This window comes from Vigna angularis, chromosome 1 (genome assembly GCF_016808095.1).
Source record: "Vigna angularis cultivar LongXiaoDou No.4 chromosome 1, ASM1680809v1, whole genome shotgun sequence".
In the NCBI taxonomy this organism is placed as follows: Eukaryota; Viridiplantae; Streptophyta; class Magnoliopsida; order Fabales; family Fabaceae; genus Vigna; species Vigna angularis.
In genome coordinates this window covers 65,177,629-65,244,580 of record NC_068970.1, presented here as the reverse complement: position 1 = coordinate 65,244,580, position 66,952 = coordinate 65,177,629, and the positions used below count along the sequence as shown (strand labels likewise).

The window sequence follows — 66,952 nt, the reverse complement described above, 5'->3', positions numbered from 1 at the left end:
TAGTTTGTTACACCAACTGCACTATGTGTTAAATTTCTTAATTTAAAACTGATTCATATAGCTTGTTATACCATATATGATGTTTTGCATGTTATTTATCCATGATTTTTTTCTTCTATTCTATCTATCTCTTTATGGTTTGCAATAAGTGAAAAATTGTTGTGAAATTAGTATTGCAAATATCACGAGATATTGGTGTTGCAAAATATCAAGGCATAATCCTACAAATTTTGGTGTTATGGTTACGAGATTCACTCCACCAAATATGTAGTGTCCTTCACCATGAATGTAGTGTTTTCTTCTCGAGGGTTTTGATGCTTGAACATCGAGTCTCCTTCACCATTGTCAGCTAATGGTTATCGGATTTTACAACTCACCTTCATTTTATAAATAGTGCATTCTTCCCGCATCTTTCACTCTTTTTTCTATTTTCTTCTTTCATTATTGCTGTATATTTACTCTATAAAAGAGTTTATCTTACTCAATTCTAAATATCTAGAAAACAATCAAGACATTCATGTTGTATCCCGAAAAATTTGTATATACAAAATGGATAAATATATAAGAACATTGATCATTTAAGCCTTAAAAAATTTACTTTGTGTTCTCGTGATATTTACATGATATTTATAGAACAATATCTTCATTGATATTGACCAATGACTACAATTCTCACCATCGAATAAGGATGATAATCAAAATTGAAGTATATGGATTTCACATGCACCGATAAGGAATTATAGAAAGGTGAAGAGAGTCATTGAGAAATGAAGGAAACACACGGAGAGTTGAAATTTGTTGTCTAAAGCATCTATTATCAAATTAGATGGCCACTAAGGATAGAGCAGAAAATAATTAATAAAATGGCAAGTATATGCATAAGAGAAAGATGAAGGGAGGTAGGGTAGGAAGCATATTTTGGTTGTTGCAGCCTTAACAAAGAAAAGAGAAACAAAGTAGTAAACTAAAGTGATAAATGTGTTTGTGTGTGTGGGTTTGTGGGCATGGGATTGACACTGTACAGTGACTGGACACTGAGTGGAGAAAAGGAAGCAAAGCAAAATGGTTCCCAAAAGCTACTGAACCAACCATTATTGTTTTCCGACACATCAAGTGAACGCGTCTTTTGCCTCTCAAAATCCCACCCACTCATTTTTTTTTTTCAATTCCTAAATCTTATATTATATATTTCTCATCCTCTCACCATTCTTATACCTCCCACCCAATTATTGCCAACTCAATCTATATAAATTCATTTTCCCATGCACTTATAATAACCATTTTTTTTTTCTTTCTTTTAACTTCTTACCACTACTCTTTTCACTTTGCTAACATGTATGTTTTCCAATGTCCTTTTTCGGAGTGCACAATCCACAATCCAATGTTTTCTCTCTTTATATATGCAAGTTGTTAAAATAACAACAATAGAATTGGTTTATATTATCTAGATAGATCCAGGAGGAGATGGTTTGACATGTTTATATTTTATTGAGAAGAGAAATTGAGAGTATGAGTAGTAGAAAAGTACAAAAAGAGGGGTGTGTCTGTATCTGTATGTAGAGAGAAAATAATGAAATTCCCCAAGGTTTTGTTTTCTGCATTCCAAAGTGAATTATTGGACAGAGCCCATACTGTTGAGGGTCCCTCTGCCTCAACCTTTCCTCATTTCCTTGATAGACACTCATGTCCCTTGCAGGGGCTCGAAATTACTGCTCCATTTAATATGATACCATGTTAAAAGTATATATATGTGTCAATAAAGTGTTTACTTTTATATAGACCCACTTGGATAATATATATACTTTTGGATAAATAGAACAATTATAATACATTATGCATGTTTATATGTTTGTTAGATTTAGGGTTTAGTCACAGCTTCGTAGTATTGCATGCCTAGAAAACATTATGTTAACAGGATGTTTTGTTGCTTGTGTTTACCTAGTAACAGTGGGTGATGTGGATGTTATTGATGAAGATAGATAATATTGACATGCGTATGTAGATATATAGTGGAAGTTCGCAATAGTGAGTACGTGTCCGTAGAAGGAGAGACACTGTAATTATGGTATCTAAGGATGACTATAGTAGTCATTGCAAACGCGAAGAAAGATGTTGGGTTATATAATTTATGCACTCTGCGCTTGGAAGCAGAAAGAGAGAGAAATGGAAGGAGGATCTGGAGAGAAGTGGAAGACAGTCTACAGAGAGTGCTTGAGAAACCATGCAGCCAGTCTGGGAAGCTACGCCACTGATGGGTGTGGAGAGTTCACGGTGGACGGCGGGGGGCTGCAATGCGTGGCGTGTGGGTGCCACCGGAACTTTCATCGGAAAGTGAAGTATCCTGTGGGTCCGGAAAGTCCTGAAGCCATGGATTACGGTGGTGAGGGAGGGAGTAAGAAGCGGTTCAGGTCGAAATTCAGCGCAGATCAGAAGGAGAAGATGCTGGCGTTTGCTGAGAAACTTGGTTGGAAGCTTCAGAGGAAGGATCTGGATGATGAGATTGAGAGGTTCTGCAGAAGCATTGGAGTTAGTAGGCAAGTTTTCAAAGTTTGGATGCATAACCATAAGAACTCTTCTTCCTCTTCTTCTGCTTCAGCTTCAGCTTCCACAGGAAACATCTCCTCCCTCACCCATTAACACTGTAACACTATATATTCCTTTCATCTCATCACTTTCAATCTCTGCACTTCTTGTATTTTCTTTTTCTCTTTAATTACCTCCACTTATCATCATCCTCTCTTCATTTTCTTTTCACCCTAACCTAACTACAAACATTATCTAAATTTGTTTACTCTTTAATCTTTCTGCTACAGGATTAATTAACCATTCTCTTACACACACATACATTTTTAGGTCAAAGATTAGTTAAAATAATTATATTTTTAACAACATTTTATATATAAAAAAAAATTTAATCAATCAAATTATTGCTTTTCATGATAATATGCACACACAGGCACACATTCATAATTTAAGTTTTTATTTATATATTTTTAAATACCATATTATACATTAAAATTAAAGTATATATAGTAAAGTTTTAAATATATTTTAAATTTTATATACAATTTTGTATACTCCTTCCAAGTGTTGGATTAATTAAATTTGTACTCTATAAATGGTGTTGAATGTAAGATTTGATTAATTTTTACATGTGTAAACAGATAATAACTCTTTCTCTCTTTATATTTGTTGAATTAGAGAGTAAGTCATAATTTTACAATACATACACAACACTTTGTTTCCTTACTTTCATGTCATCCAATCTAATATTTTATTTTCAATCTTCATCCTCACAATCTCATTCATTTAGTACTTAAGAAATAGAAGTAACTTGTTGGAATAGACTGAAGAAGTAAGGAAATTGCCCTTCAATATGTTTAAAACAAAGCATATATTTCAAATTTAAATGACAAATTATGCAGATCATTATCTCAATTTATCTTTTAAGGACATTGTTAAGTTTTCATTATGGTTTGTATGGGTAATTTGAGTTTGAAAACATGAATTGATTTCCTCAGTGAAAAATTGGTCTTGAAAACTTCTGGAAAACATTTGAACCTCTGTGAAGAATTGTCATTTTGGAAATCAGGAATTTGTATAGAAGAAAGTGAGAGAAACATATACCACACAATGTGAATTCTCTTAACATGTAGCAACTGATGTTTTTTACACTTATGTAACATATGGTTAGGTATCCACATCATATCTTAGTCTGCTCAATTTACATTTTAAAAAGTAAAAAATATATTATATATAACTTAATAAATTTAATTAAAATTTAAAACCTTTATCAGGATAAAATTTTAAAACATTTGTTATATTTGTGATATAAGATTTGTGCATTTTCATTAAAGTTTATTCTATGTCATAGTTTTCTAGGCAGGCAAAAGCGTTTTCAACAAATTAAGTTACTTATGAAACACAAATATCATTTTTTATTTAATATCCATCCAACACTAACAATTATTTTTTACTTATAAAATAAATTAACTGGACAAGGGAAAAATATATATTTTTTCTTATTAAATGTTAGAAATGACAAATCAACTTAACTACTCCACACAAGCAAAAAAAATGAATGAGGAAAATGAAGTTTAATCATATCATTCACCAAAAGTTAAAATAATTTTTATGGCATAAATAAGTGTGAATAGTTAACTATCCAATTACACAATTAATTATTTACTATTAAAGTATGAAGGAATAGTGATCAAGAACTTCACCAGTATGATCCAAATATTGGACTTGAACTCATCAAATTGTATTCTTAGCAAATAAGTGATTGGCAATAAATTTTGAATGACTTAAATTAGGAGTGAAGGGTGAATAAATGAACACCATGTTATTCCACTTAAATTAGGAGTGAAGGGTGAATAAATAAACACCATGTTATTCCTTCCAGAGTCCGTGTAAGCATGCCAACAAATGTTGAAAACCCAATGACCATAAATAATGGGCTTTGGCCCAATCTAACAAGCATCTCACAATATTCTCTAACATTATACTAATCCACTGAAAAAAAAATTGGATTTTGAAAATAAATTTGATGTAATAGAAATTAATGGATTGAGAAAAAAAATTGAATTATTTATATTAAGAAAAAGATGACTATATAAATGAAAGAAAAAAGTTTACTAATAACATGATCAATTAGATATATTAAAAAAATATTTTAATTAATAAAATTGTAACATTATAATTTTATTTTGTATTTAAAAAATAATTTAAAATAAAATATTGTGTTTAACATTCCAAATTTTCAATAGTATTATCAATAAGATAAATTACACATCAATATATTAGAATAGTCATCAAAAACATATATGAACTTTTACTCGTAACCATAATAGTATAACATATACTAAAAAAGAGAATAATATCTTTATTAACAAAAACGCCTTAGAAAGTTAAAGTGTGGCTAGAGCTTTATCAAAAGAAACTATACACATTTATAAACATATATATATATATATATATATATATATATATAACATCAATAACTAAGAAGACTGAGATTGGTCCTTTGCTCCGTCTCCCGCCTCCTAACATTTGATCCAGATACCACCCCTCATCTGCTCACATCTAATTATTGCAATCCAAAAGATAAACAAACACAAACAAAAAGGGTAAGCTAGTTTATCAAAGAGCACACATAAGAATAATTAAATAATTCAATTATCAATCATCAAACCATATTCACACACATATCATCATCTAACTTTAGACTGACCATCCGAATACATGATAATGAACTATAGAAGTCCTGCCTTTGAGGTGGTATACATCCTTATCAACAAATCAACATACCAAGATTAATCCTTTCAAGCATCTATGGCTAACAAATAATTAATAGACTATGGACCTCCTACTACTCTCCATCACATAATCATCATTCTCTTCTTGAGGCTGGAGGTTATTGAAAGCATCAGAATAACCTCTAATTACTAACTTTCTATATCAATACATACACTTACACCTATAATCATTTAAAGGAATTTTTCTTAAACTCCTTATAACCATCATTCATATGTCATCACACCTATATCACAGAATATAAGATACATCATTCCATCACTCACGAATAAACACAATAGAGAAAACACTTAAAAATTTGCAAGGAAACCCAAACTTACTCGCCCAATGAGAGCAAAACCAGTGAGCTCTCACGGGCTAAGCAAGCCTTGCAACTAACACCTAAACACCTTACACACTCCCCAGTGAACCATATTCGTGAAAACAGAGAACCTCAACAAAGTAGCGAGGGAGCTCGTCCAACCCCTGAAACTCACTATCAAAACCCTTCTTTACTTACCCAACGATCAATTTACTCGTCTAACCCCTCTGAATAAACCAATAGCCTTCCAATCAAAATAGCAAGCATCATACAACCAAATTCACTCAATCAAAACGACATTTTCAAAAAACTCATTCATCTCTAACATGTCTAAATCATATTATCATTATAGAAATTCAACAAACATACTTGAAATTAAATACTCAAATCATAAAACTAGCTTCCCTTACCTTAAAAGAAACTACAACCTCTCTACACAGTCCGCTACTCATATTTCGAGTTCAAAGAACTCTCGAGAAACTTATAAACCACAAGAACATGATCAGAGCAAGTCCTTATGACCTTTGATCAACAAAGAGATAAGTAGAAAACTAATCTAACACATGCAAAAAAAACCCATACACATGAATTTGTGATCACTTAGATACCTTATGATCGTCAAACAAATTATTTAAACATTAGAAATTGTAGAAAAAATTTAGAGAGTTAAAAGAAATATTTTCAGATAAATGATAAGTATTTTAAACAATAAAATAAATTTTAAATTTTTTTATTTATATTATTAAATTATTTAATTTTAAAATATTTGGTCTCATAATTTTAAAATACTCAACGAAAAGTAAGAAATATTTCGAAAGCAAAATATATGCCGTGAACTCTTTCGAAATAACAATACTATATTAAAGTCAAGACATGCTTGCACGACATTTTTTACAAATAGATAAAAATAAGAAAAAACAAATTTTACCTTTTTATAAACAAAAATCAATGTATGCATAAGTTAAAATAAATAAAAACTAATTTTCCTTTTTTTGTTTTTTAGAAATTTTTTATGGAAACTCGCCAAAATAAATTCTTAATTATCATAAACGATTTTAAAATTTTCTGAAAATTTGGTCAGGACTAATAAATTTTAGAATGAATTTTTTCCCCTTAAATTTAATACTCTCTTATTACCACTCTCGAAATTCAAGAATTTTTCTTGCAAAAATTCAACTTCAGTAACTCTAACGTGTTTATTTAAATGGATGGTAGAAATTTTATGAACTATTTATTATTTATTTTGAATATATATTTGTTAATTCTTTTGAAATTTAAGAAACATAAATTTATTATTTACGTTTTTTGTTTTTAGCAATTAAATAATTGCTAAAAGAAATTAGGACTAGAAATAACACTAACCAAAAAGAAAAAATCACTTGTGAAAAGGAAGTTTAATGATTTATAGTCTTGTAAGAAAGACCAAACAAGAAAGGTATTTGTAAAAAATTGTGAAGAAAAATAAAATGTTAAATAATATTTGTAAAAATTTGATCTTGATGGAAACGGACCTTTTGAGATAAAACTTTATTGATGAAAATCAAGAGTCCATGCACTGGCACACTAGTTGGTGGGCACGAATGCTCGGGACAGGAAAAAGAAAAAGGTACAGAATTTTCCTATGGACAAAATGAACCACAAATCATGCCTAATTAAAGGTAATAATTACTCACTGTGCTCCACGACAACAACTGCATCGGAGAAAATAGTAATAAATGATGTCCTAACTAAAGGAAGCTCACAGATGGCTTTAGGATTTCAAAATAAAAGAATGCCTGGATTTATGTAGCTTCAGCATCGATTTACTTTCCTCCACAAAGAACCAGACATTATCCACTCAGACAAGGTGCTTCTTCAATTTTCAATCGTTGAAAATTTCTCGACATTTTCACTCACACCACTACTCATTTAACCTCCTACTCTACTGTTCAGCCATTGAATTATATCCTGTGTGATAGCGTCTCGTTCTGGTTCAAAGAGAAGGTCATGTAAGAAGCCGTCGTATAGTTTGATACTCTTGTCAGTTGAGGAGGCTTCTACGTAGAATTTTTTAGAAGCAATGGGATCAGTTACGGAATCAGCAGTGCCATGGAGAACAAAAAATGGAACTCTTAATTTTTTTACATTTTGCTGCAAGTAGGTTGTAATTCTGAGAATCTCATAACCAGTTCGTACTCTAAGAGGTCCAGTACATACTAATGGATCAGAGTATTTAGCAATTAGAGCCTCCGGGTCTCTAGACACTACCGAACCCTTCTTATATGCAGAACTACATTGATATGTTGGCAGCAAAAATGAAGCTATTGGAGCAAGTACCTACAATGAAGAGGACACGAAGATGAATATGCCAAATCTGACATGTTTTATGCATTATGGTATAAAACGAAGACGTCAACAAGAAATGTACGCTCACCAGCAAAACAGGATGAGCAGGGGCAACACCAACTGCAGGGGATGTCAATACAGCACCAGCTATGCGAGCTTCAAACTTCGGATCAAGCAGAGCCTACAATTATGATAGAAATAATAAGTTAAATCATTTATACTTCTTGAGCTTTCCCCTTTTACTAGTAATTGCAACAATCTTCTTGTATTAAAAAAAAGTATTACCTTAAGAGTAATGGCTGCTCCCGTCGAGTGTCCAAAGCAGAAACATGGGAGTCCAGGATTTTCATTTAGAACCTTTTCCAAAAATGTTTTCTGTTTATCAAAATGTTAAAAATTGTTTCAGTGTTCTTCCAATCAGAAAAAAAATTCTATATCAGTCCTCCCATTGCGTCTCTCATGAAACTGCTGCCCACCACCGTGCATACTCAAAACATAAATCACACCACCATTTTTCTATGCATTGTCAAAACTTTGGTAGAATGCAGTTTAGAAACGTACCATATCAGACACGGCATCATCAAGAGAATGGACATAACCATGTAACCCATCACTTCCACCGTGACCTATAGATGTAAACGGAACAGGAACATGAGAGTTGAGCAAATACTGAGGAGATGAAAAACAAACATTCTACCGTATATAAAATTATCATAATTCTAACAAGTTGCAACGCAATGTATCAAACCCATACAAGCTTGATTTAACAAAGAAAAGGAAACCTATCCTCCGACGGCCCAGAAAAACCAAACGAATAGAAATTTTTAAATCAGGCCCTTGCATTGTTTTATCGTTTAAAACAGCACTAGGGAACTCTACATATTCCAAACTCTTAATAGCCAAGTTTTGTAAAGACAACTTGGGCATATTCCAAGCCGATAAGAGGCATCTTAAAAACTACACATGAATATGAATCCAAAGAATTTATAGAAATGTTCAATCTACATAAATATTAAATTGTTAATTAAAAACGCATATATTTGCAGACTTCAGAGACAAGCTTGACATTTTAATAAGCTGGACACTTCCTTCCGTCTCACGATTTGTTTCTACGCATTTTGCCGATTAATAAGAAAATGCGCGACAACAGTTATCATTAATGTTCTAAAGACAACCTCTGAACTGAATCGAGCACTGTTACATACCAACAGGACAACAAGAGCAACATGAGAAAAAAAATAAAATAATAAAAAGAAATCGGACTGTTCATAATGCAGTGAAGGTTTAGTCTGAATTAGGAACATCGACACAAACCATTTGTCGCGTATAGGATAAAGTTTTTAAACTGGTGTTTTAAAGTCGCGGCCAAATGTTAGTGGGAGGGAGTAAAATGTAGGAAAATTGATTTGTAAATAAAATTGTGGAGAAGTCTTACCAAGCCAATCCATGGCGTAAACCTTGAAACCATTAGCATTGAGCTGCTTGGCAAAGTCAGTGTATCTGCCACTGTGAGAAAAAAAAGGGTGAGGATGAGGAGTAATTATTAAAAAATAAAGGGAGGGGAGGAAATTAGAATCAGAATTAGGATTGGATACCTGTGTTCATTAAGTCCATGCATAAGAAAAACAAGTCCCCTGTGTAATGCAGAGATGGGAGATGGTTAAGAATGAATTAAGATGAAGGAGATTGTGGCAACAGAGGAGATGAGAGAAGAAGGAGTAACCTGATGGTATGGTTAGGGGAGCGGGGAATCCAAGACTGGGTGAAAATGGTGTCACCCCTGGAGGAAGCGATGAGGCGGTAGTCCCTAAAAGAGGTAGGATGGGCGTGTGCGTGGTCGGCGTCGGCGTCCTCCATGACTCTCCGAATGGCGAGAGCCCTCCTGGCGGTGGAAGAGGTAGAAGCAGCGGCGCTCTTCCATGCGAGTCGCGAGGAGAGGAGAGTCCCTTTGCGGAAGGGAAAGAGAAGGAGCAAAACGACAGCGTTGAAGAAGGCAAGGAGGGCCTTGAGGGCTCGCAGGGAAAAGAGGGCGCGGATTCTGCCGCTGGCTCCGGACGTCAAGATCAAGGTGGAGGCCTGGTTTCCCATGCAAGACACGCCCTCACATCCCATTGCCGTTGCTATTGCCATTGCCGATGCTTCCTAATCTTCCCCTGCTTCCTGTCCTATCCTATCCTCGATGAAGAACAACGCAATCAAAATCACTCACACCAGATTCAAAATTCAAAATCCGATCCCCCAAATTAGTACGCACCCAAATTTAGCAGATGAAGAAGAAGGAGAATGGATGAATGTTATTTATTAAGTATATAAAAGACAGGGATTTTGGAATGGTATCGTAGCACGTTGAACATTGGTGAAAGTGGATTGTTCCAGAAGGTGCCGTGGGGGTGGTGACCCTAACATGTGGGGAATTCCATAACCACATCCACCTGTGTCTCTCACCGCACGACACGTGGGTGGTATGCGGCGAAAAATATTACTTCACGACCTTCAATAACATGTTCCCTCTTTTGTCCCTGTCCCACCTTCTCTCTCTCATTCTCCTTGGAATGCAGTCAACAGCTTTTTCGGATCATCCTCAACTGCCCCGTTTCTAAACATTTTATCCACAACTCTGTCTCTCTCTCTCTCTCTCTCTCCCTCTCTGTGTCTGAATATTATTTTCATCTTTACCATAATTTATCTAAATTTAAATAAATAATCTCTTGTCAGAAAAATGCTTTCAAAATCTATTCTAGAGTTTCAGAAAAAAAAATTACTTTATATATTAATATAATTAAATTCCAACTTTTTTTATTTAATATTATATTTTTAATTTATATATTTGTAATGTAATTATGTTAATATATAAAGTAAAATCATAAATAATGTTAATGTATATATTTGTTCACGTATATATTGCAATAAAGAAAGTCTTAATGGAAATTCCTATAATTTTGTAACAATAAATTATAGATTAAATAAAAATTATATTTAGGATGTAGTTGAATTATTTTGTAATTTATAAGAAGTAAGTTTTCTTAGTGAATATATTTAGTAAAATATGATAACAAGTGTGAAATGTAAATTATATAAATATAAATGTAAACCATAAGTTACCTCTTAAGGAGTGTATTTAATTCTCAATAAAAAATATTCATAATTTTTTTAGTTTTAAAAAAGTAATTATGTCATGTATTTTTGACAAATTAAAACTATATAATTTATAATAAAAGATTGAATAAATAACGAAAACCCCATCAATGCAAATATCGTATTGTGTATAAAGTTTTTTATGATATGATTTGCTATTGGATTAGTTTGTATCCTACCAATGTAAAATAATAAATTTAAATATAGGTATTATGTTATTTAAATTGGAAGGGTTAAGTTTTATATGATATCATCATAGACCCTCTTGTCAATATAATAAAACATGTTGCGGCCATCCTCATTGAATAAAAGTATTATAAAAAAGACACAGATGTAACCATGAAATACGTTACATTTGTAGAATTGATTTCCTTTTATTACCTTATTTTTAATTGGTCAAGTAATGTTGGTCTAAGTAACGTAAGTGAATACTTATCCTACCAAGTTTCATTGTTTCACGAATTCAGTTTGCCACAACAGAATGTCAAATATTAAAAAATTACAAAAATAAACATAAAAATTATATATATATATATATATATATATAATATCTTATATTATCTACTATTACTTCTCTACGTCCGAATATATATTTTTTACTTTACTATAATCTATCAAAATCTAAATAAATTATATGTTGTCAGAAAAACATTTTTAAATGAAAGTACCGGAAGGTTCCCAAAAGAGGAATCCAAATTACACATCACTCCTCTGCGTAATAATATAAATAAAGAAATATTAATTGACTTCTGCCTGTCACTGTTTTGAATCCACTCAAGACTTTGTCCTTGAAGTGGCTTAATTTATGGAAAATATTTTTTAATAATTTTCTTACAACTTTTTTTATAACCGTTTATACAGTAACTTATAGTTTTGATGTTCATTTTAAATATACCACCAAATAATAGCTATATATTGACATGTATTTTGAGAGAACGTGGTATAAAATGACACGTATTTATATTTGATGTATTATTATAGAAGAATGAATTTTTATATTTTAAAAAAATAATATTAAATAAATATAAAATAGTGACGTGTGTAGAAGAGAAAATATTAAATTTAATGGTTGCGTGAAAAATAATATTTAAGATTATTCATTTGAGGATTGAACGGTAAGAGAAGTGGTGAATTAGGTGATTGATGAATCAAAAACCGATCCCCTTCTGCTCTTTGGTCTGCGTTTGAAAGAAGAAACGAGTTTGTTTTTGGATACGAAAATGGCGACCTTGAATGTACCCCCTGTTCCTCCCTCCCCAAGAGACGACGCCATAGCTCTTTATACCGCTTTCAAAGGTCCTACCATTTTCTCTCTCATGGCTTCTTTTTCCTTCTCTCATGTTCCACAATCTTACGTTAATTCACTCCATTAAATTCGCTCAATTAATTACGCATGCATGTTCATAGCACAAACAATCAATGCACAAATAATTTCTTTCCAGATCCAAATTACTTGTGCTGATTCGGTTTTGCAGGATTTGGATGTGATACTGGCGTTGTCATCAATATACTTGCTCATCGAGATGCCACGCAGCGTGCCTATATCCAACATGAATTCAGGACAATGTATTCCACCGACCTTCTCAAACGTTTATCTTCTGAGCTTTCTGGCAAATTGGAGGTACTTTTATTCTTAGATTCGATTTTACTTCATCACAAACATGCCTTCCTCTGCTTATCACATCATTATATGTGTGTATGTATATGACTGTGTGTGCGTGTGTTTCGTTTCCGACACTTTTTAATTGCTTCGCTTTGGCCTATGTTTTATGGTTCCATAGACAGCAGTTCTGCTTTGGATGCATGACCCTGCTGGGCGTGATGCCCTTATCCTCAGGCAGTGCCTGACTGCGGAAAATCTTGAAGCCACCACTGAAGTATTATGTTCGCGAACTTCTTCCCAGCTCCAGTATTTAAGACAGGTTTACCACACTAAATTTGGTGTTTATCTGGAGCATGAAATTGAAAGATACGCCTCCGGGGATCATAAAAAGGTGAATCTTCTCGTTCTCCTTGTCTGTATTTCGCTATCAAGAATTATTCATATTAAGATTTGTATCTGTTGGCCTTTGAAGTCATGTGCTCTTTTGATTCCTAAGCACCCTTGCAGCATTGATGCTAAAGAAATTAAAACTGCAATATGCTTGTCTGATGACTCAATGTTCACCAGAGGTGTATTAGTATATTTCTGAAATCATTGGTGGATATTTCCATTTAAGACTCCATGTGCTTGTGGTCTTTCTATTCTACTCAGAAATTTACAGATGAATGACTTTTACCAAATCGTTTGAGGCAAGGGTCCAGTTATGTAATCGGGTTAGCCTGCAACTTGTCAAGAAACGAATAAAGCACCCAACTGCAAGAACGACAAAACCGGAAACAAACTAAATCAAAAAAAATCAAACAAGGGAAAATAAACAAAAATGAATACAGGATATACATGATTTAATCTTAAAGACCTACATCCATGAGAAAAGGAGCAAAATAATTCAGTATCGAATAATAAGAGAACAAGATCAAGCCTGTACAAAAAGTGTTCACTTGGCCATTGTATCACCACTGTTCAGAAATAAAAAACAAGAAAACCCAGTTCTTAACTCTATTTCCTCCTTTCTCTCTCATTCTTTCAATAACCGAGTAGTACATGAAATGAACCTCTCCTCTCTACACATCCACCGTAGAATAACACCTATATAGTCACTAGACACAAGATCACAAAGAATAATCTCCAAACAATCCTCTAGAACAAGTTAGTTGTAATCAATAACTAAACGGAACAGAAAAACTCGATGCAACCATTTGTGACAACTTGCAACGGATTTATAGGCGCTTCTAATAAGAATATAGCAGCAACGCCAACAAAATTTTTTGAATCCATACAAAAGATTGAATGCTTGATGGCAGTTCCAAGATTTCAATCTCAAGTCAACCGTGGGATGGAAGGGGACTAAATTTCCGGTATATCCATTAATTCAAATATGATGGTGTGTTTCATTGCATTGCACGTCTCTTGAGGGAAACCCTGTTCAATTGTTTGTCGTAGATCACATTTGATGTAAAAATTCTGGTTCATTCCCTTTATTCTCTACACTAATCACGTCTCAGTTCCTTGTATATTCAAATAAAGCGTGTTACTTTCTATCCAAAATTCTTGATGCAGATGTTGCTTGCTTATTTAACCATTCCGCGTTCTGAAGGCCCTGAGGTAAATAGAGAGATAGCTGAGATGGATGCAAAGGTTCTCTACAAAGCAGGGGAGAAGAGGCTGGGAACTGATGAGAAAACTTTTGTGCAAATATTTAGTGAACGGAGTGCAGCACATTTGACTGCTGTAGATCATTATTACAATAGCATGTATGGACACTCATTGAAAAAGGTATCTTTACCATTTTTTTGTTTCCTTTGAATGTAGTCTCTCCCAAGGTTGTTTTTCTTGTGCTTATCCCATTTGAATATGTACAGGCAGTAAAGAAGGAAACATCAGGAAATTTTGCTCTCTCACTTTTGACAATTCTTCAGTTTTCTGCGAATCCTGCAAAGTATTTTGCAAAGGTATTCCCCCTGGCTTGAATTTTGTGTAGTTGCTTCTCGTATTGCCATTATACTTGGAAGGGGATCACAACGTTTTCATTCGATGATAACTCTTCATTTCGTAAGAAACAAGGATAGGATGATGGTGAGAATCAAGTGAAAACTGGTGCAAGATAAGATGATTATGTTATAGTTACTGTTAAGACGTTTTTTCGTTGAAAAATCTGTAAGCAACTTTAGCAAGGAGTTTTTGAAACAAATTAATTATGCAGTTGAAAATGTTAGAAACTTGAACGAAGATGATCATTTACTACATATCTTCATGGAGTTCAGACATTGTAGGCTTTGGCAGGGTCATGAGCCTCTCAAGGGTAAAAATCAATGCAGTGTGCAGTGTCAGTTACTTTGTTCAGAAGGCTGACATTGATTTTTATACTGCAGAGAGGATCCTAACCCCGTTTAGCAGGACTTATAAATGTATTATGGATCAACAATTCTTCTTTCTCTAACTTCTTGGTGATTTTTGTAGTAGTTGGTTCTGTAAGCACAAGTCAACTCCTTGAAATTTCTAAATGACAAGACAATGAGATTTGCTTTAAATTCAACTTTTGCACCGTGTAGATGTTGCGCAAGGCAATGAAAGGTTTGGGGACTGATGACACAAGACTTATAAGGGTGATTGTAACAAGAGCTGAGATTGATTTACAACACATCAAAGCAGAATATTTAAAGAAATACAAGAAGACGCTCAACGACGCAGTCCACTCAGAAACATCTGGCCACTACAGGGCTTTTCTTCTCTTACTCTTGGGTCCCAATCAGTAGACAAAAATTTTCAACCATGTTTTGGTAATAAATTCAGCGTATGACGTTGAATATATGAGCAGGTATTTTCTGTATTGGTTTAGTTAGCGTGTGGTACTCTGTAACTAATTTCTACACGTATTTGGTTTCATTATGTATTTGCTTGCCATATCATCACCAATGCTCGGATAAAGGATTGGCGTGTTGTTTCCGTTTCAAACATTTGTAATTCTTTTGCTTGTGTTCATGTTCTGTCTCGATGGTTCTTCTTTCATGGATTCCGGAATGATTCTGTCTCGACGGTGCTTCTATTCTTTAGTAAATTTTAATTTTTTAAACTATTTTTACTGTAAATTTTAATTAGAAAAAAAAAGGGTTGGGATTCAACATGCTCGGCTACGATTGATAGGGGAAAAAAAGACTAATGAGCTAAAAAAGTGATCTCCAAGACCCACGGAGATAACATGAAAGAGACTAAAAGGTTGTAAGCTTCAAATCATGCGACAGAGATGAGAATTTAATTGATTGATATTAAATTAAATCAAATGGTTCGATCTCCTTAAATACACACACATGTATGTTTAGTCTTTATAAACATCATTCTGTCTCAATCTTTACAAAAATATTTGCTAGTTTTAAAATTTCTAAAATTTTCTAGCCAATCCTTTTAGTTATTATCATTAATCGTAATTAATTTAATGCTAAAATATTAATCCATTCAATTAAGACAACACATAAGTAAAATGATAATTTATAACGTATGAGTTTTAATTAGGTAATATATTTATTATTAACATAAATGTGGTAATTATATCATTAACTTTTTCCATTGGTAAGAGGAGGAGCAGCAGAGCATAGCATCCGAATATTCTGCCTCATATGCCTTTCTCGTGAGATGGGTTTGGAATATGCTGCTCTTTCATGCTGATTGGTCCCACTCTTGCATGGCATATTCGAATATATCATCACCCACTTCCTTCGATATCATTGGATACGATCTTTTTCTTTTCTATTTCCTTCATCGTCTCTCTCCATAGTTACTCTCAAGTCTTACGTTGTTGCTCCACGTCATCCCAGAAAGCTTGCTCCTTCTGCTGTTCCAACCACACTCACCATGTCCATCTCCTTTCTCTTCACCCTCATCGTCACCTCTGCCCTGTGTGTTCTTTCTGCATCTGCTCATCTCCAGAGATTTCCACACTCATCTAAACATGGTGCTTCTCTTAGCTTCTTGGTGGTCGGTGACTGGGGCAGAAGAGGCTCTTACAACCAATCACAAGTCGCTTTTCAGGTTTCTTTTTATGTTTCTTCATCCGAAACATTTAGGTGTTGTATCATTATTTAACTCGTTTTCATCTTCTAGCATGTTATAGCGTCTGGTCTTATAGATTGCTCCTGGTTGCATCCTTTAACGGATGAAAAATGTCATTTTTACTTCTGAAAATGAACATGCAGATGGGAAAGGTGGGAGAGAAATACGATGTAGACTTTGTAGTTTCCACTGGGGACAATTTCTATGACAATGGACTAATCAGTGAACACGACAACGCGTTCGAAGAGTCGTTTACCAAAATTTACACAGCAAAAAGCCTGCAAAAGCGGTGGTATAGCGGTAATTTTCTAAACAAATAATGAAGACGACAAAGGAGTTACATTAGAGTGCAGAGTGTAGTAGATCTTGTCATATGCATAACCTTTTGTATCATGGTGGATGCAGTGTTAGGCAACCACGACTACAGGGGTGATGCAGAAGCCCAACTCAGCCCAGTCCTTAGAAAAATGGATAGTAGATGGCTCTGCCTGAGATCATTTATTGTAGATTCAGGTATTGTCTTTGCTTCTTTCGGGTTTATCTTCTAGGGGTTAAAACCATTGCAGTAATCTGATGTACTTCTTCTACAGAGCTGGTTGAGATTTTCTTTGTAGACACCACTCCTTTTGTTCAAGAGTACTTCACTGAACCAAAGGAACACAAGTACGATTGGCGTGGCATTGGACCACAGAAACCTTATGTTAACAACTTACTCAAGGTATGCATACACGATTCCTTACTTTTTTACTGCAAAAGCTAACCATTTGAACAATTTGAAATATATGAAACTTGCAGACTGGAAAATTACATGAAGATGGATTAAAAATAATGTTTTGAATCATTTTCAGGACCTAGAATTGGCACTGGGGGAATCAACTGCAAAATGGAAGATTGTTGTCGGTCACCATGCCATTAGAAGTGTTGGGCATCACGGTGATACTCAAGAACTTGTAGAGAAGCTGCTCCCGATCCTTCAGGTAACTAAAAGCTAAGAACTGAAGATGATCCTCGTCTCCCTCCTTGTGTAAAATAATTTCCTAGTTCCTCTAACCAACTGGGCTGATTTTACTTTCAAATTTCAGGTAAATAATATTGACTTCTACATTAATGGGCATGATCATTGTCTTCAACACATCAGTGACACAGAGAGGTAAAACTGAATGAATTGATATTATAAAAGGAACGAAGCCAAAGTAATGTATTTATCTGATAAAGGAACTTGTTTGCAGCCCCATTCAGTTCCTGACTAGCGGGGCAGGGTCAAAGGCTTGGAGAGGAGACATTAAACAAACGAATCTAAGAGGCCTAAATTTCTTCTATGATGGACAAGGCTTCATGTCCGTCAAATTCACTCAGACCGATGCCACCTTTGAGTTCTATGATGTTTTTGGCAACGTTTTGCACAGACTGGCTTCTTCAAAACAGCTACATTCTTCCACGTAAAGTTCAGAGCCCACTTTTGACGTTGAGATTCTAAAACGAAGACCGACCCAAATTGGTTGAGATCAAATTCAAAACCAATCCTTGATGTCATGCTTCAGTATAACAGAAATGAAAATATGATGTCTCAACTCCAACTTTTCCATTGTGATTCATCAGAGACGGACTCGTAAAATTTAAGGGCTTTCACTCCAACATTACCAATCAATAATATAATAATTGAATTGTTATCAGGAATATGTGGTTTATAAACCTCGTTAAATCTAAAGCAATCCAACATTTCCACTAGTCCTGAATCCATTGATTTTGTAGATAAGAATTTGTAAGGATGGGGAAATGGAAGCATGCGTTGGTGATATCCAATATCCACTGTCTTCTTATACGCCACCATTAAAATACGACTATGTTTTAACACCTGAGGACGTTTAAAAGACAAATAATTCAGGGATATAATTTGGAAATTTGAGAACAGCAAGAACACCGAAATCCCATGAGGTGGTACAAAAGGAAATTCACTTACGATTGTTGACTTTTTTTTATGCTTTATTACCTATTAAATAACTGCCTTTATTTCTAGGAAGGAATAAGTGGTACATCTTTTCGTTCATTATGTATATAATTTTTTAGTTAGTTTCTTTTTTGTAAGGCTTATAAAGTTGTTTTTTTATGCAGTTTCTACACAATTAAGTTGTATGAAATCGGTTTTTCTTTGAGTCTTATCAATTAGTATTAGAGTTCTACAAGGGATCTGAAATAGAGTGAGCAAAGAGTGTGATACAGGATGAGAAAACAATGTGAAGAGAACATTTAGATCAAAGGCACAGTGCGATTTCATGTCTATCTCAAAAAAATTCGTTGGTTCAATAGGCATTATGACTTCTAGTCCATGACCATAGAAAATTTCTTACGTAGCAAAGCATTATGGTAACTTGTGGAAGACAAAATTCCAATGCTGAATGCGGAACCAATTGAGGCTCAAAGGAAAGTTGTAATAGACGCACATCTTAAAGAACTAAAGGTGAAGAATTTCCTGTTCCAGACAATTGATCGAAAAATACGGGAAACAATGTTGAATAAAAATACATCACAAGCAATATGGAGTTTCATGCAATAGAAGTATCAAGGTACAACAAGGGTTAAACGTGCTCAGCTTCAGGCCTTCCGATGTGAGTTTGAGTTTGAGTTTTTAACAATAAAAGAATCCAATGTGGTATGCTCCATTAAGGAATCCAAATAGTTAGTTTCTCATATCTTTAACCTAAAAATTCAACTATGCGGTATGCTCCATTAAGGAATCCAATGACCCAAGCACCTTGAGTCTTGACGAACTTCATGGGAGTTTGCTAGTGCATGAACAGAGAATGTAAAGTTGGATCAGTCGGTTTTTCTCTGAGTCTAATCAAATTTGCAATAGTATTATTACTCAACCGCCCTTTACCTACCTTTGGAGGAAAATGATTTCGTCTATCTCTAGCTAACTAAATATAACTTTTGAATTAATGAACATTAAAAGACTCAGTTAACTTAAATAGAATATGCTCCAAAACCATCTTAATTTTAGCTTCAGAAAATCGATTTTGAAAGAGGTTTACACTTTGAATATATATTATGAGTTGGGCATTTTCCGTATAGATGATGTGGCCATCTGAATACCAAACGTTGCACAAAAAGGATTTTTAGCAATAATGGAGGAGGTAGGAAGTTGCAACGAACGTGCACAAGCTAATATGTGGGTCCACTGAGAACCTATTATTAGTATGCCGGGCCAAAGTGTCATTGGAACGAATAAGTTATCTACGCTACTTTGACAAAAACGCTTGTTTCAGTGGGATTTGCTTACGATATTGTTAAAACAGCTTTTATGTAATTTTACCTGTGCAACCAATATACAGTAAGTTCGTACGCGACATCATGTTAAGTCACACAACTCTACTATTATGTGATAATATGCTCTTAAGATGCAAGAATCTTTTTCTTTATTACATAACAACAAAGTAAGGAGTTGAAGACACCCACACACAAAAACATGGCTGGTTTGGGTGTATGGATGATGGCTTTCATTAGTCTGTGTTCTCTGAATGTATCTGCTCTTCTCCAACGCCTACAGCACCCTGTCAAAGCGGATGGATCACTTAGTCTTGTGGTCATTGGAGACTGGGGAAGGAAAGGAACGTACAACCAATCAGAAGTTGCTGCTCAGGTCTTTGTTACATGCATTCTTTGTGAATCCTTAACTCTATTCTGTGTTCCAATCTAGTGCCTTAATTAAGCACATGATTTTGTGAATCCTTTTACTTGCTCGTTTGACGCATGGCTTTGTTCTTTTGCTGCGATGTATGTGTAATTGGTTAAAGTAATGGTCATGGAATGGATCTCTCTCTCCTAAAGCAAAAGCTGGTGCTTTTTAGACTCTCATCTCTTTGCCTATGTGATATGTCAGATGGGAAGAGTTGCAGAAAAGTTAAATATCGACTTTGTGATATCCACCGGAGACAATTTCTACGACGATGGTTTGACTGGTGTAGACGATCCAGCATTTGAATTTTCCTTCTCAAAAGTTTACACTGCCAAGAGCCTCCAAAAGCAGTGGTATAATGGTGAGTTCAGACACACCAACTATTGATGTATAAGCAAAAATTCTTAGCCAGCTAAACTGTTCCTTTAATCTTCCATTCTTCTGTCCATTAAATGTGATGGACACTGATTTCAGTGTTGGGAAACCACGACTACAGGGGAGACGTGGAAGCACAACTGAATCCAATCCTTCAGAAAATCGATCCGAGATGGATCTGCAAAAGATCATTCATAGTTGATACTGGTAACGTGGCTTCTCATCTTGGATAGCAATCATTAAGTATTCTGCTAATCTCAAAAACTCTACAGAAATTGCTGAGTTCTTCTTTGTCGATACAACACCTTTTGTGGACAAGTATTTTCTTGAGCCGAAGCACCACAAGTATGATTGGAGAGGAGTGCTTCCAAGGGAGAGATATTTATCAAAGCTCTTAAAGGTAAATCTCTTAATATTTATCATCACAACGGATTAAGATAAAAAAGCAAATCCAATACATTTTTCCCTTTTTCTTTCTGTGTGTGTGGTTTTGAACATAGGATCTGGAAATAGCATTAAAGGGTTCTTCTGCCAACTGGAAGATTGTTGTGGGGCATCATCCCATAAGAAGCATAGGACACCATGGTGACACCCAAGAGCTCATAAGGCAGCTTCTGCCAATTCTTGAGGTCATTCAGCCAAAATATATTACAGAGACAATCCTATTCCTATCCTAGACTAGTGAAATGCAACCTAAACCGATGAAATTAAAATTGCAGGCAAATGATGTGGATATGTACATTAATGGGCATGACCATTGCTTGGAACACATAATTAGCACAAGCAGGTGTGTGTTAACGATTTGTTTGCTAACTAAATCACCTCTAAATCATGGTAATTATATGATGGTATTATTGAGTGTTGTTGCAGTCAAATCCAATTCTTAACCAGTGGTGGAGGTTCAAAGGCATGGAAAGGAGACATCGATAAAAATAGGAAAGACGGCACAAAGTTTTACTATGATGGACAAGGATTTATGTCTGTGGAGCTCGAACAAACAAATGCAAAAGTTGTTTATTATGATATTTTTGGCAAAGTTCTGCATGTTGTGAATCTGTCGAAGGCGTTAGGTTCTGTCCATGCCATATAGAAGAGACTAGTTCAGGAAAGCACAAATTAAAGATGAAAAGGAAAGATATCTATCATATGTAATGAAATGAATAAGAGTGACCAATGAAAGATTACTGTCATTAATAATGAAAAAATATCAGACACGGCATGCCCCAATAGAGGTCTGATATGTGCCCTAAATAGCTGAAGGTGACAGTGTAATAATGGTTGAATATTCAAATATCTTTTATTGCAGGAAGAAATTGTAAGTGATGTTTCTTTTGATTTTGCATATATGGGCTCATTACACCAACTACGGGCTCATTACACCAAGTACATATATGGGCTCATTACACCAACTGCATGAGAGATGTCAGAACGCATCAAAGTCAAGTACATTACAACGCCTGTCAAACTTTCATACGAGATTAAATAATATAAAAAAAATAAAAATTCAAAAGTCTTTCTTTGTCCCTTTTATATTCATGGAGAGATTTTAACCACCAAAACAAAATGACACGAGTCATTCATAACTGTAAAACTGAATGCGAGTTTCTCTTATAGAAGATGTATAGTAGACCAGCCAATGAATTTTCGACAAGAGTACAATATTGGAAAAAGAGGAAGTTAAAGAAGAAAATTGAAGTAATCATGAAAGCAAGAGCATTTCACTCTACAGAAACAAAGTAATGGTTCATAGCAATGAATGATTTGTTAGGACGTCATTTTCCGCAAGTGAAAAAGATTTGAGCCAAAATTTATCAAAACTGTAAAATTCATAACTGTAAAAATTCATCAAATGCACGAGCTTACTAAGTCATAGTTGAAAGGTCTAAATGGAACTAGGAAGGTACAAGATCAATTGAAAATTAAAAAAAGAAAACACATATATACTCACAAAATAAATGATTTTCAATGTAAAAAAAATAGTTCTGTTATGATTTTATTTTAAAGATGTCTAGCAAATTTTAATTTTTTTCTTTGTAATCTTTTAACTTTAACATCCCTAACCCTAGCCCTAGTGAAGGGAGTAGGTACAAATTTAAAAATTCATAATAATTATTATAAATAAAAATTTAAAATATAGTTATCTACATATATATTATTACATTTAATACTTTTTCGATAATCGTTTAGTAACTTTATTATCAAAGTTCTTAATTTGGTTATAAAGAAGATTTAAGAAACGGAAATGCGGAACAATCTATTCGGAAATTGACACCATTTCTCCTCCTCATACCCAAACAAACATTTCTTTATATAAAATAGAAGAATTGGATTAAAGTGAAATGAATGAAAAAAAAGAGGAAGATGTGGAGGCTATTTTGAACAGAAATGATACTGGAATCAAAACAATACACGATGACAGGTGTACCGCAAAATTGAGGCACGAGTGGCCAATTTTGGACCTCAATCACTTGTGATTTTGTTGCACCACCACAAAATGAATTAAAATGAAAACGCTCAAAGATCTTATTTTCCTCACAAAAACACGTTACACGCCATTCGCGAACGCTCTAATCCAAACGTGTCTCTCCTTCTCACTAAAATAATATCTTCTCTCCTCTTCTCCAATTTACCCATGCCTTTATAAACCCTTACAAGGACCAAACAATGAAAACTGTAACCTTAGTGATCAAATTCCAATAATCATCATTTTGTTATCAATACTACATGTCTATTGGATTCACTCAAATCATTCAAACTTTTCACCTATTAACATAATTGAGTTACTTAAGATAAACCAAAGCTAATTTCATCACTAAACCAATTGTGAAATTTAGTTCCGAGGGTTGAATTGTCATTTACGCAATTGTGGGCCCGCGAAGCACAGGAGACGCCGTATAAATCCTTCTTCACGTGGCATTAAGGTCTCTACCATTAACGCAAAACGCACACCGGAATTGAATTGAATTGAATCGAATAGAATCATTGATTGATAACCATTTTCTCTTTCTCTAGGGTTTCGTTTCTTCTGCGCTTTCTTTGTTCAATTCGTCTCTGAATCCATCAAGCTTTCAGCTCCTTGGTGACCTCTCCGACGTCTAAATGGACGTGGCAATCACTGCTGTCCGCTCACCGGCGATAGTCCTCGGAAGACCGATCAGCGCCTCCGCCTCTGTTCGCCTCAGTTCCACTTCTAGGTTTTCCAGAAAGGTATCGTTTCTGTGATTGATTACGTGTTCTCTTTGTTAACTGTTATTGTCGTGAGGTGATCTGATGGATTGCCGTTTTAGTCATCTTTTGCTGGTAATAGTTGGAATCAGGGAATCGGAAATGCTTTTCTAATCTCATTGACATAGCACGATACTTTGTAAGTGAAATGAAGTGAGCATAAATGGAACCAAACACCGTGTCAAGAGATTGATATCATTGATTAATTATCATTCACCTGCTTTTTGTTGTTGATGTTTTCCAGCTTTGCTTCACTTCACTTTCTATCCCCAAGCAAGCTCGTAGAAGAGGTTTTGTAGTTAGAGCAGCTTCGTCATTTCCCGAGTCATCTGAATCGGATGCCCATGCCAAGATTGCTCCTCTTCAGTTGGAGTCTCCAATTGGGCAGTTTCTTTCTCAGATTTTGGTAGATCACCCGCATCTTGTGCCTGCTGCCGTAGACCAGCAGCTTGAGCAGCTCCAAACTGACCGCGATGCTGATCAACAAAAGGAAGAGCCTTCTGCTTCTGGCACGGATTTGATTTTGTACAGGTTTGTTTCATTCTCATGTCTTCTCACACTCTCTTAAGTTTCTCCTAATAAATCTGACAAACTTCCATTCTTGCTCATTTTGGCATCCATAACTTGTATGAATGAAACATATTCCATTAGATGGCAGCAAAACATTCTGATGTTCTCTATGGTTTAGGTTTAGTGTGAAGTATAATTTGTATGATGCGCGTGTTCAAAGCTTTAGGCTTTTTAATGGTTTGACTATAGGTGTTGTACGTTTAGATATGTAAGAATTTTTCCCAAACTACACACCTTACTGTATTATATTCCACTGGTAATACAAGAGTAGTGAAATATAAATTAAACTCACTTTAATTTTCTACATCACTTCAAGGCTTTGTTTGATGTATTATATTAGTATGTGGTCCACGTTCAATGTGGCTCCACTTAAGATCTTTTATTTATAAATCTGAAAATGTTTGTCTTAAAGAAACCCGTTGTTGATCATTGTGATGGCTTCCAAACCTTTCCAGGAGGATTGCCGAGGTGAAGGCTAATGAAAGGAGGAAAGCTCTCGAGGAGATCTTGTATGCATTTGTGGTGCAGAAGTTCATTGATGCTAATATTTCTTTGACACCATCTGTAACCCCAGATCTGTCTGGTAAGATTGATTTGTGGCCAGATGAGGATGGTAAACATGAGAAGCTTCACTCACGTGAAGCATACGAAATGATTCAAAACCACCTGAGCCTCATTCTGGGTAACAAAGTAGGAGATTTAACATCCACAGCTGAAATCAGCAAATTCAGGGTAGGGCAGGTCTATGCAGCATCAGTGATGTACGGTTATTTTCTTAAGCGAGTTGATCAAAGGTTCCAGCTGGAGAAGACAATGAAAGTTCTTCTAAATGAAACGGAAGAAGAGAATAGCGTTCAACAAACTACGATGGATAATGCAAGACCCGGTTTTGAAGAAGACACTTCTCAAGGGATGTCTCATCCTGAAGTATCTACTTGGCCTGGTGGTGACGTGAGGCCTGGTGGATTTGGCTATGGTATAAAGGCAACCAGATTGCGCAACTATGTGATGTCCCTTGATGGAGATACGCTGCAAAGATATGCAACAATTAGATCCAAAGAGGCTATCAGCATCATTGAGAAGCACACAGAGGCACTGTTTGGAAGACCTGAAATTGTTGTAACACCCGAGGGGTCAGTCTCTAAGGATGAAAACGTGAAAATTAGCTTTGGTGGTTTAAAGAAACTTGTTTTAGAGGCTGTGACTTTTGGTTCTTTTCTCTGGGATGTTGAGAGCTACGTGGACTCAAGGTACCATTTTGTCTTGAACTGAGGAAAGCTTTGTAGGTGTATCCTCCTCAGAGCCCAACAGGTTGAGCCTTGTGTGCATTGGGTTGTCCTTATGAGTTCTGTTTTCTCCCATACAATACAAAACATAGATTACAGTGTGTCGGTACTAACTGATGAAGTATATTTCAAATGTGATTCGAGGTTAAAGTCCAATTATTGTTTCTCTAATTCATCTGTATATACTGTATTATAGTGACAGTGGCTCTGGATCTCATTAATAAAGGGAAAGGTAGATATTTTGCTTATTTATCCTAAGCTTTTGTGATTGGCCAATAGTATGATAGTTTGTTGTTATTTGCTGTCTTGGTTAGATGGCTGGATTTTTCCTATTTAGGTTTATGGTTTACAATGTATGTGAGATAATGGTATGCTTGGTTGATAATTTGTTAGTAGATGGATGGGTAAATGACTATGAGCACATGGGAAGGCTGTGGTTCAGAGTAGAAGTGAGTAGATACTAATAGTGCGCAATTTGTAATTTAATGATCTAGTACCCCATAATTAAACGGTAGAATACTTTTTCTTACGATAGTTAATACTTTACATTAAATTATTAACTATTACTTGATGCATAACGGCGTATTCCCGTCTTATGCATTTAATAGTAATTGGTATAAAAATTGCTATAGAAATCACTAACTGTAATGCCTTTCTTGCACCCTTTTTTTTCCATCAAATTCAAAATTTGATATATATATATATATATATATATATATATATATATATATAAAATGGGGTTTGGGATTGCTACTCTTTTTCAGTTGGTATATTTTAGCAATGTGTACCGGGTTTTAGTAGACAAAAATACCCTTATATATCATGGATTCTAAGTTTTAAGGTTAAGGGTATTTTAATAATTTTCATTTTCAAAACTAAAAAAAAAAAACCTCAAACCCTTACTCACCTCTCTCATTCCTCTCAACCCTTTCTCTTTCATCTTTCTCACTCCAACCTTTTTCTCTGTCATCCCTCCCCAATTGAAAAAATGAGAAACACTTATCGTTAAACAATTTGTCTTTGTAAAGAGTTGAGTCATTGACATATTCACCTTCAGACAAAGGTTCATTCACGATCTCTTCAATTTCACCATCTTCATTAACCTCTCTAATTTCATCAGCCGCATATGTTGAATCATCTCTAAAAAAACCCTCCAAGCCAATTACCAATTACTTCGCATGTCATTATGCTTGTGAAAATTAGATAAAATTGTATTCGACAAAAGTTATAAAATGAAAACTCATTATAAAATCATTTTTTGGAAGAAATTATTTAACGAGTGTTTCTGATTTTTTTCAGGCCAATTACCACTTCCTTTGATGTCATTATGCTTGTGAAAATGAGATAAAATTAGATAACACAAAAATTATAAAATGAAAACTCATTATAAAATTATTTTTTGGAAGAAATTGTTTAACAACGAGTATTTCTGAGTTTTTCCAGGTCAATTACCAATTCTTTTATGCTTGTGAAAATTGGATAAAATTAGATAGACAAAAATTATAAAATGAAAACTCATTATAAAATCATTTTTTTGTAATATTGTTTAAAATGTTGGAGTGAGAGAGATGAAAAAGAAATGGTTGAGAGGAATGAAAGAGGTGAGTAAGGGTTTGGGGGTTTCTTTTTTTTTTTTTAGTTTTGAGAATTAAAATTATTAAAACACCCTTAACCTTAAAACTTAGAATCGATGATATATAAAGGTATTTTTGTCTACTAAAACGCGGTACACATTGCTAGAATGTACCAACTGAAAAACACACGTACGCGCGTTAGCAAATCCATATATATATATATATATATATATATATATATAAAAGTTTGACGGGAAATATGAACATGCTATAGAAATCACTATGAACATTTTTCTGTTCCATAAACAATGAGACATTACAAAAATAATTGTGTTGTATCTAATTAAATTTAAACTTTTATTTGATAATTTGCATCTTATCTTATTAAATGTATTGTTCATAATTAAAATGAAACTTTGAATATCATTAGAGAATAATCAACCGTAACTGTATAGTATTGTTGATACGTTTTCTTTAAAAAAATTATTTTGACTATTCACATCTTTAGCCAATAAAAATTAAAATAATAAATATAATAATAAAAAAAATTAAAGAATTGAATTCCCTTTTGAAGAATGAATAAAATTCCGTTTCCATAGTTAAGATAATTTTAAAAATTCATATTAGTTTAATGTTTCTAATTGCATTGACAAATAGATGGTTAGCTAAATCTCTATAAAAAAAGAAAAAAAAAACTAGAAAGCCATGACTTTTACGTAACTTTTTTTTTCAATTTTTAGTTAATTTCTTTTATATATTTTGTTTAAAAAAAAATTTAAGTTGGTTATTTAACATAATCAAGAGAGTTATGTGATTTTTTCCAATAAAAAAATTACTTAATCCGTCCCAATAAATATTATAAATATGATTTGTTTATTAGTTGAAAACAGTGCTTTTAGGTATAAATTTTGAAAAATAAAATATTGACTCCAATTGAAGTTTACTGAGTGGGGGGTATGGTTTGCGTGGTGGTCGACATTCTCGTTGACTCCGAAAGAAGCCTCTGTGAGAAGGCTCTGGGTGTTCTCGAGTCCCTCTGCGGTTGTTAAGAAGGAAGAGAGAAGGGCTTATGGCAATGCTTTGGCGATTCCTCTTCTGGTAAAGAAGCTGCTGCGAGGCCCTGCAAGCTTTTGCTGGTATTGGCGGCGCCGTAGAATGCATGGATTCCGATTTCAAGAACCTTCAAAGATTAATAACTGTTATTATTCTCATTAATGGCCAATCAATGGTTGTTGTCGTTATTGATTATCCTATGATGTTGGCCACCGACCATCCGTCCATTAGCCGAACAGGCTGACATACAGTACAAATGTAAACATTTGTTCACATTAATTCAATTTTAAACGTCAAGAAAATAATAACACCAATACCTTTCAAACGTACGAGATTACATTAATAACAGTAAAGTATAAATAGGAATCATGCTGAGCTGAAATTATTTACACAGGACACAAGATTTACCATTGACTGTTACATAGAAACTACAATTACATTAACTATTCCTTATACACACTTGGAATTGGATGAACAGATCATCTCACCTCATTTTGTGCTTCACTCACTACAAATAGTTTCTCATCGTTGTTAATCATGTCTACGTAAAGAACTTTTCCACCTTCTTCTGACAAAATGTAGGAATTGTTCGTAGTTTCCAAATGTTTCCCTGCCTCTTTATCAGTTCTTCAATGCTTAGTGGAACCCATAGGACCTCTCCCTCTGGTAAGTTCGTACACGAAATCATGTTCAGTCACATAACTGTTCTATTATGTGATATTGGATATGCTCTTAAGATGAAAGAATCTTTCTTTTTTATTCTTACACATAAATTGTCCCACAAGTAAAGAGTTGAAGACACCCACACACAAAAACATGGCTGGTTTGGGTGTATGGATGATGTCTCTCATTAGTCTGTGTTCTCTGAATGTATCAGCTCTTCTCCAACGCCTACAGCACCCTGTCATGGCTGATGGCTCACTTAGTCTTGTGGTCATTGGAGACTGGGGAAGGAAAGGAACGTACAACCAATCAGAAGTTGCTGCTCAGGTCTTTGTTACATGCATTCTTTGTGAATCCTTAACTCTATTCTGTGTTCCAATCTAGTGTTGGGAACAAGGGCAATAAAGGAGAGAAGAGAGATTTAAACAACACTAAGAAGTATTTGTTTTGGTGCATTTGTAAACCTTACATAAGCTTTCTTATATAACAAAATGAAGAACACCATCTCACAATACTAAGCAATGTGGGACTAAAACACACTACAAAAAACTTAATCAAACTACACAAAAAACTAACAATTCTCCCACTTGGAGTTTGATTAACACATAGTGTAATTGCCTTCATCATCAGTTATTCTTGAAGGCCAATTGAGGTACTGCAAAGCCTCAATTTTTCTGTTGTGACAACCTTTGTCAACATATCTGCTGGGTTCTTACTTCCCAGTATCTTCCTCAACGTTAGTACTTCATACTCAAGCAGAGATCTGATGAAGTGATAACGAAGATCAATATGCTTCGTTCTGGAGTGAAAAGTTGAATTCTTAGCCAGATGTATTGCACTTTGACTATCACTGTACAAAACAGTCCTTTCCTGGATGAATCCCAACTCCGTCAACAATCCTTGAAGCCATATCAATTCTTTGCTAGCTTCTGTTACTGCTACATATTCAGCCTCTGTAGTGGATAGAGCAACGATCTTTTGTATTTGTGACATCCAACTAACAGCTGTAGTTCCAACAGTAAATATGTAGCCAGTGGTACTTCTTCGATAATCAATTTCACCAGCAAAGTCTGCATCTACGTAACCTTGTACTTTTAGTTCACCTTTACTAAAGCACAAACACTTCTCCTTAGTTTTTCGTAGATATCGCAAAATCCATTTCACAGCTTCCCAGTGAGCTTTACCTGGATTTGAAATAAACCTGCTTACAACTCCCACTGCATAGCCAATGTCTGGCCTTGTGCATACCATCGCGTACATCAGACTTCCAATGGCTGAAGCATACGGAATCTTAGCCATAATCTCTTCTTCTTCTTTTGTCTGAGGAGACTGATCCTTGGATAGACGAAAATGACTGGCTAAAGGAGTACTGACTGGTTTGGCCTTGTCCATGTTAAATCTCTGCAAAACACGATTGATGTACTCAGCCTGAGATAACTGCAAGACTCCTTTTTGCTTATCTCTCGTGATTTGCATTCCAAGAATCTTCTTTGCTGGGCCTAAGTCCTTCATGTCAAATTCTTTTGACAATTGCATCTTCAAATTTCTGATGTCTGTTATATCTGATCCTGCTACTAACATGTCATCAACATAAAGTAACAAAATGACATAGCTGGACTTGTACCTTTTGAAGAAACAACAATGATCAGCATTGCACTTCTGGAAACCTTCCTTGTGCATGAAGCTTTCAAACTTTCTATACCACTGTCTTGGAGCTTGTTTCAGGCCATACAGGCTCTTCTTCAATTTGCACACCATATTTTTCTTCTTTCCTTCTGAAAAGCCTTCAGGTTGGTGCATGTAAATCTCCTCATCTAGATCTCCATGAAGAAATGCAGTCTTCACATCTAATTGCTCTAGGTAGAGCTCCTCACTAGCCACAATACTTAGCACAGTCCTGATAGTATTGAGCTTGACAACTGGAGCAAAGATTTCAGTGTAGTCAACTCCTTCTTTCTGCTGAAATCCTTTGACAACCAGTCGGGCCTTGTATCGCTTGGAACCATCATGGTCTTCTTTCACTCGATACACCCATTTGTTGTGAAGTGCTTTCTTTCCCATAGGTAACTCAACTAGTTTCCATGTCTGATTTGAGATCAAAGACTTAATCTCGTCTTTCATAGCAAGCTCCCACTTGTTGGCATCCGTGGTTTGACAAGCTTCCACATAATCTTCAGGCTCCCCTCCATCAGTGAGTAACAAGTAGTCTATGTATCTCCTGTTAGGCACATGGGGCCGAGAGGATCTTCTCAATACAGGAGTTGGAGTAGGAAGTTCTAATTGCTCATTGTTTTCTTCATTTGATTCCTCTGGCTGAGGACTCCTCAATATAGGACTTTCTGGGATATCTTCCACCTCTGCATAAACTGGTTCACTCGTTTCTGAATTTCTGGTGTCAGTATTATGCATGTCCTTGTACATTACTTTTTCATTGAAGATTACATCTCTGCTGCGGGTCATCTTTTTGTTTTCATCATCCCATATGCGGTAGCCAAACTCATCTTCACCATAACCAAGAAAAGTACACTTCTTTGATTTTGGATCAAGTTTGTTTCTAACTTGATCGCTAATATGCACATATGCTACACAGCCGAAAACTCTAAGATGTGAGAGTTTTACCTCTTTTCCGCTCCATACCTCTTCCGGTATCTTGTGCTCCAATGGTACCGATGGACTTCGATTGATCAAGTAAGCTGCTGTGTTGACTGCTTCTGCCCAAAACTGTTTTGGTAAGCCTGACTGTACACGCATGCTTCTGGCTCTTTCAGTCAACGTTCGATTCATACGCTCAGCTACACCATTGTGTTGAGGCGTACCTGGCACGGTTCTCTCCATTCTGATTCCGTGCTCATAGCAAAACTTCTTGAATCTGGTGTCTACATACTCACCACCATTGTCGGATCTGAGCTTCTTAATCTTCAATCCTGTCTCATTCTCCACCATAGCTTTCCAAATTTTGAAAGCTTCAAATACTTCAGACTTGTGTTTCAGAAAGTAAACCCATACCTTTCTAGAGTGATCATCGATAAAAGTCACGAAGTATTGCTTCCCACCAACGGATGGGACAGTCGTTGGTCCCCAAACATCGGAGTGGATGAGCTCAAGCCTTTCTTTCTTTGGGGTTCTTCTACTTGTCTGAAAGCTCACTCTCTTCTGCTTTCCAAGTATACAGTCTTCACACATGTCAATTTTTACTGACTGAAGACCTGATAGTTTTCCTTTTGAGTGCATGACCTTCATCCCCTTCTCACTCATATGTCCAAGTCTTTGGTGCCATAGATTGGGACTTTCATTTGTTGCAACTGCAATCAAATGACATGCTCCTGCTGTCTTGTAAAGAGTATCATTCTTTTTGCCTCGAGCAATTGTCATCGCACCTTTTGAAATCTTCCAATCATCATCGTGGAAGATTGTCGTGTAGCCTTCACTGGCTACCTGGCCCACTGAGATTAAGTTCTTCGTCAGGTCGGGAATATGTCTGACATTTTTCAATTCCCATACAGACCCATTTAACTTAATCTTTACTACACCTTTACCTACAATCTCACATGACTGTTCATTACCAAGGTAAACCTTACCAAGGTTTCCAGGAACATAATTCTCGAATAGTTCTTTTTGTGAGGTTGCATGGAAGGATGCTCCAGAGTCTAACACCCAAGACTCTTCCTTGTTTTCCAACGAACATATCAGCGCATCACCTCCTCCTGAGGTCGTAGCAACATTAGCTTCATCTTTCCCCTCCTGTTTCTTCGAGGCACTCCTGCATTGATTTTTGTAGTGGCCAGTCTTCCCACAATTCCAACATTCGATAGTTTTCGATTTGTTAGAGCTTTGATGATTTCTGGATTTGGACTGCCTTTCCTTTGATTTGCCGCGTCCAGTTCCTCTGGTTGAACTTCTACCTCTTGACTCTGTATGCAATACTGAAGTGGTTGAGGGTTCACCCGACTCTCTCCGTCGGATCTCTTCACTGAGAACTAAGTCACGAACATCATCAAACTTTAACTTGTTGCTTCTTGAGGAGCTACTCACAGCTGTGACAGTAGCATTCCAACTTTCTGGTAGGGAAGAAAGAAGTATTAGAGCTCGTACTTCTTCATCGAAATTGATTCCAACTGAACTCAATTGGATTGTAATTGTGTTGAGTTCGTTTATATGTTGCGCTGTTGATGTGCCTTCTGTCATCCGTAGGTTGAACAACCGCCTCATCAAATGAACTTTGTTTGCGGCCGACGGCTTTTCATACATGCTGGAAAGGGCCGCCATAAGACTAACTGTAGTCTTTTCTTTTGCAATGTTGAAAGCAACATTACGAGATAACGTCAAACGGATGGCTCCGAGAGCTTTTCTGTCTAGAAAGCTCCACTCATCTTCCTTCATAGCTTCTGGTTTCCTGCCTGTGAGAGGTTCTTGCATACCTTTCTGATACAGGTAGTCCTCTATTTGCATCTTCCAAAAGCCAAAGTCCGCACCATCGAACTTTTCAATCTTCATCTTGCCTTCGTCCATTGCCATTGCTCCTACTGCTTTTGAAGAAAAGCCCCCACTAGTTCTCTAAACTGAGATCCCAAGAACAAGAGAAAAAATCTTTTCTGATGTGGAAGATCAGACACAGCTGCAACCACAGAGCATACTAAGAAAATTTACTCTGACCAAATCTTTTCTGATGTGGAAGATCAAACGCTGTTGCAACCACAAAGCATACTAAAAAATGGGCTCTTGATACCAATTGTTGGGAACAAGGGCAATAAAGGAGAGAAGAGAGATTTAAACAACACTAAGAAGTATTTGTTTTGGTGCATTTGTAAATCTTACATAAGCTTTCTTATATAACAAAATGAAGAACACCATCTCACAATACTAAGCAATGTGGGACTAAAACACACTACAAAAAACTTAATCAAACTACACAAAAAACTAACATCTAGTACCTTAATTAAGCACATCATTTTGTGAATCCTTTTATCTGCTCGTTTGGCGCATGGCTATGTTCTTTTGCTGCGATGTATGTGTAATTGATTAAAGTAATGGTCATGGAATGGATCTCTCTCTCCTAAAGCAAAAGCTGGTGCTTTTTAGACTCTCGTCTCTTTGCGTATGTGATATGTCAGATGGGAAAAGTTGCAGAAAAGTTAAATATCGACTTTGTGATATCCACCGGAGACAATTTCTACGACGATGGTTTGACTGGTGTAGACGACCCAGCATTTGAATTTTCCTTCTCAAAAGTCTACACTGCCAAGAGCCTCCAAAAGCAGTGGTATAATGGTGAGTTCAGACACACCAACTATTGATGTATAAGCAAAAATTCTTAGCCAGCTAAACTCTTCCTTTAATCTTCCATTCTTCTGTCCATTAAATGTGATGGACATTGATTTCAGTGTTGGGAAACCACGACTACAGGGGAGACGTGGAAGCACAACTGAATCCAATCCTTCAGAAAATTGATCCCAGATGGTTCTGCAAAAGATCATTCATAGTTGACACTGGTAACGTGGCTTCTCATCTTGGATAGCAATCATTAAGTGTTATGCTAATCTCAAAAACTCTGCAGAAATTGCTGAGTTCTTCTTTGTCGATACGACACCTTTTGTGGACAAGTATTTTCTTAAGCCGAAGCACCACAAGTATGATTGGAGAGGAGTGCTTCCAAGGGAGAGATATTTATCAAAGCTCTTAAAGGTAAATCTCTTGATCTTTATCATCACAACAGATTAAGATAAAATAGTAAATCCAAAACATTTTCCCTTTTTTCTTTCTGTGTGTGTGGTTTTGAACATAGGATCTGGAAATAGTATTAAAGGGTTCTTCTGCCAACTGGAAGATTGTTGTGGGGCATCATCCCATAAGAAGCATAGGACACCATGGTGACACCCAAGAGCTCATAAGGCAGCTTCTGCCAATTCTTGAGGTCATTCAGCCAAAATATATTAGACACAATCCTATTCCTATCCTAGACTAGTGAAAAATGAATGCAACCTTAACCGATGAAATTAAAATTGCAGGCAAATGATGTGGATATGTACATTAATGGGCATGACCATTGCTTGGAACACATAATTAGCACAAGCAGGTGTGTGTTAACGATTTGTTTGTTAACTAAATCACCTCTAAATCATGGTAATTATATGATGGTATTATTGAGTGTTGTTGCAGCCAAATCCAATTCTTAACCAGTGGTGGAGGTTCAAAGGCATGGAAAGGAGACATCGATAAAAATAGGAAAGACGGCACAAAGTTTTACTATGATGGACAAGGATTTATGTCTGTGGAGCTGGAACAAACAAATGCAAAAGTTGTTTATTATGATATTTTTGGCAAAGTTCTGCATGTTGTGAATCTGTCGAAGGCATTACGTTCTGTCTATGCCATATAGAAGAGACACATTCAGTGATTGAAGAAATTTTGGGGAAGAAGAGCGTATAGGAAATCCCAAATTAAAGATAAAAAGGAAAGATATCTATCATATGTAATAAAATGACTATGAGTGACCAATGAAAGATTACTGTCATTAATAATGAAAAAAATATGCGATGTAGAGTATGTGACCTAAATAGATGAAGGTGACAGCGTAATAATGGTTGAATATTCAAATATGCTGAATTGGCTTATGTTAGTTGGTTATCTTTTATTGTACCAAGAAATTGTAAGTGATGTTTCTTTTGATTTTGCATATATGGCATCATTACTCCAACTGCATATATATGGGCTCATTACATCAACTGCATGAGAGATGTCAGAACGCATCAACGCAAAACGAACACCGGAATTGAATTGAATTGAATCGAATCATTGATTGATAACCATTTTCTCTTTCTCTAAGGTTTCGTTTCTTCTGCGCTTACTCTGTTAATTTCGTCTCTGAATCCATCAAGCTTTCAGCTTCATGGTGACCTCTCCGACGTCTAAATGGACGTGGCAATCACTGCTGTCCGCTCACCGGCGATAGTCCTCGGAAGACCGATCAGCGCCTCCGCCTCTGCACGCCTCAGTTCCACTTCTAGGTTTTCCAGAAAGGTATCGTTTCAGTGATTGATTACGTGTTCTGTTTTTTAACTGTTATTATCGTGAGGTGATCTGATGGATTGCCGTTTTAGTCATCTTTTGCTGGTAATAGTTGGAATTAGGGAATCGGAAATGCTTTTCTAATCTCATTGACATAGCACGATACTTTGTAAGTGAAATGAAGTGAGCATAAATGGAACCAAACACCGTGTCAAGAGATTGCTATCATTGATTAATTATCATTCACCTGATTTTTGTTGATGTTTTCAAGCTTTGCTTCACTTCACTTTCTTTCCCCAAGCAAGGTCGTAGAAGAGGTTTTGTAGTTAGAGCAGCTTCGTCATTTCCCGAGTCATCTGAATCGGATGCCCATGCCAAGATTGCTCCTCTTCAGTTGGAATCTCCAATTGGGCAGTTTCTTTCTCAGATTTTGGTAGATCACCCGCATCTTGTGCCTGCTGCCGTAGACCAGCAGCTTGAGCAGCTCCAAACTGACCGCAATGCTGATCAACAAAAGGAAGAGCCTTCTGCTTCTGGCACGGATTTGATTTTGTATATGTTTGTTTCATTCTCATGTCTTCTCCCTCTCTCTTAAGTTTCTCGTAAACAAACTTCCTTCCTTGCTCATTTTGGCATCCATAACTTGTATGAATGAAGCATATTCCATTAGATGGCAGCAAAACATTCTGATGTTCTCTATGGTTTGGGTTTAGTGTGAAGTATAATTTGTATGATGCGCGTGTTCAAAGCTTTTGGCTTTTTTATGGTTTGACTATAAGTGTTGTACGTTTAGATATGTAAGAATTTTTCCCAAACTACACACCTTACTGTATTATATTCCACTGGTAATTACAAGAGTAGTGAAATATAAATTAAACTCACTTTAATTTTCTACATCACTTCAAGGCATTGTTTGATGTATTATATTAGTATGTGGTCCACGTTCAATGTGGTTCCACTTAAGATCTTTTATTTATAAATCTGAAAATGTTTGTCTTAAAGAAACCCGATTTTGATCATTGTGATGGCTTCCAAACCTTTCCAGGAGGATTGCCGAGGTGAAGGCTAATGAAAGGAGGAAAGCTCTTGAGGAATTGGATGACCAGATCATCTCACCTCATTTTGTGCTTCACTTACTACAAATAACTTCTCATCGTTGTTAATCATGTCTACGTAAAGAACTTTTCCACCTTCTTCTGACAAAATGTAGGAATTGTTCGTAGTTTCCAAATGCTTCCCTGCTTCCTTTATAAGTTCTTGAATGCTTTGTGGAACCCATAGGACCACTCCCTCTCTTTTACCCGCTTTGTGATCCCATGGGTGGAAAGGATACACTGTGCATCTCTTTTTAGGAATTTCATTTGTTGACTGCAGCACTGGTGTTGCTGCAAAATTCATGAACATACAGTATTTTTTAGAATGCTTACATGAAAAATAAGGAAAGAAAAGTTAACCAAATTAAGACGGACTCCAATTATTTATTGATTCCTTAGCATGATCACAGTTAAAAAAGCAAGATCCCATTGTAGGACATAATGTGAATGCTTTTGATGAACTTAAATTGGTAACCAAACATGAGAATCCAAGCATTCCTCACATCAAAATCCAGAAGGAAGTGCAGTGTATTTAGCATTCCCAGGTTCAAATGCCAACTGTACCAAACACCTAATGATCATCTGCAATTGTATTATTCTGCTCTCAAACATAATGATACCTTGAATTTCATGAATATTATCGGACAATTCAGCCAACTGAGAAACTTTAGCAACTTCAAGCAATTTGATCATATTTCTATTTCCACCAGTATGAGCTTCATGAAGAGGTGTATTTCCCCATCTGCCACAGAGAAGTGTTGATTGAAACATGATCTTTTGCAATTCAATGAACAAGACAACAATGCTATTTTATTATCCTTCCAAGTTAGCACTGAATATAAAGTGATATATATATCCAAAAAGATATGCTTTCTCCCTGACTCAATACTTGGACCATACCTGTCCTTGGATAAAACACTTGCTCCTGCCACTAGAAGTAACTCAACCATTGTAAAGAAGCCCTCAGAGGCAGCAATGTGAAGAGGGGTACGCTGATCATAATTTTTTGCATTTGGATTAATACCACAAGCTAGAACCCTTTTCAAAAAGTCAAACTCCTTCCTTGCAACTGTCGTGCAGAGAAAATTGCCAACATCTTCAATAGCAAGGATAGCTCCCGCGTTAACAAGTACAGATGCCACATCTTCATGTCCATTCTTGAGGGCTTCAAGCAAGGGAGTGGTGCCAAATTTATCTAAAACAAATGGATGTTTCAAAACGAAAAGTGTTTTTCGCTTCAAAGATGCATGTTTAATAAAGTATAATGTCAAACCTGCTGTATCGATGCATACTCCTAGTTCAACAAGATAAGAAGAAATATCCACATATCCTTTTGATGCAGAGATATGCTGTCATAACAAACACAAAATCTGATTAATAAAACGCACTTTCTCACCACTGTATAATATTTGATCACCCCTTCATTCTGTGCCGAATTATACACTAGACACAAATTTATTCACAAGCAATGTGAGAATAGAAATAGTTTATGTCGATGTAGTTATGCATAATGAAGAAACAAAAGTTCGTTGTGATTGAGTTCATGAAAATTTGTTGTCCTTACCAAGGGAGTTCTACCGTCATAATCAGTTTTGTTGGGATCTGCCCCAAATCCAATCAAACGTTTGACAAGATCAAGATGACCATCATGGGCAGCACAGTTGAGCCTTGTAGCCAGCTCTATTTCCATGCTTCCAATAGTGAGGTTGAAGTCTGATAACAAAAGCTTACGCTGGAAATTTAAGTCTTTTACCTGTCACCCAATTACATAAATTTATGAGCTTAGAACTTCAGTCAAAGGCCTAAGAATTCTTTCATTAAAAAAACCGCATCTTTTCTTCTTTCCTAAAACATCTCATGCGTCAAATGTTGATACCATCACTACTATACTTCATCCGTTCCTATATCCCTGAATTCTTGAATTGCTTATTGCTCGTTCACATGTCTCAGTATCTTAGTTTTCTTTTACGAACATAAAAAAATAAAATTATGGTACAGTTTCAGACTCAGTTAATCACTGTTCAGACGCCATACATTAATCATTAATCCAAGATAACATAACTTTTTATTTTTTTTCTTTTTGCTTTTATTTTACGTCTTTCCTAACCCTTTCTGAAACTAGCTTTTCTTGTATTTTTTTTTGCAATTTTTCTTGTTTTGCTTCTGAAACAAGTTAGAAGTTAAGAAATGTTTCTTATGCATTTTATTCTAATGTTTTCTGTTCATTAATTTGATTCAAAATTATGTTATTTTGTTTTGTAATTTTATCATAAGTCTTTGTGTTGTCCCCATGCATGTTTGTATTCTGGTTATGAGATGTAATTTCCTCGTGCGTGATATTATTTTAAGTAATGCTTTTATATAAAAAAAAAGTTTACATCCTTAAAAACCCAAAAGAAAACTTAGTAAAAGTATAATTATTTGAATAAATAATATTTTTTTCATAAAATATTATTAAATTTAAAAACGAGTAATCTCAATATTCGTTTTAGACCTATTATGTTGGACCACATGAAAATGATAATTATTATCGGTAAGGGACTTGGTTGACTAATCCTCTTTCAGTTTTATTGCAGTGCCTTTATGCTCTCACAATGGAAATGATAAAAAGGTAAATTTTTCCTTTAAATCACAACATACCTCGCGGAGATTGTTCAACACAACACGACCATCTAAAAAGTATATCTTCAGTATTTCAGTAAAGGATTTCTTATCAAGTCGCAAAACCTTGCAAAATTCATGAGCTTCAACTGTAGAACTTTGAGGTATATTGCAAAAAAATGAAACATGGCCGAAAGAACTATAGGTATGCAATGTGATAGTGTTGTCTTCTGTATCACCCTCTTCCCTCATCATCTCACGCTGTTGACAACAAGAATAGTTATCAAACCAGATTTCAAAACAAGATAAGATAATTCATCATAGAAAATGTAATGCGTGATATCTTTATTCTTACCATCTCACCATGATATACAAAGTAGAGTTTATCTGCGACATCTCCTTCCTCCGTAACTAATTCTCCTGGGAGGAAAAACTCTTCCTCCACTTTGGTTGCCTGTTAAAACAAATTTTGTATCAGACATTTCTATGAAAACAAGGCAATCACATGATCGATTATAAGTTTTAATTAGTATCGTGTACGTAATCAAACAAGTATAAGTAAAAAATTTCTTACGATCTGCTTTATAAACCCTGAAGAGCATCCCTTGAAAAGAGAAACTTTCTGAATGAACTGTTCGTACATGCTTATTGAAATCTGCAAGCAGGCAACAAGATTCACATAAATATCTGGGAAGTGATGAACAAAATTTGGTGATTGACATAGAAAGACCTTCTTGCGAATGGTGGTTGGTATCTCCTGAAGAATAAAAGATCCGTTATAACTTCGATCATACTTTAACCTCAAGTGATCTTTAATCTGGTGACATATCTGGCTGTCCAGTTTGTTCTTATCGAAGAACTTACTAATATCAGACATTTTATCTCTGAATCTCTCGGTCTTAGACCCTTTCACGATCAACGCAGTCATGTTGCCGAGGAGGTAAGCGCCAAGAATCATGTCAAAGGAGACATAAACCATGACGAATATCATTTCACGCACGTTGACTGCGTGGATTTCTCCGTAGCCTGCAAAGCAAAGGATTTACAAAGTAGGATATATATATAAATATGACAGTCAAATGTGTGAGTGAGGAAGCAGAGGAATGGAATCGGAAGGAGTATCTGACCAACGGTGGCCATGGTAACAACGGCAAAGTAGAGGGAGGTGACATAACGCTTCCAGAGATCGATGTGTCGGAAGTCAGAATACGCATAGTCTCCCATCTTCAAGCTACCGATCCAGGTGTAACCCTCCTGGGAAGAGGGCAGAGTGGTGGCAAGATAGTAAAAAATGCAAGCAGCGGAGTGAGTGCAGTAAAGTTCAACGACGAAGAGTTTGAGGATTCTGGTGAACAAGTAATTGATCCTTGTATCCTTCTCGAGGGTGTCGAGGAATTGGGTGACACGGGAAGCACGAGCGAGTCTGATCCAGAGCAGAGAGCGGAGGAGCTCGTTGTTGTTGGTGCGCTTGTAGATGAAATCCCATGGGAGACATGCGAGGAGGTCGAAGACGAAGCGAGACTTGAGGTACCTGACGGCGATCTTGTAGTGGTCGAGGACCAAGGAGAGTGAGTTGGAGTGAACTTCGTGATAGCCCACCAAGAACTGCACCACCATGTCCATCAGAAACACCAATTGCCCCGCTATGTCCAGGAGAAATATGTTGTTAGGTAAGCCTCTGAAGAAACCGAACTCCATCGGAGTGAAGAATGAAGAGTAAATCGCCCATATCAGAATGAAGTGCTTCCACAACAGATACCACCTGCATGTGCATGCACCATTCATATTTCAGAATTTCATACATTATAAAACTCATAATAAGCCTTATGCTGTTTTTATTAGACATGACCAAGACAACAAATTAAGGTAGAAAGAAACTCGACCAACCATAATGGATAATTAAGATGTTCTTTATTTTCTTCGATATATGACAGAATTAACTAAAAAAAGGATTAAAAATGAAATTAGAGAGACAGAGACCGATTATGAGGATGAATGAGGAATCGGTGGCGGCGCGTGGGAGTGGGAGCGGCGCAACAACGGGTGAAGCTTGAGTGAGAATTATCCATTATTGTCTGCATTATTATGGGTGTCTTCTCCTTTCCTTGATTTCTTCAAACCAAAACTGCCTAATAAAACTAAAATTGTAACTTAAATAGGAAGTGATGAGGTTGGCGACAGAGCTGCATTTAGTTACATAAATCTCGTCCAAGCCACCACTCTACCTACCTTGCCATCTCCCAACCTTCAACACTTTCACTTTAGTCTTAATAAAATTTCACAATTTTATTATTTTCACACTCTACAAATTTATTATTCTATTTTTCAATTCTTTTTCTTTTACCTTTATCCCCTTCTCATCATTTTTCTTTTCAGTCTTATTCTGTATAACTCTTTTCAAAGTAAAAATATCTCTAATCTCCAAAAATAACACTGTGGCTTTTTGGCCTGGTAAAATAAAGGCAAAGAGTAGGCAGGGAGTAACTGTGACAAAAGTTTAAAAAGTAAAATATATAAATGTAATTTGACCCCTATGGACTCACTAAAAGATAAAAGGGGACATCACTATATTTTCACTTTACATTCTACTCATGAATTGTGTTTTAAGAAATAAAAAAAGATGATAAAGAAATTCTTTCTCAAATCATACTATAATAAGCAGTATAATTCCAGTTCATATTACGATTATATGTGCGTGAATTCCTTTAAATGAATTGATGTTAATCAAAATTAAATAATCATATTTAGGTATGAGATGTTGTGATATATATACATTTTTTTTTAACTTTGCTAAAGATTAATGATCAAGTTGATTTTACTAATCTCTCGTAATATAAACACAAAAGTAAAATATTACAAAGTAGTAGACTGTTTAAAACATTGGGAAGATTTATTAACAGATAATTCAAAAAAAAAATTCTCATAATATATTTTACCTATAACTATGAAGTGAGTTCGGGCAATAATGATTATCCTAATTAAGTGGTAAGTAGTTTGAACATTCATGATGAAATTCCTGATCATTATGAAAGACTTCAACTTTTACTATAGTTAATTATTGTTAACATGTCATTACACTGTTAACTAGAATATTTATCACGAGTGAGTAATAACATGTTAACTATTCATTCACATGGCATAAAGAAAAACTTCAATAAACATATTCTTGAAGACGATGAGAGCATAAATTCGAAATTCTGATCCCATTGGCATCGTATGCCGCTTCAATCAAAACTCCAGTAGCACCATTTTGCACAGTCTGCAATCTACTACTGGTACGAAATACAGAAATGACACAAATTTTGTGTCATCCTACGAAATACTGCAATCTACCATGTTGGAGCTATATAGTACATACGACACCAACTTCCACAAGAGCAGCATGAGGGATTTTAAGAGCCACAGGAGGTTCTCGAGAATTTTTTTCACTGAAACGATAGACCATTATTAAGAATCTCTTGAGAAAGTTTGAGCCATCACGCACAACTAAATGTGACTGCCCCAAGAAATATGCACTTCCACTCTCCCTTGCATCGATCAGCTCCAAAAGCTCATTCCTAACAGATACCTGCATTTTAGGACTATTATGAGGCAACATGAACCGAACCTTTTTTCTCTTCTTACAACCACTGCTACTCTCCATCGCCTCTTCTGCCACCGGGCTTATCTGAGATTCGTTGTTCACCTGGCTTTGCACCATGCGTGATGATGATGATGACTGTAAATCCTCCAGAGGGACCAAACCATTTCCATCATCCCTTGAATCTCCAACAAGCATCATTCTTTCATCTGGGCAACTCATCCTCGACTCAATGTCATTCTGTTCAATGGATATGAATTCCCCTATTGAACGAAGAATCTTCTCCTCAAAATCACCCGTGTCCCTTATGTGATCACAGTATCCACTTCTCACAATGCACCGATATATTTTGTAATCCTTTGGCCCGATCCTACCTATCAGGTACCTCTCACTTTCTCCTATGTAAGGCACTGGGACGGACTTGAATGATACCAAGATCAAGACTTGATGGAATGCAGGAAGATTTGTGATGAAATGTGAAAAGAAAGCTGGGATTCCTTCCACTATTTCCGTGTAAATGAAGCCAATTCCGGGTACCCTCGAAATCCCAAGGCCTGGACTTATATCTATCAGCCACTCTGTTGATACTTTGTTTTGCAAATCAAACTCGTACTTCTTCATACTTCCATAGTGCCATGAAAGCATCACTGTCATCGAAACTGCCAATAGGACAACCAGATACCACGATCCCTTGTGGAACTGTAGCAGACATGCCGAAAGATATGCAGCCTCTATGAACCCAAAACATACAAGAAAGTACACAGACACCATCATGTCCTTCTCCCAATACAAAGCAATGATCAGTGACATCAGACTCGTCGTCACAAGCATTCCACTTATAATAGCCAATGCTGTCACAAATCGTGAGCTTATGTCATGAATATTTTAACTGAATAGTATAGAAAGAACTTCGGGCACTCATATATCTAATCAGTCCAACTATTGAGAACGTGCATTTGGATGTTGCATATTTTTAGCAAGCTTTCAGATTCTGTTTCATTGGCCATTACTGGATTATCTCTATCCTACGTTTCACCTAAGCTATCAGTGTAGTGGCTAGATTCAAGAAACATGATGTGTTAGTCTGTTATTTCTGAATGTATTTAAATCAAATTGTAAACATACTCAAGTTAGCTTTCTCAATAACAATTTATTTCTTTAAGTTCTGCCTGCTCTCTGTTTTCTTCTCTGTTAGCCACTGCCTTTAAGTATTAGTGTGTAATCAACAACAGACAACAACGGCATACCTGTTGCATTGCCAATTTTCACAATGTCTCTGAAACCAATAGTTACAGTGAGGCTGAAAATCATCAATAGCCAGTTGACATCGGGGATGTAAATCTGCCCGTTTATAGATTTTGATGTGTGAATAACTTTTACTCTGGGAAAGCAATTCAATGCGAGACACTGGTTAATGATGGAGAAACACGCTGTTATGGTAGCTTGGCTTCCCACGGCTGAAGAGAGTAGGGATAACACTATGTACAAGTGTTTGCACTGACCTGGAATCACCAACCATCACTTCAGTAAAGTGAAATTGCAGAAAGGAAAATCTCATCCATATAGAGATACTCCAATAACTTACCTGGCATGGATTGGCTAAGATGATTAAAATCAGAAGAAGTTAAATTTTTGGAAATGTATGCAGCCTGACCCGCATAGCATAACACAAGAAGCGGATAGATGAAGCATATAAATGTAATCTACAACCACACACGATGCACAAGTTAGTAACATTTTTCAGTGTACAATTAATATATGTCCATTACAAAAGATGCTACGTATTTTACCTTAATTGATTTCTTGGAGAAATGGCCTAGGCCTGCAAACATTGCCTCCGATCCTGCAAAACAATGCAGTATCTTGTCAAAGCAATAATTGAAATTCTAACAAGAAAAATATCTCAGAATTATAAACACTGATAACTTGTTAACATTTGCACAGTTCTGGAAAAATAAAATAAAAAGGGCCACCTGCTACGCATAAAATGACGCTCCCTAACAATCTCCATCTGTGGATGTCAATTTTTGTGATGAATCTGTATATGTAGAATGGGGATATTTTATAGATGATTTTTACATCCCAGTGGAAAATGTTATACGTTCCCACCGCAGCAACAAACAGCAGCCAAGCAGCAATTATTGGTGCAAACATGATCCCAATTTTACGTGTACCGCAATGCTGCAGCATGAACAGGCCAACCAATATAACACACGCAGAGGGAACAGGTACATCTGAATAAAGTAAATGAAGCACAAAGTGAACAACATAGTTACAGGAGATACATAGGCCTCACTTTTCTAATAAATACTCAATCACAACTTAAACTGGCGAGTAAAATGCACCAAACAGATAAAAACCCATCAAATATATGAACTAAGTTACTTAGCAAATCAAAGTCTGTTACAGATATCACAAGTAGATGCAAATTCAATGTTTGTTAGTAATGTTTCTTCAAGAATAGAATTAATCAATTGAGGCTTTATAAAGGGAAATTTTGAAAAAGCAAAGTGTGCAGCATATGTTCAAACTTACATGCTTTTAGAGCCTTTGACACGGACTCCTTAGTATGTTCTGACGAGCCAACTGGTTATAGATAAAAGGGTAATCAAAAAACACGTTGTAGCAATTAAAGATAAGGCCTTTAGCATCAGTTACAAGGCCTTACATATGTCTTTCAATATGTCTGTCAAGGATCTCTGAACTCCTGCTGAAGCTGAGTACACTGGTAAACAAACAGCCATAATATTAGTATATACAGTGAAAAGTAATTACCAAATCTTGCACATGCAACCAGCAATTAATTACTTCCACCAAAATTAAAATATATTACTAAAGTGGTAATTGTATTTTATTATACCTGAAAGGGCTGGAGTGAGCACTGCGTCCCCAATAGTCATGCAGGAACCGAAGAGAGCTAAGAACAATATTAAATAGTGACAGATCTTGTGTTTCTCAATGGCCCTTCGTGCTCTTGAATCGGCTTTGATCTTGGGAGAACTTTTCTCCTCGTAAAGCATAACCTCGTTTGCACTTGTGTCACATGGGAGTAGACCAACTTTTGCATTTCTACACAGCAGTGAGTACAAAGCAACAGTGCCACCTACAAAAAATTTCTACCAACATTCAATCTTGAAAGATAAATATGTTACAGTCACTGCAGATCAGAAAGTTACCCTGTCCTTCATCATCAGCTTTCAACACTATGGAGGCATACTTCAGCAAGGAAATTATGGTGAGCGTCCAGAAAATAAAGGAGAAGAGTTCATAAACAACTTCCTGATCTGCTGCAAGATCGCTCTCTCGCATTGTCCCAAATACATATAAAGGTGCCGTGCTCAGTTGACCATAAACTATTCCCACAATTTGAAACGATAGCAGAATTGTTTGCTTCCATGTTTTCTTCTGAATAATAAATATATGGAGTTAAAAGTTATGATTCAAGGATAAAGGAAAAAAAAAAGGTACATACTAGATCCTTTCAACATCCCTACAACAAAGATTCAATTGTATATATGAAGCAGTAAAGTTCTTAATGCATGAAGACACTGAATAGAATATGTGAGTGAAACTGAATTTGGTTGACACAAATGTAAGCAAAGAATTATGATTGATTCACAGTGTTGACATGCAAGAATGTTTGTGCAATTTAGGCAATGAATTTCACCTTATCTTGATCAAAGAGATGAGAATCCATTAGTAGGGAGGCAAAATATGAGGTAAGTAAGTTATGAGAAGAAAGAAAGTGACAGAAATGTATATGAATGAAGGAATGAATGATTGAACAGAGAGAGGTATTTAGGCAATGGTTGAAAGGAGACAGACGGAGGAGACTAGGATGATGATGGTCATTATGGACCCTACATTACAGTGTCTTAAACAGCAGAGGAAAATGATCTAACATAGTGATCTTCACTACAAATTCTTTTAGACGGCTTATTATTGTTGATCTCGTGATGATCTTCACTATCACTCTTTTCATCTCTGCATTATTTTACTATTTTATTACAGATAGCAGAGAGGGAATGCCGGGGTGACATGGACACCCCAATTGTATCATTCACACACAGCCATCTGTAAGTTCTAGTTTTGGTCCATGCATTCAATAAACTAATGGATGAGTCAAATTCAGCACGCAACAGCACTTCAATTAGGAGTCAAATAATACTCACAGCAACACTTTTGCATAGTTTTACACTGTCTGTTTAGTACATGTAATATATTATTATATTTAGAGTCAAATCCTCTGGTTTAATCAGCCGTGATTGATGTTAAGCAAATCCTTGAATTATGTGAAATGAAATCCATTCCTTTTTTTTATTGACCTATCAGGAATCATATGATCATATCACATGGTTTCCCTTACTGTAAGGATACAGAACTTATTCCTGTTCCTTCTTTCTTTCTTCTTTTTTTATAATTTTTCTGTCTTCTGTTTCCATTTGTTGAATGGTTGAAAGATGAAAGCATGTGGATGCGACAGAAAATACAAACAATCAATGGACATGTGCTGCTTCCATTTGTCTCCAATATTTGCAAAGCCAAAATGCTGAATTGTATGAAATCTTCAACGGAAACTGTCACACAAAACTATGTGCTGCACTTCCACTTTGTTTCTTAGTTATTTTTTTATTGGGGAAGTTCTTGTCACATTTTAAGAATGTAAATGTGAAACAAAAAAAAAAAGAACTGATTAATTGACCTTGAATATGATTTTGAAGTCTTTCCAAACTTATTAAAAGTTATTAAGGAGAGATCGAGCATGAACACAGTCCCTAACCATGCTATTACTTCGTCTATTTCTTTCTATTTTTCTCTTTTAAAAATTTTATGAAACGATTCTTTTCGAATTTATTGAAGATTCAGTCAAATATTGATAATATATACTTTTATTATTACTATTGTTATTATTATTATGGATTAACATTTTAATTGTTTATAAATTTTACTATTATTAATTTTGTCTCCATTAATATTTTTCTTTTATTGTGTTTTTAAAATATTATATTTTCAATTCAATATTTTTTATTTAATTTTTCTATTAAATGCATAGTATAATTATTATATTTTGTATAAGTGACAAAGTAGGTCGCGTTTATTTGAATTTTCAATTCATCAACTCACTTTATCTATCTGCTTAATCAACTAAACTGACAACAATTTCAATGATGTAATTATAATATTAATACTTACAATTTACAAATTAAATTTTAATTATTAATTATAATAAAATAATTTAAAATAATAACTTTTTTAATTTTTTAATAGTAATTCAATTAAAAATACTCAAATTTATAATGAACTTTAAATTTAATTTACGATTATTATTATTATTTGTTGAAGTACCTGAATGGAAAGTTACTACACGTGATCTTGCAGTATCACTTTGAGATTTACTTGACTCGTTTAAATTGCTTTTATTTGAAAACTTGACAACTAAAATATAACGTCATCATTTTAAAACAAAAACATTCACAGAATGAAATCAAACCAAAGGTTTCCTTCTTGTTGGAATTTGAACATTGAATTTGAATTCTCTTCAACAAAATCGCAATCGTCTCCTTCATTTATAAGAAAAATAATCATTTCGCCTGTATTTATCCCTAAAATTATTAACCAATCTTACTCGTTACTAGATGTCAACGTCTAATTGTTGCCTCTCGTGATTAATTGAGATTTTTATATAAATTTAAATGATATATTTTGCGCTAACTTTGAAATTGACCAAACACGCTAGGAATTAACTTTATATATGGTTGGTTGGTTACAATGGACATAAAGAAGAATCAAGTAGAAAGTTACAAGAAGCTAAAACTATATTGGACGAAGAAGTCAAGAAAACACAAACTATTCATACAAACAGAAATAAAAATGTAATAATGCAACTGTTGGCAATGTTACTTACTTCTGTTGGGTTCGAAAGAAGAAGAATGTAAAACGTAACCAATGTTACAAAATTGAAAAAGAAAGGGCATCAAACTTCAAATTCAGAGTATTGCTTATTAAATGAACTTCACAACTTCAAAGTGGATTCAACCAAATCCACCTACAATATTCACCATTATTAATAGGTAGTTAAAATCAGTAATTAAGCTTAAAATGGTAAATGGAACCATCTAGCTAGTCTTGAATTTAGAACTCGGGTCATACCTAAAATAATAAAAACCATCCAGCATCATGAGTTACCCAAAACCAAGACAAAATGTAATGATGTCACACTTGAAATTTGGATGTCAAAGACGGACAGATGCAACAATTCAAATAAAGTAAGAAATAAAACTCACTAACCATAAAAACATTGATGATAGTAGAAAAAGAGACCAAATTGAAATATAGATTAATAAAGTTAAAATTAGTGTGGCAAACAATATTTGAAATTTGAAAACTTAATAACTGTGCTGGTGAGAGGAAGGGTCTCAACTACTAAAAAAATATGAGACGAGAATGTGCTACTATGGAATTAATAATTTCCGATCAGCAAAAGAACTACACCCTATCCATGGCATCAAACCAAAGTTTCTTTTTTCAATCGCTTGATACATCACCACTCCATTTTTTTCCACTATGAAAATTAAAATATTAACCCAAAAAGTACGGTGATGTCCACCTCATGCCAAACAAAAATAAGAGACTAGGAGATACAATATCAGCCTCCTTCTCAAAAAAAATGTAAAATTGAGACTAAAAAAAATGGTTTACTCCTTGTCTTCTCTTCACTATTCACAAGCCTTCTCCCAATCATCTACTACCTCAGAATCTTCTAAAGTATCCAAGTTTCCTGCATGCTGTCCTAGATTTGAACCGCCATCATGAGGCTCCAAGTTTGTGACAGCACTACTGTCTGAGTGTTCCTTGGAAACATCAGCTTTAACAGCTGCAGCAGATGAACTTGAAGAAGATTCTTGATTTAAGACACTCCAAGGGTTTACTGAAGTAGATATGAGGGAATCTTTCTTCTGAATAGGCAAATGCACATTAGCAGAACCAGTAGCCCACTCCTCATCACCCCAAGAATCTTTCCAACCTGTCTCTTGAACATCTTTTTTCCACGGATTACCCCCCTTCAATGCTGCCAGTGATCCTCCTCCTTTCATTGTCCCAGATCCTCCCCAAGCATTGGTGGCTGAAGATGCTGCTGATGCCCCAACATTCGGAACAATCACTACCACGGCTCCCTGATAAACAGTACCATGATCCAACCTCCTCATTGCAGTTGCAGCTCGGGCTGGATCATTAAAAACAGCCAGTGCATTTTTGTCATTTAACCAAACAAGTTCACACTCACCACCAAATCTCAGCACCAGTGCACTGATATCTGCCTCCCTTGGTAAGTCTAGAAAAGAGACAACAAGCCGAGGATCCATATCTACTAAAGGATCGAATGCAGGAGGAAGGGGTGCATTTACAGTTGTAGTTCCCTTAACCCCTAGCACACGAGCAGGAGCTCTTGATTTTGGGGTAACATGAACAACTACAAAACGCTTTGGCTCACGACCAGCTACATACACCGCAAGCTTCCATCTTTCAGCAATGACCCTCACTGCATCTCTTTTGTCCTTTATCATAGGAGAGAAAATATGGATTTTTTGACCTTGTGTATTTCCCCTGTTCTTGCCAAGAACCAAAACCTTGCATCTCTCCTCAACTGATAAAACCCATTTAGGATCACGTCTCAACATGTCAGAAAGCAATTCAGAAGTACCAGGATTGTCACCAAAATGGAGAGAATCCAGATTTGGAGCGGTTATCTCAAAGGCATCTGCAAGTACCCGTTTACGTTCTAACTTAGCACAGTCATCATTACACATCAGTTTTCTTTGTCCAAGAGGAATTTTCTTGCCATTTGCAGCAACAGGTTGAAGCAACACAGGCAACTTTTGGATAATGGAAGCTTCGTGTACAGCATCGGCATTATAATTAGCAGAGCTTCCACCAGCATCACAAGGAACATTCGCTGTCATTCGGCCACAAGAACATGTAATTGTGACAGGGAATTCGCATCTCGTGTCTGGACATGGAGTTGAAGGGTGACAAGGAGCTGTACATGTATGGCGGCAGTCCCTTCTTGGAGCACCACATGTTTGCCCACAAGAGGCACGGGTACCCGGCACTGTAGATGGATTATCACAAGGTGGGAGGTGACATGTTCTACCACATGCATGTAAACCGCACTGTCTGGTCTTCCCACATAGTTTATTGCATCTAATATCCTTTGAACCACAGGGTATGTTCCGAAGAATTACATGCCCACCAATACATTCTTTTGCTACAGGCACTGAACAAGGAGGGCAATCCCCAAAATGGCAGCTGTGAGACGCTGGATGTGAACAAGGCTGAGGAACAGAACATGGAAGCTGACACGAGGGAGGAGGTGTGCCACAAGGCAATGGAGGAGGGATTGAAGTCTTGCCACAAGCACATGTCAAATCAGTAAATATAGTTTCAAGACAAGGTGGACAATGACCACTGTGGCATAGGGATTCACATGCATGCTGCCCACACCTTAGCTTCTTTCCACATGGTAATGAACAGAAGTGTGGATCCCAATCCGCAATTTGAACATTATTTGGATTAGAAAGTGGACAACACCGTTCACTGCATCTATGCCTTCCACAATTCCTTTTCTGCCCACAAGGCTTTTCACAAGTAAATTTCACAGCGTCCACTTTTGTCTTACAGCACTCCACAGTTCGGGAAGTAGAGCCACATCGACACTTCTGAGAGACTAGAACCAAACAAGGAGAACAATCCCCAGCGTGGCATGCCTCTTCACAATGATGAATCCCGCAAGGAAGGGTCTTCCCACATACTTGTGAACAGGTAGGTATAGGGTCTAAACAACTCTGTCGTTCCTGCTTCAATCTAGTTTTCCCACAACAGCATGTCTTAATATGGGATGGTAACAATCCACACTCCCCACAGCTGCCGGGATGACACGTCTCGATACAAATATGATTACCGCAACCAAGTTTCTTTCCACAGGTTGAACCGCAAGAGAAAACTCCACCTTCGGTTTTGATTTCACCTTTCAGAGCCATTTCCCCACAAAGAATGAGCTCCGTCCTTTTACTGCAAAAGCAAGAGGCATTGACAGGAATCTCACAAGGATCACAAGGTCCCAGATGACAGATTTGTTCACACCGATGCCGCCCACATTCAAGAAGCTTTTCACAGCGCTGGCCACAGGTAAGAACAGACTGGCGGTCAGAACAACGGGTGGTAACATTTTTCTTCCCACAAGGACACAAACGTGGAGGTGCAAATGCTTTGCAAGGAGGGCAAGGACCGGGATGGCATTGCAAGACACAAACATGAGGACAAAGAACCTCCTTATCCCCCCCAAGCTCCCTTTCAAGGGGTTTGGCACATGGTTCTCCACAGGAATGTGGCAAGAGATACAAGTCAGAAGGGGGGTCAGGCCTCTTCCCACAGAAGCAAACATACCGAATCTCCTTGGACGATGTGAGCTGCACAGATTGACAACCAGGGCACCGCCAATTAAACCGCTGATTCTTGTCCACAGACACATCCACAGAAGTGGGTGCACGCGCCCACTTCTTTATACAATTAAGGTGAAAGATGGAGAAGCAACTGGAGCAAGACCAAATTGGCGCAGACCTCCGCACCATGTCACAGCAAATCATGCATTCGACCGCACCTTTCACGAGCTTCTCCTGAATCTCTTGCAACAGCTGGGGCAAATTAGAGTCCCTCGAATTGAATCTCTTCTGCACATTATTCTTCGGATTGGGATTGGGATTGGGATTAGGATTGGGATTGGGATTGGGACTAGGAATAGGACCGCTCCTCCTATGGCGATTTGTTGTATTGGATGAACCAGCAGCGGTGGCGGCGGCAGTGGCGGCACCATTTTGATTCTGATTCTGACTCTGATCGGTAGATCCTCGACGAATCCATTCCTGACGAGGAACCCTAGACCGCTGGCTTCGCTCTTGCGAGCTCATCCTGCGTGACTCTAATCGATAGCTCTCCAACTGACACGTGGAAATTGAGTTCATGAGAAAGGTGGATTGAAATTGAGAAGAAAAATGTTGATGAAAAATGAAAAACCCTAATAATACGAACCCTAAAAGTAAAAGAGAGGCATACGAATATCAACCATGAATTAACATGTCTAAGTCAGAAGTAAAGTCTGGAAATGAAAAGAAGTGCGAGGGATGTAAAAGAAGTTAAAGAATAAATAAATAAGAGTATTGAGAGAAAGTGAAACCTGGTTGGGTTGGGTTTCGGGTGCTGAAAGCCAAAGGTGTTGAAGTTGCGTTGTGTTGTTTGGAGAATAATAATAAAAATAAAAATAGGTCAAAGGAGAAGCGTTTATATAGGCTTCTTCCTGCTGCAAAATCCTTGCACCTCAAGCAAAACGCGCTGGTCCTTATCTCACTCTCCTCTCCCTTTTATTTCTTTTTTATTTATTTTAACACCGCTAATATTAAATATTCCTTCCATAATTCTTTTAACACTTTTTTATTATTACTTATACTATCAATTTTATTTTTATTATATGTTCAAGTGTCACTGTAATTCAAGATTTCATATCACAAATTAATTTAAATGTAGGACAACGTAAACAATAATATATAAAATATAGTTATTTTCAGATTTTGAAAAGAAAAAAAATGAATTGTTTATTTCTCATTTATTTATTTATTTATTTATCTTTGTGTAATTGTATTCGCCATCAATACCTTATTTTTTTCCTTGGCGACTAAGAATAAGGTTAGTGAATGATTGTTTCAATGTGTAAGGTTTGGTCCAGAAATGAGTCAAAATAAAACGTGAGGAAAGAAAAGTCAACGATTGATGATCCAATTATGGAAACTTGGACTTTTACAGTGTACACCCGTCATTTCAATTTTCGAGCTCCTTTTCAGGTTTTGAGCGAAGATGGACATCTCTTTCTACACCCCCATAATTTCAACTTGGATCTCATGGGATCGTGAAATTATAGACTTACCCTTATATTGGTATAACAAAAACATATGTTAAAGAAAAGGCAATTGTTTTGAATAAATTTTGGTATCCTAAAAAGTCAATATTTAAAATGTCAATAGGATGAAACACCTCAGAAAGATCTTTCATGCGTAGTTTCTTTCTCGTTGTTCAATGGAAGAGGGAAATACGTGTGTATGGAAATAGTTTTCTAAGATTTGCTTTTACTAAAGTTCAAAGAATAATCATATCTGTACACAGAATTCATGATTATCCTTCAGCAAAAGTAAGAAAAAAATGTAAAAGATAAAAGAGATAGATTATACTGCGAATTATAATCACACCTGTATATCTGTTTCATCCACTCAAACCTCATCACAACTAAAGTAAGGAACGATGGTCTGCTTCGGCTCTTTCGATAAATTCTTCTTTAGCAGAAAAAAAAAAGTAACTTTAATTATTCTTTTTATCGAACAAAGAGTTTGACATAAAATAAAACCCTTTCATATTTGAGTCTTTTTTTTTTCAGTAATTCGCTGTGCTTGTTTATCTGTGTCAGCAAAAGCTGTTTTTTGTACACTTTGATTTCCTAAACTTTATTGTGACCAAACATATATGCCTTCTTTATGTTCCCAAATATAAATGTCTTGCTGATTGTAGCATCCAAAGTTAAGGTTGGAGAATCTTTATACAAGCTGGTAATGCATGTTTGGAGAATCTTTATACATTTGAGTTCTGTATTCAATCTGCAAAGACTAGTTTTAGATTAATATCAGTTGTTAGGATGCGTGTGAAGCTGGTTTTGATTTTTGGGATTGGCCAAATCTGCATAAGCATTTGAGGGCAACTCAAAGATTTTACATGTTATCCAGCTAGAAAGGCAACACGAACAATGAAATGACCCAATAATTGGTACTCTCTTTCCAACATGCAATCTGCTAAACTTGGTTGCAATGCTTTTCATTCTTCAAAAATAGGACCACAATTTTACTGATAAACCAAAAGCAGTAAGTGAAAACAAAATAAAGCAGTAAATTGGTGAAAAATTGGTGAAAACGATTGAGAACATGCAACAGAGTTACAAAAGTCTTTGTCATGTGATGCAATGATTAGGAGCCATCACCAATTGTCATTTTTTAAGCACAAGTTGCAGTTTTTTGTTTACTATTTTATTAATTTCTCTCTTATAATAAGAAAAATCTCAAAATGTAGAGGCTGGCATCTTAGTTTAAAATGCAATGAAGGTTTTGAAAAGATGAATATGTGGCCCACAGAAATTTCACCGATTTTCCATTAATCAAATGTCATTGCACTGTTTTCAGAAGCCAAAAAAGTTAACTGCTGTTCAAGAATCCTATGTGCATTGCAAGTAATTTTAATTGTAATTTTAATTATTACCCCCCTAAAAGTTTTCTACTTTCTGGGTTATTAACAAAAATAAAAGAACAAAATTAATTAAATTGTTTTCTTCCATGTTGGATTTGAATGTGTAAAATAATAGATTGTACTTGATGGTGTCTAATCGAATGAAGTTCATTTACATGGTGATTTGGTAGGAGTGATGTTATTGTTGAAACATGGTTGATAAAAACGTTTGGTTACTAATGGAGAAGTCAAATTTTGGAAAAAGGACATGACAAGCCAAACAAGGCTTACAGTTACCGTTTCCGATCAATGGGCCCTAATTATCCCATCTCTGTCCTATCCAACTCCATGCTAATTACGCCACAGCCGACACTTAATAAGCTTGTAATTAACTTGCAAATCAATGTTAATTAGTTCACTGATTTTGCAGTTCACGTATGTTACAAGTATTAACTAATAAATTACCACACTTGGATGGAGTGATTAAGAAGACAGTAATAGGAAAAGATGAACCACCATACTCAGTTAATCAGAATGCTTTGTTAATAAGAGAAAGTTTTAGAAGAAATTAAGAATGGTGTCTTTGTCGCGTGGCGTGGGGAGTAGAAAAGCAGACATGACACTGAGACAGGCTTTGCTTTTCCAACCGAATAGCCCTAGCAACAGCTAACTTTTGATGCTCTTCCTGCATGCGTATGTTCTTCTCTACACACTTAAAATTTGTATGAAAGTATAATAATTTATCGTATCCAAAAGTGAGTTGAATTTCTCTTTTCAGTGGAATTAAGATAGCAGAGAGGTAGAAGAAGACAAAAGTGGTGAAAAAACAAGAACAAATATTACCATTAGCAAGTACACCATGAAAACAACTCTCAATAAATAACCCATTCCCTCCATAGACTTTTAAATTTATTCAACTCTCTCATCAATTACTTTTTGTTGATATTTCCTGAATAAACTTGTTAAAAATGAGAATAACGAGAATTGTTTTTCAAACATTAATAATTAGATTTTGAAAAAGTGAATAGAAACAACTTATACATATAAGTGTTTGTTTTAGTAGGTGTTGGAGTTGTGTACATGATGTAGGTAAGTATGAAGAGGTGAAAAACCGTGTTAAATAGGTTTCTTAACTCATAATCAAACACGCTTGTTACAATAAGCGACGCGAAGCTCCAACCGCTATTTTAATCAATTATTTGATTTTGAGCCAACAACACCTTACAAACTTTTCCAATTCAATTGAAAAAAAGAAAAATAAGTTATCTAAGAAACATAACACTTACCAAAGATGCGTTGAATTATTCACTTTATTTCTCGTACATTTTGTATCCAGGAAATGGGAATCTGGTTGTTGGGTGCTGTGGTGGTATGACATCATTCCTTTTAATAAATCCACCGCTTAACCAAACCGAGTATCACAGATTTACTCAATTCCTTTTCAAATATTTTATTTCCTTAGTTAGACCATCACCATTATACTAAATATATTTTAATTAACACCACTACACAAATTTAAATACCATTACTTTAAACTTGTATTTTTCTTCATAACACCACTGAGATAAAAATTTTATTTAGAGAACAGTATCATTAAAATACTTAACGAATTTGTAATATTTTTAAGTTTTGGACTTAATTGATTTAGTTAGTGGTGACAAAACTAATAATTAGTCGTATAAATAAAATTAATAGTGTATTTATTGAAGAGTGAGTAAATACGTAGATATACGAAAAAGATACGGGGAGGAAGGGAGGTAGGGTTATGTTATGTGCTAAGGAGCATCGAAATCCAACTCAGAGGAGTATTATATTAATTCCAAGACTTTTAATTTAAAAAAGAGATATTATTTGGAAAGTGCAGAGTCCAACTTCTTCTGCATCTTCTGTGCTTATGCTTCTGGGTCTGTTTGGCTGGTCACTCTCTCACTGCTCCCTCTCCCATCTCATACGTTCCTAATTATATCCAAAATCCAAACAGACCATAGCCGCCTCCTCCTGCTGCTGAGGTTGCCTCCACTCACCAATGCTGCCTCACAAGCACACTCTCGTGGTTGTGGCGGCCACACTGGCGCTCATGCTCGCAGCAGCAGATGCAGATCTGGCCGCCGAGCGAGCCGCATTGCTCGCTCTCCGCTCTGCGGTCGGCGGCAGAACCCTCTTCTGGAACGCCACCAGGGACAGCCCCTGCACCTGGGCCGGTGTCCAATGCGAGCGCGACCACGTCGTCGAGCTCCACCTTCCCGGCGTCGCTCTCTCCGGCCAAATCCCTGTCGGAATATTCGGCAATCTGACACAGTTGCGCACCCTCAGTCTCCGCTTCAACGCGCTGCGGGGTTCCCTGCCTTCAGATCTGGCGAAGTGCGTGAACCTTCGGAACCTGTACATTCAGCGGAACCTGCTGAGCGGTGCTATCCCGTCGTTCTTGTTCGAGTTACCCGACTTGGTTCGCTTGAACATGGGCTTCAACAACTTCTCAGGCCCATTTCCGACCGGCTTCAACAGCCTGACCCGGTTGAAGACTCTGTTTGTGGAAAACAACCAGCTCTCTGGCCCAATCCCCAACTTGAGCAAACTGAGCCTGGATCAGTTCAACGTCTCCAACAACCTCCTCAACGGCTCTGTCCCCCTCAACCTTCGGACATTCCCTCAGGATTCCTTTCTTGGCAACTCCCTCTGTGGCCGCCCACTCTCTCTCTGCCCCGGAGATATCGCCGATCCTATCTCCGTCGACAACAACTCCAAGCCAAACAGCCACACCTCCCACAAGTTATCTGCCGGCGCCATTGCGGGGATTGTTGTCGGATCGGTCGTGTTTCTTCTGCTGCTCGTCTTCCTCTTCATTTTTCTGTGCCGGAGCAAAACTGCCAAGAAGACCAGCGCGGTCGACATTGCTACTGTCAAACATCCTGAGGCCGATGCTCCGGTTCTTGCGGAGAAGGGGATTCCGGATGTCGAGAACGGTGGTCATGCCAACGGAAATTCTGTGGCGGCTGTCACTGCGGTTTCGGCGGGGAACAAGGCGGAAGTGAACGGTGGTGGGGCAGCGAAGAAGTTGGTGTTTTTCGGGAATGCGGCTAGGGCGTTCGATTTGGAGGATTTGCTCAGGGCTTCGGCGGAGGTTTTGGGGAAAGGGACTTTCGGGACGGCGTATAAGGCGGTGCTTGAGGCAGGGCCGGTGGTGGCGGTGAAGAGGTTGAAGGATGTCACGATTTCTGAGAAGGAGTTTAAGGAGAAGATTGAAGCGGTGGGAGCAATGGATCATGAGAGTTTGGTTCCTCTCAGAGCTTTCTATTTCAGTAGGGATGAGAAGCTCCTTGTGTATGATTACATGCCCATGGGAAGCTTGTCTGCACTTTTACATGGTTAGTCAGCTTTTCCATTCCTTCTCTCTTTTCAGTATTTTCTGGGCTTGCTTTTCACTCAATTTCGCCCTTTTCCAGTTCTTGGTCAATCATTACTGACTGTAATTGAGTTTCTTTTTTGGGCAATGCATCATGGCATGGGCTACGTTAGTGATTTTTCATTTCTCTGCATCTGCGGTGACATGCTTTAGGAATTAGAATCTTAAATGCATTTTACATTCCCTATTTTATGTATATTGATGGGGTTATTGAAGATGTGATTTCGCACTATATCTTTTAGGTCCCAATGGATCACGTGAATGGTTGTTTATCTGAATTGCCTCTCCTTCTCCTGCTATTACTAGACTAGGCTTTAAGCAGATACTGATTTGTGTTCTAAGTACTTTTTTAATTTCTTTTTCAAGTTGAAAATTTTCACTGTTTATTTCAACGGCTTCCAAATCCCATAGGCTCATTGGAACTGTATGAAATACGACCTGAGGCCAAGGCTCATTCATTACTCATTAGTGTACCTACTGTGGTACGGTACCATGGGTGGTGTTTCTGATCTTTATTTGATTACAGGAAACAAAGGGGCGGGTAGGACGCCACTGAATTGGGAAGTGAGATCAGGCATTGCGCTTGGAGCTGCCCGTGGCATTGAGTACCTGCATTCACGAGGGCCTAATGTTTCTCATGGGAATATAAAGTCATCCAACATCTTGTTAACCAAGTCATATGATGCCAGAGTGTCTGACTTTGGCCTTGCACACCTCGTTGGCCCCTCCTCTACCCCCAACCGGGTCGCCGGCTACCGTGCACCTGAGGTGACTGATCCTCGCAGGGTGTCTCAGAAGGCAGACGTGTACAGTTTTGGTGTGTTACTCTTGGAACTTCTGACTGGGAAGGCACCTACCCATGCTCTCCTGAATGAGGAAGGAGTAGACCTTCCCAGATGGGTTCAATCTGTGGTTAGAGAAGAGTGGACTTCTGAGGTCTTTGATCTTGAGCTCCTTAGGTATCAGAATGTGGAAGAGGAGATGGTTCAGTTGTTGCAACTTGCAGTTGATTGTGCAGCACAATACCCAGACAAGCGCCCTTCAATGTCTGAAGTGGTAAGGAGCATAGAAGAGTTGCGAAGGTCTAGTCTTAAAGAGGACCAGGATCAAATCCAACATGATCCCGTCAATGATATGGAATTGTAGAAGATGTATCTTCTGCCCAAGTTTCCTCTCGACTTTGCTTTGTCAGAGTCGGAGCCCATATTTTACCTGCTAAATCCTGTGCGTATGTTGGTTGTATTCTGTAGCTTGGGCCCCAAATTTCTTTGGCACCAAACTTTCGAATTTCTTCCTTCTTTTTTTTTTCCTCCAATCCCCATTGTGCCGTCTCCTCCTTTTTCTTCTCAATTAATACATTGGGGGGGGAGTGGATATCTGTTCCATTAGTTATTGCTGTTGGATTCTGGTTGATTGTAATTATTACTTTTGCTTTAAACATGGCTTTTACTTTTGTTGAATCCTTGTGTCCGTTGAAAACTTGTAATAGAGATGTTATAGCAGCTGTCCTTGGATGGTTGGTTGCGATGTCCCGTCTGGCGTGTATCACCGCTTTTATTATTGCCAAAAAAGTTGGTTGTGAACGTGATCGCCACCTTGGTAAGGATGGCCGATTTATGCCACCAAACCAACTTTGATTAATTCATCCTTCATTTGCTAGTTGGTTTAAGATTTATTGATATGCTCACATCACATAGAAAAGAAAACACTATTATAGAATATCCCTACAGAAAGGATAAAATTAAAATTGTTAGGTGATGTATATATATGTATATATAAATTGTCAAAACTAAAGCGATTTTTGCGAAATCCAACAAGATGTGATTGTTTGCTGTGTTGTGTTTATGCCATAGGTGTGTTTAACCAGTCAAAACAATATTTTGACATGTTTCCAACAAAAGCATGAGTGGTTTTAATGCTTCTTATCTTTTCTTAATCTAGATTTTGAAATTTAAGCATCAATTTATGGTCGGCAGTGATTGTGGGCTGAACTTGAAATAATAGAATTGTGGTTTATAGTTGTAAAATGTACTGTTATGGGCGATGGGCATATTTTGTTGGGTGTGGGGCCACCTGGTGTTTTCAGGGGCTACACCACACCTTAGAAGAGGTTAGAAACAAAATAAGCAGAAAGTGATGTGAGAGACAAAAGTTATTATTACTATGCCTTTGTCTCTTGGTTATTGCTCTCTGTCCTATTCTGCGTCTTGGTTCAAGCTTCACGACCGTTATACTATGTCTGCTGCTGTAAAACTTTAACTGCATGTCAAAGCTTGTGTTTTTATCCCTAATAGTTTTTACATCTTGCTTTTTCATTTTAGTTCCACATGAAATTTTTAGTTTCTATTTCGTCCCTTTCTTTCATTAGCCAGTGATTAGTTGGCTGATTTAATGGCAATGATAGTTGAGTTCAACTTTTATGTGCATTTTTTTTATTGTGTTCTTTAAAGGAAAAAAGAAAAAGCAATCAGTTAATGGGCTAGAAATAGTGTTATTATCCTCTGATTGAAAGAAGATGAAAAATCCTAGAAAAAGTATATTACGTATATCTCCATTCTCTTTTTGGGTTTTTCATTAAACAAAGAAGTTCGAAATATAAATTTGTCATCGTGCTTAATCCGTGACATCAACACTTAATGGATTACTCATTACTGCAATTGTGTCAAAAAAATTAGAGACAAAAACAAATAAATTTGTTTACAAGAGACAAAATGAAAAAACAATTGATGATCAAATACAAAATGATAAAATGCATTTGAAACCAATAAGAAAAATACAAGCGACAATGCTATTAAGTGGTTGGTGTGTTATTTATTTGTCCAATGTCGAAAACTTTAAATCAAAATAAAATTATTGCTTTTTATTAATAACAAACAAAGAAAAATATTTACATCTTTTAAACATCATAAATATTTTACATGAATATCTTGTCATTGTTTTTTCTTTAATTCGGGATTTGACGGTGAAATGATAACATTTAAGTGCGATGTATTTTCTATCATTAATAAAATAAACATTTATCTTTATTTACGATGACAATGACATAATAAAATGGAACAATTTTGGTAACATTTTATTTTATTGTCGGATACTATTATTGTAAGGGCCACAAACGAAAACACTTACAATTAAAATACATTATTATTGGAAGTACATGCTGTGATTCATGTTCTATGCAATCTCTTTACAGCTATGATGGATATGGAGCATATTTTCATGATATAGTGGTAGGAAGACTTCTTCTACCTTAGTATGAATTTTTATTATTCTTTTCAATTTTTGTCGATGTTATTATTTGTAAAGTTATTTAAAAAAGTTTATAGTGAAATGGACAAACTTTTTCGTGATGGTATCGATTGAAATTATTTTTAATTAGTATTGATCAAAATTACTTGTACTGACACGGATTGAAATCATTTTTATGGTGTTATTAGTTGAAATTCTTGTACCAACTTTTTTATGATATTGACGAAAAAACATAATTAATATTGCCTCAAAGTTATTTCATTGAACATTACAAAAAATGTTAACAAATTAACAAATTAGTGACAAACAATAACATTTATCTTGATGCATAACCCTGAAAATATCCATATACAACAGGTATTGTCTGCCAAATACTTCAAACTATTCACAATCATCTTTCACCCAATCCGTAATGACATGTACTTAATGAAAATTTCATTACAGGAAAATGAGAGAACGTGAGAAAGCCAACATTATAAGGGTTGTACAGCCCTAGGACAGTACAAATAGTTGTCACTAGAATATGCAAGTGATGCAGCCTTCCTCATACCATGATATCTAACATCTGTGTTTCTGTCATGCCTTGAACACGTGCAGAAGTTGTCAAGTGTCCCAACTTCGTGTCTTTCTCAGTTCTAGAAAACCATGGTTACATTCATCACTGATGCTACCATTACTTTTGACATGCCATTCGAATCTTGACCATTCACCAACTACAGGTTTAGCAACATCGTTGGATTTACTTTGGTTTTTAAGCAACTAATTAGTTGGAAAATTAACTACCATTACAATGGATATATATTTAGTTAGTGTAAAGATGATTTGATGGAAATAGTGGAAATCCCACGAGTACAAAAAATGATTTTCTGACAAAAATAGGAATAGGTAACAGGTGAAGCAATTGATTGTGCTAGAAAATTGTGGAGCTTGGTCCATCTCAAGGATCTTGTTCATAAGTCCGTTGGTTTTTCAATGGAAAATTGGGATTTTTTAACTGTTTTTTATAATTCATCAATCAAATCAATTCATTAATAAAGCTATCTTTTATAATCTTTTTTTATATTGCCCGTGAAAAATCCAGAGCAATTACTAACTTCACCCTTTCCAATTTTGCTATCACATTTTGCATACCAGTATTGTCATATTTTTCCCGTTTCAAAAGCAGTATCCAAGGACATAAATTATGAATTTACAGCACAAACCTGTTGACATGACAGTATAAATACTTCTGTTTGCAAACTGCCAAGTTTTTTCTTGCTGCATTTGAACAAATTAATTCAGTCATAATTGCTAGTTATGTGCTTTTGTTCATACAAGATGATATACCAAACAGAAAATAGTTACATTTTTAAGGAACAAAGGGGTTCTACAACTAGCTTTTAGAGCGTTGTAAGATAGGTAATTGTCCAGTGGTAAAACACAGCTAAAAAGTAGGCAAAGGATAGTTTGTGCATTTGCTTCATGTTACGTACCTGAGTACGTACCCTATCCTAATGCAACCTCTCTCTCTATCACACGTAATAGAACAGTAAGCGTATAATACTGGATGAATAAAAACTCTTTATTGCTGTAACTTGGGTAATCACAAAACACAACCAATGACTGGGAGCAGGGTCTCCTTCAGTCACACGAGAGCATAACCTCTCTTACAGTACTTCCAATAATAAAAAACATACCCCCTAACCTCTAGGTGCCCTCTATTAATAATATTAATCACTCCTTCCAGAAAAGGTAAGGAATAATTAGTAATTATTAGTAATTATTTGGAAAGAATCATTCTGTCCTTATTCACAGTATTTATTACTAATTAACTCTGCTGATCGCCCCTTGAATTCCCGCCTGATCTTCCGCTTGCCATTTAGACGAACGCTGTCGCTCCTCTCTGCTGCGGACGCTCGTCTTTATTCAGGACGCTCGTCCTTGTTAGGACGTTCGTCCTTGCCCCTCGTTGGGACGCTCGTCCATGTTAGGACGTTCGTCCTCGCCCATCGTTGGGACGCTCGTCCTCGCCCCTCGCTCCGGACGTTCGTCCATGTTCTGCTCGTCCATGTTAGCACGTTCGTCTTCTCCCTTCTCCCTCCTATATCTCCTTCTCTCATACACTCGCCAGGCCCTAACATTACCCACCCCCTGAAGATCAACCTTGTCCTCAAGGTTGAAGTCAGGATATTGGTCTTGGATGGTGAGGGCATCTTCCCATGTAGCCCCGTCAGGACCTCCCTCCTGCCATTCGACCAGGACTTCCTGCCGTGCGTCCTCTCCCTGGTGCACTTGCCTCTTGTCCAGCACTCTGACCGGTCGTGGAGATGGTGCCTCCCCCTCCAAATCTCTGGGTAACTCCGGCTCGACCTGGTGATCCCCTACTGCCTTCTTTAATTGTGACACATGGAACACGGGATGTATTCGGGCGGTCTCTGGTAATTGCAGCTTAAATGCGACTGCTCCTACCTACTGAATGACCAAGAAGGGACCAAAATAGCGAGCAGCCAACTTAGACTGCACCATGGACGACATCGTCGTTTGACGGTGAGGTCTAATCTTCAGATAGACCCAATCTCCCACCCCTACTTGGGCCGGTCGTCTCGCCTTGTCTGCCTGCCTTACCATTAATTCCTGTGCCCTGGCTAGATGGAACTTTAACTGGCGGAGGGCTTCATCTCTCGTCTGTAATTCCTGACTGACGGACTCCACTAAGGTTTCTCCTGGGACGAACCTATGCAGGGAGGGTGGCGGCCTTCCATAGACAGTTTCAAACGGCGTGCATTTGGCTGATTCCTGATAGCTGGTGTTGTACCAGTATTCCGCCCATGGTATCACTGTGCTCCAGCCCTTGGGCTGTTCGGAACAAAAACATCTCAGATACCCTTCCAGGACCCTGTTGAGAACCTCCGTCTGCCCATCCGTCTCAGGATGATAGGCTGTGCTCATCTTTAGTCGAGTGCCTTGTAGCTTGAACAACTCCTTCCAAAAATTACTTAAGAACAGTGGGTCCCGGTCACTTACGATCGATAGTGGTACCCCATGCAATCGGACAATCTCTTTCACGAAGATTTCGGCTATAGTGCGTGCGGAATAAGGGTGTTTTAGGGGTATGAAATGTCCGTATTTGCTGAGTCGGTCCACCACCACTAATACAGCATCATAGCCTCTAGACTTGGGTAGTTTGACAATAAAATCCATACTTACCTCCTCCCAGATGGCGTTGGGAATGGGTAACGGCTGCAGCAGCCCTTGCGGTGATGAGGTTAAATATTTATGTTGTTGACAGACTAGACAATGGGCAACGAATTCGGTCACTGCTTTCTTCATTCCTACCCAATAGAGCGATTGTGCCACCTTGCGGTATGTCCGGTAGACCCCTGAATGGCCTCCTGTATGTGTGGAATGGAATTCGGCTATCAGCTTGGGCACCCAGGCCGAACGGGCTGACAGCACGAGCCTCCCTTTATAGTGCAAACGCTCGTTCTCTAGCGTGAACGAGGGATGGGAGTTGGGGTCTTTCTTTAAGTCATCAATCACTTTCCGTAACTCCTCATCCGCCTCGACTTCCTCCAAGATTTCCTTGAAATCTTGCCAATATGGTCGAACCATCACCGTTAACTCCTTCTCGTCCCGCAGCTCATCCTCATCCTTGCGTGATAGGGCGTCCGCCACCTTGTTGGTCACACCTGATTTGTACACGATCTCAAAGTCGTATCCCAGGAGTTTTGCCAGCCAATTCTGCTGATTCTGAGTGGTGATGCGTTGTTCCAAGAGATACTTCAAACTCCTCTGATCCGTGTGGACCACAAACCGTTGCCCCAATAGGTACGGCCTCCAATGTTGTATGGCCAAAACCAGTGCCATCAGTTCCTTCTCATAGATTGACTTCCCTAACGATCCCTCCGACAGCGCTTTGCTGAAGAAAGCTATGGGTTGCTTCCCTTGCATGAGTACTGCTCCAATCCCCCTCCCGGACGCGTCACACTCAATGTGGAACGGCTGGTTAAAATCCGGCAGAATCAATACAGGAGCTGTCGTGATTGCCTTCTTCAACTTAAGCATGGCTTCCTCTGCTTGTTCCGTCCAAGCAAACTGTCCTTTCTTGAGGAGGTCGGTCAAGGGCCGGGCAATCTTCCCATAATCCTGTACGAACCTCCTGTAGTAGCCAGTTAGCCCCAGAAAACCCCTCAAAGCCTTTACCGTCTTCGGTTTCTCCCACTCCAGTACTGCCCGCACCTTGTCCTCGTCCATCTCTACCCCCTTCTCTGATATCCGATGGCCCAGATACCCTATTTGAGTTCTGCCGAACTCGCATTTCTTCCTGTTGGCCACCCATCTATGTGCCACCAGCTCCCTTAGCACCGTTGCTACATGCTCCAAGTGCTCCTCCCAGGTGCGGCTATACACCACTATATCATCAAAGAATACCAGTACGAATTTCCGCAGGTAAGGTTGTAACAGTTGGTTCATGGCACTCTGAAAAGTGGCTGGCGCGTTGGTTAGGCCGAACGGCATTACCATGAATTCGTAGTGGCCCTGGTGCGTCCGGAAAGCCGTTTTCTCTATGTCGCCTGCTCCCA

At 36.8% G+C, this 66,952-nt stretch overlaps 11 protein-coding genes across 15 annotated transcripts; 7 read left to right on the top strand and 4 right to left on the bottom strand.

Moving 5' to 3' along the window:
- The first annotated feature begins 1,907 nt into the window (after nt 1-1,907).
- On the top strand, nt 1,908-2,732 carry LOC108333664 (zinc-finger homeodomain protein 8). Its single transcript, XM_017569140.2, has one exon. The coding sequence runs from the start codon at nt 2,110-2,112 to the stop codon at nt 2,635-2,637; it is 528 nt and encodes a 175-aa protein (XP_017424629.1). The 5' UTR covers nt 1,908-2,109; the 3' UTR covers nt 2,638-2,732.
- A 4,516-nt stretch (nt 2,733-7,248) lies between these two features.
- LOC108333486 (uncharacterized) lies at nt 7,249-10,297 on the bottom strand. The gene is made up of 7 exons (XM_017568949.2): nt 9,666-10,297; nt 9,538-9,576; nt 9,378-9,448; nt 8,504-8,568; nt 8,228-8,317; nt 8,031-8,123; nt 7,249-7,933 (listed from the first exon to the last, which is right to left on the bottom strand). Exons 1-7 carry the CDS (start codon nt 10,070-10,072, stop codon nt 7,526-7,528), a joined length of 1,173 nt encoding a protein of 390 aa, XP_017424438.2. The 5' UTR covers nt 10,073-10,297; the 3' UTR covers nt 7,249-7,525.
- A 1,880-nt stretch (nt 10,298-12,177) lies between these two features.
- LOC108334353 (annexin D5) lies at nt 12,178-15,659 on the top strand. Its single transcript, XM_017570142.2, has 6 exons — nt 12,178-12,373; nt 12,553-12,698; nt 12,859-13,071; nt 14,238-14,453; nt 14,540-14,629; nt 15,230-15,659. The coding sequence occupies exons 1-6, from the start codon at nt 12,298-12,300 to the stop codon at nt 15,431-15,433; spliced, it is 945 nt and encodes a 314-aa protein (XP_017425631.1). The 5' UTR covers nt 12,178-12,297; the 3' UTR covers nt 15,434-15,659.
- A 738-nt stretch (nt 15,660-16,397) lies between these two features.
- LOC108333855 (purple acid phosphatase 17-like) lies at nt 16,398-18,401 on the top strand. Its single transcript, XM_017569316.2, has 7 exons — nt 16,398-16,703; nt 16,868-17,024; nt 17,130-17,237; nt 17,315-17,442; nt 17,573-17,701; nt 17,807-17,874; nt 17,954-18,401. Exons 1-7 carry the CDS (start codon nt 16,527-16,529, stop codon nt 18,165-18,167), a joined length of 981 nt encoding a protein of 326 aa, XP_017424805.1. The 5' UTR covers nt 16,398-16,526; the 3' UTR covers nt 18,168-18,401.
- Nucleotides 18,402-20,050: 1,649 nt separating this feature from the next.
- On the top strand, nt 20,051-22,117 carry LOC108333853 (purple acid phosphatase 3-like). Its single transcript, XM_017569314.2, has 7 exons — nt 20,051-20,364; nt 20,605-20,761; nt 20,875-20,982; nt 21,048-21,175; nt 21,276-21,404; nt 21,495-21,562; nt 21,646-22,117. The coding sequence occupies exons 1-7, from the start codon at nt 20,191-20,193 to the stop codon at nt 21,863-21,865; spliced, it is 984 nt and encodes a 327-aa protein (XP_017424803.1). The 5' UTR covers nt 20,051-20,190; the 3' UTR covers nt 21,866-22,117.
- Nucleotides 22,118-23,694: 1,577 nt separating this feature from the next.
- LOC108333851 (UV-B-induced protein At3g17800, chloroplastic-like) lies at nt 23,695-26,108 on the top strand. The gene is made up of 3 exons (XM_017569312.2): nt 23,695-23,982; nt 24,245-24,531; nt 25,026-26,108. Exons 1-3 carry the CDS (start codon nt 23,875-23,877, stop codon nt 25,840-25,842), a joined length of 1,212 nt encoding a protein of 403 aa, XP_017424801.1. The 5' UTR covers nt 23,695-23,874; the 3' UTR covers nt 25,843-26,108.
- A 3,139-nt stretch (nt 26,109-29,247) lies between these two features.
- LOC108333854 (purple acid phosphatase 3-like) lies at nt 29,248-37,324 on the top strand. Of its 4 annotated transcripts, none has more exons than XR_008247849.1 (8): nt 29,248-29,473; nt 34,258-34,414; nt 34,528-34,635; nt 34,701-34,828; nt 34,929-35,057; nt 35,152-35,219; nt 35,303-36,163; nt 37,197-37,324. XR_008247849.1 is itself a non-coding variant. In XM_017569315.2 (7 exons), the coding sequence occupies exons 1-7, from the start codon at nt 29,300-29,302 to the stop codon at nt 35,520-35,522; spliced, it is 984 nt and encodes a 327-aa protein (XP_017424804.1). In that variant the 5' UTR covers nt 29,248-29,299; the 3' UTR covers nt 35,523-36,883. The 4 variants fall into 4 exon arrangements, 1 of the variants encoding a protein (XP_017424804.1); XR_008247845.1 differs by lacking the exon at nt 37,197-37,324 and adding an exon at nt 36,457-36,883; XR_008247846.1 differs by lacking the exon at nt 37,197-37,324 and adding an exon at nt 36,423-36,883.
- LOC108332743 (potassium channel SKOR) lies at nt 36,998-42,163 on the bottom strand. The gene is made up of 11 exons (XM_017568052.2): nt 41,827-42,163; nt 40,974-41,608; nt 40,577-40,872; nt 40,421-40,501; nt 40,202-40,300; nt 39,886-40,107; nt 38,810-38,998; nt 38,519-38,594; nt 38,146-38,440; nt 37,866-37,987; nt 36,998-37,536 (listed from the first exon to the last, which is right to left on the bottom strand). The coding sequence occupies exons 1-11, from the start codon at nt 41,925-41,927 to the stop codon at nt 37,259-37,261; spliced, it is 2,394 nt and encodes a 797-aa protein (XP_017423541.2). The 5' UTR covers nt 41,928-42,163; the 3' UTR covers nt 36,998-37,258.
- An 871-nt stretch (nt 42,164-43,034) lies between these two features.
- LOC108333505 (potassium transporter 6) lies at nt 43,035-47,300 on the bottom strand. Of its 2 annotated transcripts, none has more exons than XM_052874962.1 (10): nt 47,094-47,300; nt 46,603-46,831; nt 46,287-46,529; nt 46,095-46,151; nt 45,962-46,012; nt 45,400-45,660; nt 45,217-45,269; nt 45,012-45,129; nt 44,674-44,928; nt 43,035-44,277 (listed from the first exon to the last, which is right to left on the bottom strand). In XM_052874962.1, exons 1-10 carry the CDS (start codon nt 47,121-47,123, stop codon nt 43,190-43,192), a joined length of 2,385 nt encoding a protein of 794 aa, XP_052730922.1. In that variant the 5' UTR covers nt 47,124-47,300; the 3' UTR covers nt 43,035-43,189. The 2 variants fall into 2 exon arrangements, with proteins under 2 accessions (XP_052730922.1, XP_052730926.1); XM_052874966.1 differs by having other exon boundaries at nt 46,603-46,828.
- Nucleotides 47,301-49,860: 2,560 nt separating this feature from the next.
- Nucleotides 49,861-53,811, bottom strand: LOC108334082 (NF-X1-type zinc finger protein NFXL1). The gene is made up of 2 exons (XM_017569711.2): nt 53,658-53,811; nt 49,861-53,421 (listed from the first exon to the last, which is right to left on the bottom strand). The coding sequence occupies exon 2, from the start codon at nt 53,389-53,391 to the stop codon at nt 50,143-50,145; it is 3,249 nt and encodes a 1,082-aa protein (XP_017425200.1). The 5' UTR covers nt 53,392-53,421; nt 53,658-53,811; the 3' UTR covers nt 49,861-50,142.
- A 3,758-nt stretch (nt 53,812-57,569) lies between these two features.
- Nucleotides 57,570-60,676, top strand: LOC108334285 (probable inactive receptor kinase At1g48480). The gene is made up of 2 exons (XM_017570044.2): nt 57,570-59,106; nt 59,671-60,676. The coding sequence occupies exons 1-2, from the start codon at nt 57,768-57,770 to the stop codon at nt 60,288-60,290; spliced, it is 1,959 nt and encodes a 652-aa protein (XP_017425533.2). The 5' UTR covers nt 57,570-57,767; the 3' UTR covers nt 60,291-60,676.
- The last annotated feature ends 6,276 nt before the right edge of the window (nt 60,677-66,952 follow it).

What these genes read in the sequence shown, in the direction of transcription:
- LOC108333664 (XM_017569140.2), top strand. Translation starts at nt 2,110, where the DNA reads ATGTTGGGTTATATAATTTATGCACTCTGCGCTTGGAAGCAGAAAGAG.
- LOC108333486 (XM_017568949.2), bottom strand. Translation starts at nt 10,072, where the DNA reads ATGGCAATAGCAACGGCAATGGGATGTGAGGGCGTGTCTTGCATGGGA. An exon ending in ATGATGCCGTGTCTGATATG is followed by an intron (nt 8,318 to 8,503) that starts GTACGTTTCTAA and finishes TTTGATAAACAG; the next exon opens with AAAACATTTTTGGAAAAGGT. An exon ending in CTGCTCATCCTGTTTTGCTG is followed by an intron (nt 7,934 to 8,030) that starts GTGAGCGTACAT and finishes TCTTCATTGTAG; the next exon opens with GTACTTGCTCCAATAGCTTC.
- LOC108334353 (XM_017570142.2), top strand. Translation starts at nt 12,298, where the DNA reads ATGGCGACCTTGAATGTACCCCCTGTTCCTCCCTCCCCAAGAGACGAC. An exon ending in CCTCCGGGGATCATAAAAAG is followed by an intron (nt 13,072 to 14,237) that starts GTGAATCTTCTC and finishes TTCTTGATGCAG; the next exon opens with ATGTTGCTTGCTTATTTAAC. An exon ending in CTGCAAAGTATTTTGCAAAG is followed by an intron (nt 14,630 to 15,229) that starts GTATTCCCCCTG and finishes TGCACCGTGTAG; the next exon opens with ATGTTGCGCAAGGCAATGAA.
- LOC108333855 (XM_017569316.2), top strand. Translation starts at nt 16,527, where the DNA reads ATGTCCATCTCCTTTCTCTTCACCCTCATCGTCACCTCTGCCCTGTGT. An exon ending in AATCACAAGTCGCTTTTCAG is followed by an intron (nt 16,704 to 16,867) that starts GTTTCTTTTTAT and finishes ATGAACATGCAG; the next exon opens with ATGGGAAAGGTGGGAGAGAA. An exon ending in AGCTGCTCCCGATCCTTCAG is followed by an intron (nt 17,702 to 17,806) that starts GTAACTAAAAGC and finishes TTCAAATTTCAG; the next exon opens with GTAAATAATATTGACTTCTA.
- LOC108333853 (XM_017569314.2), top strand. Translation starts at nt 20,191, where the DNA reads ATGGCTGGTTTGGGTGTATGGATGATGGCTTTCATTAGTCTGTGTTCT. An exon ending in AGCTTCTGCCAATTCTTGAG is followed by an intron (nt 21,405 to 21,494) that starts GTCATTCAGCCA and finishes TTAAAATTGCAG; the next exon opens with GCAAATGATGTGGATATGTA. An exon ending in CACATAATTAGCACAAGCAG is followed by an intron (nt 21,563 to 21,645) that starts GTGTGTGTTAAC and finishes GTGTTGTTGCAG; the next exon opens with TCAAATCCAATTCTTAACCA.
- LOC108333851 (XM_017569312.2), top strand. Translation starts at nt 23,875, where the DNA reads ATGGACGTGGCAATCACTGCTGTCCGCTCACCGGCGATAGTCCTCGGA. An exon ending in CTTCTAGGTTTTCCAGAAAG is followed by an intron (nt 23,983 to 24,244) that starts GTATCGTTTCTG and finishes GATGTTTTCCAG; the next exon opens with CTTTGCTTCACTTCACTTTC. An exon ending in ACGGATTTGATTTTGTACAG is followed by an intron (nt 24,532 to 25,025) that starts GTTTGTTTCATT and finishes AAACCTTTCCAG; the next exon opens with GAGGATTGCCGAGGTGAAGG.
- LOC108333854 (XM_017569315.2), top strand. Translation starts at nt 29,300, where the DNA reads ATGGCTGGTTTGGGTGTATGGATGATGTCTCTCATTAGTCTGTGTTCT. An exon ending in AGCTTCTGCCAATTCTTGAG is followed by an intron (nt 35,058 to 35,151) that starts GTCATTCAGCCA and finishes TTAAAATTGCAG; the next exon opens with GCAAATGATGTGGATATGTA. An exon ending in CACATAATTAGCACAAGCAG is followed by an intron (nt 35,220 to 35,302) that starts GTGTGTGTTAAC and finishes GTGTTGTTGCAG; the next exon opens with CCAAATCCAATTCTTAACCA.
- LOC108332743 (XM_017568052.2), bottom strand. Translation starts at nt 41,927, where the DNA reads ATGCAGACAATAATGGATAATTCTCACTCAAGCTTCACCCGTTGTTGC. An exon ending in AGTATGCATCGATACAGCAG is followed by an intron (nt 38,441 to 38,518) that starts GTTTGACATTAT and finishes CATTTGTTTTAG; the next exon opens with ATAAATTTGGCACCACTCCC. An exon ending in TAATATTCATGAAATTCAAG is followed by an intron (nt 37,537 to 37,865) that starts GTATCATTATGT and finishes TGAATTTTGCAG; the next exon opens with CAACACCAGTGCTGCAGTCA.
- LOC108333505 (XM_052874962.1), bottom strand. Translation starts at nt 47,123, where the DNA reads ATGGATTCTCATCTCTTTGATCAAGATAAG. An exon ending in AGACATATTGAAAGACATAT is followed by an intron (nt 46,013 to 46,094) that starts GTAAGGCCTTGT and finishes ATCTATAACCAG; the next exon opens with TTGGCTCGTCAGAACATACT. An exon ending in TCTTAGCCAATCCATGCCAG is followed by an intron (nt 44,929 to 45,011) that starts GTAAGTTATTGG and finishes TGGTGATTCCAG; the next exon opens with GTCAGTGCAAACACTTGTAC.
- LOC108334082 (XM_017569711.2), bottom strand. Translation starts at nt 53,391, where the DNA reads ATGAGCTCGCAAGAGCGAAGCCAGCGGTCTAGGGTTCCTCGTCAGGAA.
- LOC108334285 (XM_017570044.2), top strand. Translation starts at nt 57,768, where the DNA reads ATGCTGCCTCACAAGCACACTCTCGTGGTTGTGGCGGCCACACTGGCG. An exon ending in CTTGTCTGCACTTTTACATG is followed by an intron (nt 59,107 to 59,670) that starts GTTAGTCAGCTT and finishes ATTTGATTACAG; the next exon opens with GAAACAAAGGGGCGGGTAGG.